This window comes from Humulus lupulus, chromosome 1, assembly GCF_963169125.1.
Source record: "Humulus lupulus chromosome 1, drHumLupu1.1, whole genome shotgun sequence".
Lineage (NCBI taxonomy): Eukaryota > Viridiplantae > Streptophyta > Magnoliopsida > Rosales > Cannabaceae > Humulus > Humulus lupulus.
Window position 1 is genome coordinate 88852408 of NC_084793.1, and position 72089 is coordinate 88924496.

At 36.9% G+C, this 72089-nt stretch overlaps 1 protein-coding gene and 1 long non-coding RNA gene across 4 annotated transcripts; one reads left to right on the top strand and one right to left on the bottom strand.

The window, feature by feature from the left end:
* Positions 1–13602: 13602 nt before the first annotated feature.
* LOC133814175 (uncharacterized) lies at positions 13603–18153 on the bottom strand. 3 transcript variants are annotated; one of them, XR_009884777.1, is made up of 7 exons: positions 18136–18153; positions 16849–16922; positions 15680–15742; positions 14878–14949; positions 14661–14762; positions 13986–14060; positions 13603–13655 (listed from the first exon to the last, which is right to left on the bottom strand). It is a non-coding gene; the product is annotated as an uncharacterized LOC133814175 (long non-coding RNA). The 3 variants fall into 3 exon arrangements; XR_009884778.1 differs by lacking the exon at positions 18136–18153 and adding an exon at positions 17317–17333; XR_009884776.1 differs by lacking the exon at positions 18136–18153 and having other exon boundaries at positions 16849–17005.
* Positions 18154–62517: 44364 nt separating this feature from the next.
* On the top strand, positions 62518–65548 carry LOC133795710 (magnesium transporter MRS2-3). The gene is made up of 6 exons (XM_062233165.1): positions 62518–63024; positions 63585–63824; positions 63929–64057; positions 64237–64391; positions 64483–64717; positions 64964–65548. Exons 1-6 carry the CDS (start codon positions 62533–62535, stop codon positions 65249–65251), a joined length of 1539 nt encoding a protein of 512 aa, XP_062089149.1. The 5' UTR covers positions 62518–62532; the 3' UTR covers positions 65252–65548.
* The last annotated feature ends 6541 nt before the right edge of the window (positions 65549–72089 follow it).

Sequence of the window (72089 nt, forward strand, 5' to 3'; positions counted from 1 at the left end):
TGGTTGTGACATTGGATAATTAATAGCGTATCTTTATTTGTTATAGAGTGTTCTATAAATTTAAGAGTGCAATTCTGAGTCTATAGTGGAGTCACGAGGAATTAATATGTTAGTAAATTTATTTGTTAGATTTATCATAGCTTATTGGAGCTTGATTTCATAGGCCCATGATCCCCATTGTACCTTGGATAAAATCATCTAGATAGTCTCAATTAATTGATTTTATTATCAATTAGAATTATCAAAGTTGACCAGGTCAATTTTGGATAGTTTCACAGAGGTATGTAATTTTGAGAAGAAAAGATAAATTATGGCAGATTTATTAATTAAGATAAATTGGTATCTAAATTAATGAATAATTTTAAATCAAGGTTCAAATTATAAATAATTAATTTGATAAAGGATTTAAATAATTATTTAATTAATTAAATCAATAGAAAATAATACATGCCTTGATTTTAAGTCCAATGGACGTAAAATCAAATGGGAAATTTCACAGGTCTAAACCCCATGATAATTTCGACCTAGGGCTTCAAATTGGCTATTATTTTATTGATTTTTTGATTAAATTAAATGGCCTAATTAAGTCTATAAAAGGAGTGCTTAGAGAGAGTTGAAAACACAAGTCTAAACACAAGTTCAGAAGTCAGATTTTCTTATAGGTTTTAGATTCTCTCTAAACACAAGTAATTTTCTAAGCCTCTTTTTTATTTTCTCTTCTTCTCTCTGTATCTATCTCATGTGTTGAAAATTTCTAACTCTAGTCTAGATGATTCTAAGGATACTTTGGAAGACTGTGATCGGTTTAGTTTCTTGATAATACTCTCCGACAGAAAGGATACAAAGGTTACAGAAACTGAAGGAATGACTCATTCATTATGCTGCATATATTGTAAGTATTCTTATCATTGTTTCTCTTTGAATTCAATTTTAGAAACATGTTCTAGGTTATCTTATATTAATTTGTTTAATATTAGATCTACATGAAAATAAATAAAGATCCTGTATAAGTTTTCCTAACAACTGGCCTTAGAGCCTTTGCTAATCTTTATTTTCATGCATGAACATGTTAAAAATTGGATTATTTGATGTGTTTGAATAATTGGATGGTTTTCAAGTTTTTATGAAGCATATTGAATTTTATGTGATTATTAGCAATTTTAGGTTATTTTGTTGTGTTTTCTATGCCATTAATTTTTATATATGTTTTATTTTGTGTAAAACATGTTAAAAATTAATTAGAAAATGATTTTTGTTTGAAAATTACTCAAAAAAAATATTTTTTGAAAAAATTTGGCCTAGCTGCCCATGCGTGCGCGCACCAGCCAGCCGCACGCGATGAACATTACCGTGAGACTGTGCATCCGATTTTTTTTTAAATTTTTTAAAAAAAAATTAAAGAAAAATAAAAATTGTGAAAATTAATTATTTAGAATCAAAACAAAAAATATCAGATTTGTTTTATCATTTAAAATTGTTTTTCAAAATAAGATATTTTTGTTAGTTTTTTTTTTTTTTTGAACAAAAGAAAAATTTTATTCAAAAACCAACCAAAATTACAAGACAAAACAAAGAACTAGCAAGAAAAAACCAGCAAATCTGATAGGTAAAACATCCCAGCAGGCAGCAAACTCATAAAACCAGCAAGAAGAAACACTACAAAGAACTAACTACCAACTTTCTACAATTTGGCGTAAATAGACATCCTTTTTGTGAAGAGAGAAATAACCCCAACTCAAGACTCTATACTTGACTACTTCTTTGACTTCCAAACTAAGGCTGCGGGCCATTTTACAACTGGATTCGAAAATGCAACTGTTTCTGTTGCACCAAATGAAGTACCAGGAAGCTGCTATAACAGCATTGATAATCTGATTCTGCAAGCTATGATTGGCCAACAAGCACCAATTAGTGAGCTCCTCATATGATTCAGGCCAATGGAAAACACCCAGCCATCTTCCAATTTCCTCATACACTCCCCTGGAATATATACATTCCATAAACAAATGACTACGAGTTTCTACACCAGTTTCGCACACAGGGCAGAGAACAGATGTAAGATGAATACATCGGCACAAGTGGTCTCTAGTAAGAAGTTGATTATTAAAAATTTTCCAGTAAATGAACCAGTGCTTAGGCATTATAAGCTTGTTCCAAACTGTCTTAGCAAAACCAACAGAATTCGCAGCAACAAGAGAGAAATAGAAGTGTTTACTATGAAATTTACCTCCCTTAACAGCTAGCATCAAGCTATCCTCATCCATGAAATATCTTAGCCTCAATAATTTCTTGATATACCAGCTCATATCCGGTTTAATAGGCACATTCCAGATGCTAAACTCCTTCAAATAAATGGAACTTATCCATTTGACCCACAGGCAGTCTTGCTTGGAAGAAATCGCCCAAATAAAATTAGCCATCAACCCCAAGTTCCATTTCTTACCCTCACGGAAGCCAATACCACCCAGCTTTTTAGGGAGACAAACTTTTTCCCACGACGGGAGATGCAACTTACTTCTATTCCCATTAGTTCCCCAAAGAAACTCTCGACAGCTCTTATCGATGGCAGCAGTAATCTTGGCCGGAAGAATGAATATACTCATCCAAAAATTCCTAATACCAAGCAATACTGAGTGTATGAGTTGGGCACGACCAGCAAAAGACAAGTTCCTACTCGCCCAACTATTAAGCTTCTTGTTCAACTTATCCAAAATAATCCCACAGTCTGAAGCCTTCCACTTGGTGGGCCGAAGAGGAACTCCCAAGTACTTCAAAGGAAAGGAGCCTTCTTCCATATGCAATATCTCAAGAATCTGAGCTTTGGTAGAATCCGACACCCCTCCAAAATATATATGGGACTTAGATTTATTCGCAGAAAGTCCAGAAGCATCACAAAACGGAAGAGAAGGCTTCATGAATCTTACTCACTGAACTGACATTACCTTTACAAAAGATAATCAAATCATCTGCAAAACAGAGGTTAGTCAACCTAAGATGTTTACACAAAGGATGATAACCAAAGTCTTTCATGTCAGAGTAATGAGCCAATAAACGAGTGAGGTACTCCATAATGAGAACAAATAAGAGAGGAGACATGGGGTCCCCTTGCCTTAGGCCTTTTTCCCCTTTGAAAGAGCCCTGAATTCTCCCATTCATTAACAGATTGTACTTGGTACCTTTTAAGCAAACTAGAATCCAGCCAATAAATCTAGAGGGAAAACATAGATGTTTAAGCAACTCTTCCACAAAATGCCAATCAACTGTGTCGTAAGCCTTACTCAAATCAATCTTCATTAAACATCTAGCTGAAATATTCTTTCTAGTATACCCCTTGAGGAGATCTTGGAATATCATAATATTATGAGCTAGAACTCTATTTTTAATAAATGCCCCTTGATTACTATGAACAAGAAAGGGAAGCACTTCCGAAAGTCTAGAGCAAATCATCTTCGAAATGCATTTATAGAGAGTGTTACAACAAGCAATAGGACGATAGTCACTAGCTGAACACGGATTAGCAAGCTTAGGGATAAGAGAAATTACAATTTCATTCAAATCCTTCGGCAAGTGACCATCATGAAAGAAAGCCAACACAGCGGAAGAAATTTCCGCACCAATATCTGACCATAACCCCTTAAAAAAGCTCGAGCCAAAACCATCCAAACCAGGACTTTTATAGGAGTGAATGCTAAATATAGCCTTCTTCACATCATTCTTGGTAAAAGGTCTCAGAAGTTTGATTTGGAGATCCAAAGACAATCTGTTTCCCTGCATGAAACAGCTATGGTCAATCGCCACTGAAGCCGAATTTCCTTTCCCCATAAACGATTGGAAGTGAGACTGAAAATGCTCTACAACTTTAGAATAATCCTCTTCTGTTTTGCCTCCTATTGTGAAGGAAGATATCCTATTATCAACTCTTCTTTTTCGCATAAAAGCATGAAAAAATTTCGAATTATCATCACTAAACTTAATCCAATTAAGTTTACTCTGCTGTTTGAGAAAACTGGCATAACAGCGCTGCAAAACAGAAACATTGATCTGGGCTTGAGTAGCCGAATGAAGCAAAGACAAGTCTGAAGGATTAGAGGCCAGTGCCTCCTGAACTCTACTATACTCCTCCTTGGCCTTCTTATAACTCAAAACAATATCACCAACCTCCTCTCTGTTAAACCTTTTTAAAGTATGCTTCACCCGATATAATTTCTGGATTATCTTGCTGAGACCTCCACCAGAAATAACAGGCGCATTCCAACAGTGAAGAACAGCTTCTCTGTAGCCTCCAAACTGCATCCAGTGATTACCAAACCGAAAAGGGATAAATCCCACAGCATTAACTTCTTGATTACGAATCACACAGAAACTGTGATCAGAAATGCAGTCCCATTTGAAGCGAGCTTCAGTTTTCGGAAAAACATCCAGCCATAAATCATTGATAAACACTCTATCTAACTTAGAAAAAATACGATCTCCTGCCTCCTGTTTGTTCGACCAAGAATAAGGAGCACCCTCACACTTAAGTTCCTCAACTTGGCCTAAAGCCAACCAATCTTGAGCATCAGCAATGTCCTTAGCAAGAATTTGTCTCCCACCAATCCTATCTTGGTAGCTAAACATGGCATTGAAATCTCCAAAAATTATCCAAGGAGACTTTAATTGACCAATATTAGCTAATTTATCCCAAAGAAGCTTCCTCTCCCCCATGGAATTGCTACCATAAACCACTGTAGCAAAGAAAAATTCCTGCTGACCACTCATTTTGATCCTACAATGGACAAGTTGGGGATCTTCAAGCAATATATCAACCTTCACAAATTTTGATTGCCAAACTACTAAGATCCTACCAGAAATAATAGGACTAGAAAAATAATCCCAATTATGAAAATTATTCTCAAAAACATCTTTAATTTTCTCATGTTTCAACTTAGTCTCAAAGAAAGCTCCAAAACCAACCTTATTCTCCCTACAAATACTAAGAATAGCATTTTGCTTATCCTTTTTATTCATACCCCTCACATTCCACCCTATCATATTGCAAACTTCCATCACTGAATTGGGATAGAGTTAGTGACCAAATGACCAACCCCTGTATCTTGCAACACCGCATATCCATTGCCCGAGTTAGTCTTCCCTTGAACAACATCTGACTTGTGAGCATTTAACACCCCTTGCCGAGCACCTCTCCTTCTGGGAGTAATCCAACTTCCTGCAACCTCAGCATTCCCTTTTCCAGTTTGCTGAGTAGCTTCAGAAAAATCCTGAGCATCACTAAGAATCTTGGAAGCATTTTTCTCTATAGAACTACTAGCCCTCTCATCCTTTCCAATAATAGAAGTAGTGCAAGCTCTGGGAACAAGAATAGCAGGCTCCGAGTGTTGTTGAACCTCCTCTGTTTTGGATATGATCTTGTCTGTACTGGTACCATTCTCATCAGTAGATTTCTTCCTCCAACTAAAACCAGTATTCTTGTTACAATTTGCCAGAATATGACCTAAATTCGAGTAGGCAGCACACTTAGAAGGGAGCCATTCATATTCCACCATTTGTTCTGTGATTTGTTCCCTTTCATTAATAAAAGAAATAGATTTCGGAGGATGATCCGTAATCTCCATATCCACCAATATCCTCGCATATTTCACCATCGATCTACTTTGCGTCACTTTATCCACCATAACAGGTCTCCCAATTGTGCTCACCAAAGCACTGAGACTATTTTTTCCCCAGTATTGCAACCCCAAGCCATTCAGTAGAATCCAAACCGGAACCGACTTGACCATTCTCATAGAGTCCATATCTGGTGTCCAAGGACGAAGAACCACTGGCTTTTTATCAAAGTGTATAACTCCTGCTTCCAAAATCAGGTCCCTTGTTGCTTCATCCCTGAAATTAACAAGGGTGAAACCGGAATGAATTCTCACTATCTTCTCAACACCCAAATTGCCCCAAATTCTCTTGAAAAATCCTTCAAATACTCGAAAAGGAGGGTTAGCTCCTAGGACAATGCAAACAATCGCATTCTTCCAAAATGAAGCTTCAGTCTCAACCTCTTCCATATCTAATCGGGCAACAACTTGGTCACCCAATTTCATAGGTTCAGTATAATTCAGACGAGTAGAGGGCGTGGGTACCTGGTTCGACTGAAATTTACTCCACACTTCCTTAGCAGATCGCTGGAACTCAGAACCCTCCGCATCCTCAGCCCAATTCATTGGAGTAGGAGGAGAACGATTCGCACTTCCAACCCGCTGCACCTCAACACCACATTCCATCTCCAGTTCTTCACACGGATCTTGAAAATCCTCATCAGGTAACAGATCAGGTACCTCAACTTGGATCGAAGGGAGGTCGTCCACCACCTCATCGGAATTCTTCGTCGGCTTCGATAGACCTTTCTTCTTCCGAGCCATGGGAAGAGAGAGAGAGATATCACACGCCTTTTATTTCTTTTGATTAATATTTTTGTTAGTTGAGATTTAAATAATTAGATATTTTCTACAAAGATTCAAATTCAAATTTAAAAATAGACTAACAACTTAATTTTAAATCTTTTAATATATTAAAATATTAGAATTAAGATATCAGATATTTAAGATATTTTCTTTTAAATTCTTGATATTTTATTAAATTTTTATTTGAAAATATAAATATCTATTTATTCTATAGTTTTTAATTTTTAAATTATTTCAAATTTGAAATTTGTTAGTTTGATATTTTCATGGATATTTGAATTTGATTAACTGTTTTAAGATATTTTAGAGTTGTTATAACTATTAATATATATATATATTTTTTAAAATGTTTAAAATATTTGCTTATAGTTGTAACAACACAAGATATTTTTGAAAAACAGTTATGATATTGATTTTAAAATTTAAAATTGGTTAAATTTTGAAAAAATATCATTTTTTTCAGCCAAGTAATTTTTTTTTTTAAAATGGGATTTAAATTAACTTTGGTTAATTGTTGATAAATCTTATTTAAATTAAATTAATATTTTTTAAATTAACCTAAACCAAATTGATCGTTGATAAATGAAATTTAAATTAACTATTGTTAATTGTTGATAAATTTCATTTAAATTGACTTATTTTTTTTAAAAGTTTAATTAATTTTAATTTTATGATAAATTCTAGATAATTAATTGTGGTATTTTTGCAAATGAAATAAATTGTGGTATTTTTGCATAAATTCATAGAATTGCTTATATAGTAACATGATTAGGTCCATCCAATTATAACATGTTTGTTTGCACTATATGTGGTATTTTTGCAATTGGGCTTAGATGCATATAGTGACCCATATGCTTGTTAGATATATGGATTTTGCCAAATAAAATATTCATAAAATGATAGGTTTTATTTGGGCCCATTAGAAAATGTAAAGTTTAAATTCCTCTCTTATGGTTGATTCCACTTGTGAAAGCTCATTTGCTTTGCATGACTATAGTGAGCCTAATCAATTAATAACAATTAATAAAATGAAGGTTTCATCCTAGATGCAAGCAACTTAAGTTGGTGAGTCTTTGCTTCGCGGATGATTTGGTGCTGTTTTGTAAAGGCACGGGTAGGTCTGTCCAAATTATTTCTGAGTGTTTCGAATCCTTTAGCAAAGTTTCTGGTTTGCCAGCTAATGTGGAGAAATCTAGAGCTTATTTTGGGGGTATGACTGCAGCTGAAACCAGAGAAATTATGAAGGATATTAGGTTCTCAGAGGGTGAGTTTCCTCTTAAATATTTAGGGGTTCCTTTGAGACCTACGAAGTGGAAAGCAGGAGATTGTGCTGTTATCATAGAGAAAATCCAGCTGAAGTTACATCATTGGTCAAATCGACATTTGTCTTATGCTGGAAGATCTCAGCTTATTCAGTCTGTTCTTTTGGGGCTAAGATCTTTTTGGATGAGTATATTTTTTCTTCCAAAGAGTGTTATATATGAGATTGACCATCTGTGTAGGAAGTTTCTTTGGGGTGCCAGCAAAGGAAATGAAAACAGATGTAAGATTCACCTTACTGGCTGGGATCAGGTGTGCCTTCCGAAGCAGCTTGGGGGTCTCGGGTTTAAAGAAGGAGCCAAGTGGAATATGGTCCTTTTAGCTAAGTATTTGTGGGCTGTCTCTTCTAAACAGGATATCCTGTGGGTGAAGTGGGTTGATGCTATTTATCTGAAAGGGAAGAGTGTTTGGGACTATCAGCTTCAGTTGGATGTCAGTTGGTACTGGCGAAAACTCATAAACTTTAGAACTTGTATTAATAGAGAATTGTTTGGAAAAGATGTTTAGAATGACAGGTTGAAAGTTAGTAAGTTGTATAACCTGCTTCTTCACAGAGAGAAAATGCAGTGTGTTTCAGTGATCTGGTGTAACCTCTCTGTACCAAAACATCGATTTATTCTTTGGCAAGCCACTTTGAGACATCTGCTGACTAGAGACAACCTTTTAAAGTGCCAAATGAGTATCCCATCTGTTCTGTGTCCTATCTGTGAAGTGCATCAAGAGAGTCACGATCACCTCTTTTTTCAATGTAAGTTTTCCCAGTTGCTGAGGAGTAAAGTTCCTGCTTGGTTGGGGTGCACTATTTGGCTAGTTCAGCTGAATGATTGGGTCGAGTGGATGGTGGGGAAGCCGAATTGTCTGCAGCAAAAACTGTTAGCTGCTGGGCTTGCTGCTGGGCTTGCTGCTGTGGTTTATTTCATTTGGTGGAACAGAAATAATTGTATTTTTAATCTTTGTTCTGTTTCTGTTAATGCAGTGTTTGCTTTAGTGAAAAATTGCCTGAAATCAAGACTAGAGAATTTACATAGATTTAAGTTGAAGAGGAAAGATGTAGCTTTCTTACAGAAAGTTCATTTTTTGTATTCCTCGGCTTGAGGGGCTCTTTTTGAGCTTGTGTTTGTATTTGCTTTGTGGTTCAATATAATTTCCTTTTCATCAAAAAAAAAAAAAAAAAAAACGAAGGTTTAAATTCCTGTCTTTTGGACCTTGTATGGAAGATTGGGGGCCTTTGTAGTGGGAACGACATACTTGACCCAGCCCTCCTCCATACAAGCCCAATTGTTAAGGCTCATTTACCTGAGTTGGACTTAATTGTATAGGTTTATTATATTAGTTAAACCTAAATATTGATTAGCAACAAATTAATTCTAAATTAATTGAATTTGTTTCAATGTGACACTTTAGAATTAATAGGAAATTATAGGACTTTGGTTTTAAAAATTCTAATCTTACAATTTTTTGGAGAACCAGTCATTAATTTTCAAAAAATAATAAAAATATTATTTTTTAATTTTATAATGAGTTTATTTTAAGATTTATATTCGATCTCCGCCATTGGTTTAACAACGCCAATAGCTTAATGGGGCATCGAGGCACTTTGATTCGTCCCCCTACGAAAGGTGTTCATTAGCTATTTTGACAATGTTAGATTTCGAAAGATAGATAATTATAGGTCAAATTCTACTAGACTCACCCCTACGGTGACTACTAGGACTAAATCTATGATTATCGGAATCGTGGGTCTAGCTCATAAAATAAGAGATTTTTTTTTCTTATTTTGATCAAATAATAGGTTGTTAATTGCGGTGTCCATTATTAAATGAGCTTACAACTCTATTTAACTAGTGATATTTTTTACTCTCGCCAACTGGGACAAGGATATCATTGATTAGTTAAAAAGAAATAGAGATATGATTGTTTTTGGTATTTTTCTCATATCTTACATATTTTTTGTATATGTTGTGCTATTTCTTGAAATTTGTGTGAATAGAAATTTTATTGAGCAAATGTGATTGATTTCTAGTTTATTGATAATTTGTAGTTTTAAGTAAATTAGTATATATGTCTACTCCCATCCTTTCTCAACTTTCGATGGAGAAACTCAGTGGAGAAAACTTCCTTAATTGGAAGCAAAATATCAACATAGAGTTGATAGGTGACAACTCCGAGCTCATCATGATTGAGGAATCCCAAGAACGAGCACCGTGTCCGCATGTTTGTGATGGAACCGTTAGTGCTTGTGATGGCACCGTAAATGCTTGGATAGCACCGTCTCCGCACATACGTGATGACACCATGAATGCTCAGATGGCACCCTGTCTGCACGTTCGTGATCAACGCAACTATGGTCCGACGCATCTCATGAACGAGCTTCAGATTTTTTATCATAACATGGGTGGACCTAGTAAAGGAGGAAAAAATAAGACTACTGTAATTGCTGCTGATCCAGCTAAGGCTGAAGCTAACCAAACTTCTTCTTCGATAGCTGGAAACAAGAGGAAAAATGGACAAAACAACAACCCCAAGCCTGCAAAGATGAGTGCACAACCAAATGCACAGACGCCTAAGGTGAAGAACAAGAAAAACAAGAAAGGTAAAGGTAAGTGTTTTCACTGCAAGAGAAGGGGCATTGGAAACAGGATTGTCCCAAGTTTCTAGCAGTGAAAAACAAAGGTAATTATTATAGTTCATTTATCTTAGAAACATGTGTTTTAGAGAATGATAATTCTGTTTTGGATTATTGATTCTGTATCTACCAACCATGTTTGCAACTCTTTACAACTTCTTGAATTGTGGGAGGAAGTGGACGAAGGTGGCTTAAAGCTTAGAGTTAGGAACAGAGCGTTCGTTGCGGTCCAAGCTAGAGGAAGAGCTCGTCTGAAGTTCGGAAATAAATACCTAATTTTAAAAGATGTATTTTTTATGCCAGATTTTAGTAGAAATTTAATTTCAGTTTCCATGTTGCAATTAGAACGATTTGTTATGACTTTCACAAGTTTTAATATATCTGTTTCTTTCAATAGATCATAATTGTGTATTGCATGTTTGGAAAACGGACTTTATATTCTGCGACCTAACAAACCCCTCGCTCTTAACAATGATTTATTCAAAGTAGCTAAACCTAGGACCAATAAACGTCGAAAGACCGATAACGATAATATGACGTATTTATGGCACTTGAGACCAGGTCACATTGGCTGTGATAGGATTCAAAGACTTACAAAGGATGGATGTTTGAGGGAACTCACATTAGGTGAATTACCTGTCTGTGAATCTTGTCTAGAAGGCAAACTGACCAAGCGTCCATTCTCTGCAAAGGGTGATAGGGCCACATAACCACTTGGTCTTGTGCGTTCATATGTTTGTGAACCTTTGAATGTAGAAGCCAGGGGTGGTTTTGAGTATTTCATCACTTTCATTGACGATTACTCTAGATACTCATGTCTTTACTTAATGCATAGGAAATCCGAAACATTTTCAAAGTTTCAGGAATTCCTAGCAATGGCTCTGAACCAATTAGGTAAAGCGTTAAAGATCTTGCGATCTGATAGGGGTGGAGAATATTTGGATATGCAGTTCCAAGATCATTTAACTAAACTTGGGATTTTATCACACTACAAGAAAAAACAGTATTCATAACACTTAAAAACTGCTAACCGGAAGTATTCATAACACTTCTCAAAACGCTAACATAGCCCCTGTTATTAAAAGTCCTATCTTTTCTATAACAGTTTTTTAATGTTATGTTCGATGTTATCTTAAAGTATTCAATAACACATTTTTAGTTGCTATCATATTAAAATAATAACGCTTAGTTAGAGTAATTGGTTATAAATTTGAAGTTTAATCTTAAACGTTTTGTATAACACTTTTAAATTGTTATAATTGATTATTTTGATAGCGTTTTTAGTTTGTTATATGATATAAATCATAACGTTTTGTTACACTTATAATATGTATCCAAGACAACCATAAATACCATATTAAAAGTCCAATAATAAAATTTTGTTATTTTAGTCTAGATAAAAGATTTTTAATTTTGTTGTGTAAGGATAATTATAAGTTTTCTTTTAAATTAAAAGGTTTTTATTATCGTATTTGGATAAAAAAAATATATCAAAATTAATCACAAAATGCAATATTAAATAGATTAATAAACCATAAGTATTACATTAAACAAGAATTACTTCATAAGGTCTTAGTTCTAACTTAAGTTTGAAAACATACATAATAAAACTCTATATTCTTGAACATCTTTTACTTCAAAAATGAAAAACAAAGCCATAGCAAGATACACAAAAAGTAAACTATGAAACTTGCTCCATCCTTCAATTCATCATCCATTGTGTACTTGTCTTTGTTGTGGGTCGATTTGCATAGCTACATAAAAATTTAAATAATTAATGCTTAAACATAAAGTTAATAGTAAACTAAAAGAGTACATAAAAAAAGAGTAATATAAGGATAGGTATGTTAAGACATTGAAAAACATGCATCATATTTCACAACTAACTATACAAAAGTTCCTATAATCAAAGATAAAGAAAACTAGCAAAATTGAAGTATTATCTTCCTTTAGAATTTACAAGCTATGAAAAAAAAATTAAGAAGTCTGAAAAATCAGCATTTCCACAATTTCTTATTTACATAACTATTGATAAACATGACGTGTATATATTATTTATGTCTTAATAATACAATTTCTTCAGTTTTATCATGTTTTTACTCTTTCTTGCTAACTAAAGTTTAAATGAGCTACATGTACCACAAGAATAAGACTACAAAAATAAGACCACAAAAACAAATCAATAAATAACAAGAACAAATAATCAGAAGTAAGAAAGATACATGGCTAATGGATTTAGAATATCATCCCTATAGATCTATTTTTATGAAAATCAATAGAAACTTTTAAGGAAACTTACTCAAGCAACAAATACAACCAACAAGAAATTAAAAGTCAGTACAACTCTAATTCAGAACAATCAATTTCTCACCACCATCACTACGTATAAACTGAAAAATATAAGGAGATAACTAAGTATGTTCTCACATCAACATCTAATTCAAAACCTGTTTCGTACATATAACCCCAAAAATTTCATACTAAATTCTACATCCCTAATCTTATATCAACAAGTATTAAGCACAAAAGAAGTACTCTAATTCCCTAATCATGGATCAACAAATATTAAGCACACGAGAAGAGATTAAAAACTCAACACTCCACATTAAGTTTGAAACTATTAAAAAATGAACGATGAAAAGTTATTATAAATAAGAGAGTATCATCAACTAATATGTAGCAGTAAAATTTTATTTATGTACATTTCAATTTAAAAAGAATTCTAAATCCCAATTGAGTTCTTTCCTCTGAGCAAATAGCAATGCAAAAAAAAAGATAAACATTTACTAGTTAAATTTCAATGCCATAACAATCTCAGACCTATCAGCCTTTTAAAAAAGAAAAAGCTAAGCAATAGCAATAGTGATTTTTCCACAAAACAAACATTTAAGTTCAGAAATGAAAGAGAGAAAATCAAAGTAGAAGAGAATACAACACTTACTTATAATGATCTAAAAATAAGAGTAAGACTAACAGATTCATAGTAAACCATAACAGATCAATCAACTACCACTTAACTAACTGTCAACTTGCTTAATCAGCCAACTAAGTTAAAGAATTTGCAATCTGGGCAAGTTTATATCATATGGTAGGAAAAGAAATTGTTATTACAATAGCTTACAATCTACTGACTTGGGCAAGTTTATATCATTGCACCCTATATATACTTAAACTAATTTAATGAGACAAATTAAAACAATAACTAATTTCGAGTTTTCCTTGGCTAGGCCTTCTCGGGTGGCAACAAGGAACCGTACAGCCTAAAAGAGAGAGAGACAATAAATCATACTTAATTTAAGATACAATAGTTTCATAGCCTATAGCAGTTCATCTCATTGTCTTGAAACTAGTCCCGTGGGATGATGAGAAACAAGTGAAGTTCAACATATTATAATAGCCAAGAATCAGAAAACGGTCAATTTTTATTCATTACAATAATCAACAGTTTTCTTATGGAATCAATAACATTAATAAAAAAGTTCCATAAAATCGTGAACCATGCATGTATAAAACTACAATATTACTTTTTACAACATTCTTATCAAAGGATCGTTGTAAAAGCAATGTGATCCACTAATGTGAGAACAAACCTCATCTGGTTTCTTAGCAGCAAGTAGTGCATTTGCTCGGCCTCGTAGAACTTCAAAACTGAGATACTTAGACACCTGCCACATAGTAACAAGATGTCAATAAACGACATTATTAAATCCAAGTCAGTAATACGATCATGTTATATTTATCAACTATTAAAATAAATCCTAACGGAATTTTGAGAAATTAATATCTGCATTTTATGTTCTTCAATCTCTTTTCATTACATTCTGAGGGAGCATCACGTTAATAATGTTTCTTGTTCATAATGCTTAGAGATAACTGAAAACTAAATGGAAGATAAAATGAAAACCGTAAACAGTAATATGGAAGAAAAAAAAACTTATTTTTAAGTAAAATTATTCCAACAGTTATTCAAGTTTAATTAGATAGGGAATTACCACAAAATAGCTTTTGGTATAACCAACCTAGGCCAATCCCTTATGTGTGGGTGGGGGTGGTCAGATATTTTTTTCCATATGATTCATTAAATCAGATCACATTTTGTTGTAGAATGAAAATAATAGAAATTAATCATATAAGCTATACAACAACCTATTATTATTGATTACTGGTATTAAATGCTAACAAACCAACTCTTGGTGTCAAGAAAATTATCAGCGGACTAAGCAAAACATGAGTAGTAAAATGTCTTGTATAAACTGAAAAAACACCTTTGCAGCACTTTCATATGCATTAGCGCTTCCCTCATAATCCTTTAGTTTATACTTAACTTCTCCAAGCAAACGAAAAACATCAGGGTCACTTGGCTTCTCCTGTGTAACGCAATAACAAGAATACAGGCAAGCTTAGATCAAAAGTTTTTACTGAACCCTTCCTTTGGCCAGCATCATCCAAGTACATTACTCTTCAGGAAGTACAGAAACAAACCTTTGTCAAGTTCTCAAGCAAAGAGACCGCTCGGGTATATTCTCCTAACTCAGCCAAGGTTACAGCAGCTCCCTGCAAATAACCCGAAATAAATATAGCATGGATGCTACAAACAACAGGAATATAGATGGTTTACCAGAAAAAAGTCAAATCAAGAAAACCCTTTGGCACCTAACCCTACTCAGAACACTATTTCCGTCAATTTTCATCAGATGATGTTGCAGCTAGTAGCATCTTTAATTTTTCTCATTTTTTATGTAATATTTAAAATTTAAACACTTCTCCAGCTTTCTTTATCTTTTTCCTCCATACTATATTTTTATTAAAAGAGAATAATCAACAACACTTCCAGTCATTATTATGTCCAATAGATAGAATAAGATAGGATCAGGAGTGATCCTACATCTGGCCAACTAGAAATTAGCGGTAAAAAGCTTAATATATTTCACAAAAACCTATAAGACATAGAATCAGCTCAACATTTTTGGTTTGAAATAAGTAGCTAACAAGGGTTCATTTTACATTTAAGCCTCACCAGATAATACCAAGTGATTTAATCAGATGACTTTTTCTTTTTTTAAAGCCCAGCTAGAATGAAATAAAATAATCAACACAATAGCTTATTAGACAAGTTCTATCGCTTTCAGAACTTAAAATACTGCAATCTTCTTAGAGAACACCTAATTAACCTTGTTCTCCTTTTTCTATTCTTTAGATTTTCTCACACTAAAAATCTTTTTCCTTTGAAAGAAAGAGAGACTCACAAAAGAACATAATTTGGCATTAACAGTTTCTGACTCACCTCAAGAGCAGTTGGATCTCTTGGGGAATTGCTCAGTGTTGCTTCGTATCCTCTCAGTTGAGTCTGCCATGAATCAGAAGTAAAATAATTAGCATGTTGGGCAGCTCTTTACCACTTTCGGGATGATTCCTCCAAAATACACAACATGATTGACGGTCCATTAGGATCAATAAGAAATATGTGAAGTATAAACCAGCTCAGCAGCAAAGAAAAGCATAAAATGAATATAAGACTTGATTTGCCAGTCATATAAGAAAGAAAAAACATTGCATACTGCAAGGATCAAAGGAGTTATCAGAAACAACAATAGTATTAAAATTAGTTATACTTAACAGGGAACGAAAAGTGTTACAGATTTTAGTTTTACTATTTGCAAAATTTAAGAGGATGCCAAAGGAAGTCAAATCCCAATGTATACACAAAAGGGAATGAGTACAATGCACCAAAAAAAAAAGGAAATGATCAGAGAGTCAAAGAAAAGAAAGGGTATAATATTATAATGAAATATTTTCAGTCTTATAAATAACTAATGATGTCAAATTAATCAATAATATAGTGATTTTGAGATGTATCTCTAATTTAAATCCACTCTAGTGCATTATATATCATTAAGTTTATATTTATATTCACTCCAACATTCTCAACCTACTACCAATATATTTAAAGGGCTCTCAATTTATTTAACTTCATTAGTTGTTCTAATTAATAATTTCAGAGAGAGAAGAAAAGATTTTAGCCACAATTATTTTTTCTACTATCAAAAGGCAGTCTTTAAATTCTCTCTTATCTGCTTCGCTCTAAATGGAAGTGCAACAAGTTATTTAACTTCTATTCTATCAACAATCCCTCCAATGAGGTAAACACCACAAAGTAATGGTTGTATATGCTAGTTCCTAACTCTCCCAGTCAGCTATCCAAAAGACCATGAATTTTGATTTTAAAATTCTATTCTATCTGATAATTTAGAAATAGAGGAAAATTTTATGACTCTTAAATCGTATGTAGTGCTTCACAATTGAGTACAGAAAAGTTTAGTTTTTAGATATTGAACTGTCACAATATACTGGGCACTATGATAATCATATCTAATGTCTAGACAGACCACGCTGATTGATCCAAGGCACTTCTATCTTTGAAGAAAAACAAACATCAACTAATAAAAATATTACCTGAAGAGTAGTTTTCTCTTCTTCTGACAGTTGATTACCAACAACTGCAGCATCCTCAGGACCAACACTGAAAACTTGTAGACCATATCAAATGCAATCATTTCTCAGGAAATTAAGCAATAAAGTAATACAAAATAGACATAATAAAGAAAAGATATGGGGGGAAAAACAATACATCTAACCCATTAAAGCATAATATTTTCGTTGCATGTGGTGTTCTTAGCATACAAACAAGTTTACATTCAAGTAGTACGATTCAACAATCAAACCAGGGTTGAAATAAATGTAGTATACATATCTGTCAATGGCAATAGAAAGCAATTGGTTCTAACGATAAGTTGTATAGTAAATATGAATTACCTTTCAGCCCCATTAAAAGTAAAAAATTAAAAGCTATGTAACAGATTTTTGGGACCAATTTCATGTAAATGGAAGATTAGACAACCAAATAGTGCTAGCATTCCACACCATGTAAATTATTGGAAGATGAATAGTCTGTAACTCATTGTTATTTTGAAGAGCTTTAGATATTTCAATAACAATGGAAAGGGAAATTATGAAGCAATATGTCTTTCGTATCCAGACATAATATGAGCACAGCCTGCAAACATAAACTGATGACAACAGTACAAAGGGGGTGCCAAGTTTTCAAAACGCAACATCATATACTTTAATGTGAAACAAAGAAAAGAAGAAACAAATATAATTGACAACTAGAATAGCAAAAAGAGAGAAATAAAAAGGCAAGGGAAAGTTGGGTTGTGCCTGTCTTCATGAACTAAATTGCTGAAACGTAAGCACTCATTAAAGTTGTAATATTTATAATAGATGTTAAGATGTCATCTTTGGTTACAGAAATAATAGTGAAACTACAATGACTACATCCAAAAATTCCATTCTCTTAGTCAATCAGAACAAGAAAAACTACTGAAATGTTTGGTGCATCAATTCTCTTTTGACACCCTGAAAAGTTTGAACATTCCTTTCAAGCCAAAGTTGCCAACATAGAGCTAGTTTTAAAGATTGGTCATTACAGAAAAACATTTTAATTGATGAGTAACAGCATAGACTTCCAAGAAATATGTAACTGCATGTTTTATGGGAAGAAAAAACTGCAGAAGCATGTACGAAAACATGTTTGCAGGCAGTAAATACAGGGCAATTTTTTTTTAAGAATATACATGCTAATCCCGAAGGGAAAAGTAATTGAGATTAAAGTAAAAATTCTTCATTGTAAACTATCTTACGAATACAAATACATGACACATTAACCCATAGAATAAAGACCTTGACATCACTGGTTCCAGGAAAAAACTTGTCTCCAAACTTGTGAAAACTAACCGTCATCACCCTGCCATGTTAAACTATGAAGATTCGATTAGAGTTCCAAGCGAGTGTGACAGCTACAATAAAAATTTTGATACCCTATGATTTTACTGGTAGTAATTGATAGGCAGGGAGCACACAATAATTCAAAGATTCATGCTCATTCAAAAGTTGAATCATCATAATGGACTGTAAATGAGTATCAAAACTCAAACAAATTCTCAAAGACAGCGCAATCTTCTCCAAGATTATCTAGAAAAAGAGAAATAAATTAATTAGAAGTCTTATTCTTAATAATACATAAATCCAACGAGAACCTGTGAGTGGAATGAAACAAAAATAGAAAAAATAAGAAACTAAACCAGGAGTGTTTATTAGTTTCAGTATCCCCAAATCAACAAAACCCATATGATTAATGGAGTTATAACACTACTTAAGGGCTTCAGTATCCCCAAATAAAAAAATTTAGTATCTCACAAATAAAAAAACAAAACTAAAAAATAGAGCACATTAAAGCAAATAAGGTCCGAAATTTCCCTTAGAAGAAACATTTGTAGCTGAAATTTGAGGCAAAAAAACAGTGGTAATGGGTGAAAGCTAGTAAATCCACTCAAAATAAGAGCATAACCGTCAAAAGCAGGGAGAGAGAGAAATACCGTCGAGCCCACGCACCGTTGAGCCCCGTTTCCGTCACTGTCCAGCCTCTTGCGCCAGCCACCTACATGAGAAATGGTAAAACTTGAAGACAGATCCAAGAGGTTAGATGTGAAGGAGATAGAGAAGTGAGACTGAGAATAGAGAGGTGAAGGAGATAGAGTTGACTGAGAATAGAGTTGAGAAGTGAGAGAGGGAATGAGAGACTAAGAATAGAGTTAGGGATTGAGAAGTGAGAGAGACGGGATGAGAAAGGTTGGGTTAGATAATAAAACCAAAAAAAGGCGTGTATTTTAATTGGCGCCTATTATTTCAGTTGCCGCCATTTGTCTCCAAAATTGTGTATGTCTTTCTTATTATTTACCCATAGCATTAATAACGCTTTTTAAATTCTGTCATATTTGATTGTAATATTTGGTCAAAAATGTTGTAGTGTCACATTTTACTGCCCCAGGTACTCCGCAACAAAATGGTGTAGCGGAACGCCGGAACAAAACTTTATTGGAAATGGTTAGATGCATGCTTAGTTACTCAAATCTACCAACTTTGTTCAGGGGACATGTAATTGAAACCGCAAATGACATTCTCAATGTTGTGCCGTCTAAATCAATCCCCAAAACACCTTTAGAATGCTGGAATGGTCATGAACCTAGTTTACACCATTATAGAATCTGGGGGTGTCCTGCCCACGTCCTGAGAAAAAAGGAGGGAAAGATAGAACCGTGAATTGAAGTTTGCATGTTTGTTGGCTATCCTAAAGGTACTCGGGGTGGACTTTTCTATAGTCATTTAGAAAAGAAAGTATTTACTTCTACGAATGCTACTTTCTTGGAAAATGACTATGTCCAAAACTTCAAACCTCGCAGCAAAGTAGTTTTAGAGGAGATGGTTAAAGATTTGACTCCAACCAATGTTCCATTGTCATCAACACAAGTTGAAGATGAAATTCCCACTCCTCATGTCCAACCGACGCAAGTCGATATAAATGAAGAAAGTACCATTATTCTTGAGCAAACAGTCACGGAGCCTCGTCGTAGTGGGAGGGTTTCTAGAAACCCAGTTCGCTATGGTTTGGATGGTGAAACCAATATGTTTATTGGTGACACTAGTGATGATGATCTGTCTTCTTTCAATATGTTCAAAAATATGTCTATTATGCAACCATATAGTTTTTATAGCAAGACCATGCATGTAATATAGGTATAATGTGCATTATTCTTTTATGACCTTATGTGTAAATATGTCTTGTTTGGATGTTGTGAATAACATTCACCATGTGTGCATGACCCATGCACACATGGGTTATATGAGTGAGTAAAATAGAGTTATGTGATGCTAAGGAAGGTTATTTTGATTAAGGTATAGGCTCATTGTGAAGTTGTCATTTTACCTAGCTTGGACCTGAGGTAAGGAAGTTAGATAGAATTTTTGTTTATTTATGCTGTGAGTGGCAAGATTGTTCGTATGAATGAAAATGTTTTGATGCTTTGCGCTATGAATTATGAAATGCTTTAATATGATGATATGTTTGGATTGTATGAATGTTGTATGATATGAATGGATGCTAGCGTGATGAACGCGACACATCAAATAAAGGGGTTACTAAGGATATGAAGACGTAACCTGAGTTATATGTAATGGTTGTTAGCGTGTTGAACGCGACACAACAAAGGGGTTACTAAGGATATAAAGACGTAACCTGAGTTACTGAGGATATGAAAACGTAACTCCAAGGGTGGACGCTCCGAGGTTATTCAAGGACCAGAGATTTTGTTTACCTCAAAGGGTGACATGGACAAGTTAGCTGGCCATGTTCACAAGAAAATGTTTATGCTATGACGATGTTATGATGTTTATGTTATGATGATGTTATGGTGTTTATGTTATGACGATGCTATGGTGTTTATGTTATGATGATGTTATGATGTTTATGTTATGATAATGTTACGATGTTTATGTTATGATGACGATGTTAATGTTAACGCGATTATGTTTATGTTTATGATATTGACACCATTATGACAATGATGCTATGATGTATAAAGATGGACGAATGTGTTTATGACATGTTGTATCTTACTTTTTTGTTGTTTGTACTTCCTTACTGGGCTTTTAGCTCACCCCCTTACTTTCCTTCCAAGTGGAAAATAGGTTTCTCTATGGCACGCGTGGTGATGTGGGAAGTTCTATCGTCCTGGTGTGTATGGCGTGGGGGCATCCTATGGACGAGAAACAATCAATTTAAAATGCCATTTTCTTTTAATAACGTTATGTTTAATGGGACTTTTTAAATTTATCAGTGGGACTTGAACTTTTGGTTGTTTAAGAACTTTGCATGAAAAACTAGTATTTTTCTTTTAAAACTATTGGGCCCAACTTGCATGTTCTTAGCAAGATCCCACTGAAATCATTATAATAAGTGGCTTTCTCTTATAAACCAATGAATATGTAAATATTTTACAAAGTACTAGACTAGGGCGTTTTACAAATGGTATCAGTGACAGTCGTCCATGTTTCCAAGGACCCTCCCCATACACGTTAAAGACGGGGAAATCTCACCTCACCGCGTTGTAAGTACATGCTCTAAATGTTATCTATTTTCTTTCCTACTTTTAAATTTTGTAGTTTTGTAATTGATGTGTAGAAAGTATGTCTCTAGTAATTAGTACTTCTAGAAATAAACTTCTCGATGAGATCAGTGGAATCTCAAGGGTTCATATAGATGATGTAAATGCAGAGATGAGTGGATATGAGCTCCCCGAAAGATATTTGCTGAGAATGAGCGTATTTAATGGATGAGATGCATCATAGGAAATCGCAAGTATGACACTATCAAGTTTAAAGTAAAGCGAAGAATGGATTATGTCAATTATAATATAGCTGGACTCTATCAAGATCAAATGACACATAAGCTTTGCGACATGATTGTTAATATAGACATAGGTTAGGGAGTTTACTCCACAACACTATCTTGCGAGGTGATGTTGCTAACTAGATAGATACATGCAGTAGTAGAGGAGCACACAACGTGGACATGCCACAACATTTAGTAGCAAACAACAATAAAACCTCATTGGAGTAAATGGAGACTAAGGAGGTGGAGAGGCGAGTAAATACACGATAACATAGTTCAACATAGAGGACAATGACAAGATATGACCGACGCAACAATGCGGATAAGTAATGAATTGCGACATGACAAAATAAGATAAAAGCTACTGGTACAGACTAAGAATTTCCAGGGACAACAAGATAATTAGCAATCCTAAAAGTGGATGCTAGAATTTGGTAGGACATGGTCAAGAAGACACAAACTTTAGACACCATGACCTGGGCTAACTTTGTACAAGTTTTCAGCAAAAAGTACTACAATGCTACAGTACTAGCAACTAGAGTTAATGAGTTTGTGACACTGACACAAGGTAGTCTTCCAATCACAGAGTATGCCTAGAAGTTTGACAGACTGACAAGGTTTGCACCTGAGATAGTCTCAACAAAGGTCATGAGTGTTCAAGGATTCAAAAGGAGACTAAAGCCTATGATTGCCAAGGATGTCAAAATGACCAGTACAGAGCCAATTAGCTATGCTGAGATTCTGGACAAAGTTTTAGACATTGAATACATGAAGAACGGTATAGGGAAGGACGGTGCTGCAAGTATAGAGACAAATAAGAGTAAAGTCTTTCAAGAGAGTAACAAAAGGAGGCCTAATAGGGTCAAAATAGTGGCATGACAAAAGGCCCAAGGTCGTAGCTCCCAATGGAAAGCACAACAATCGCAACAGTCGAAATAATGATTGAAATCGTGGGAATCACAAAAGCAATAAAGTTAAGCACCCTAGTTGTCCTAAATGCTCGAGACGATATATGGGAGAATGTCAGGACGACACCAACAAATTTTACAAGTGCGGTCAGGCAAGACATATGAGAAAAGATTGCCCACAGTAGAAAGCGGGACAAGATAGAAACAACAACCAAGTGCTAGCAAGAGTTTTCGCCTTAGCCCATAATGAAGCGGCCAACAGCAACACCGTAGTTACAGGTCAGTTCCCTATATCTGGTACAGTGTGTAGAGTCCTAAATGATTCCGGAGCAACTCATCCTTATGTTTCCATGAATGTGATTGATAGACTGAATATGCCTTATAAGATGTTTGCACTTTAGTACATTGTTGCCATCAAGAGATAAGATGTTGTCAAATAAGTGGTTACCGTCAACACCTGTAATGGTAGAGGGCTGAGAGTGCTCAACAGATCTCATAGAACTAAGCATACCAGATTATGATGTCATACTCAGCATGGATTGGCTATCCAAACATAGGGCTACGATACACTGTCGAAAGAAGACCGTAGAGTTAAGGCCAAAGGAAGGAGAGGTCTTTTCCTTTAGAGGCAAAGTAACAAGTTTTCGAACACCCATAATATCTGCAATGGAAGCACAAAATATGATGCAACATGGTTGTTTGGCGTTCCTAGCTAGTGTAGTGGATAAATCCAAGAAGTCAAAACTAAAGCCAGAAAATGTACATATTGTTTGTGAGTTCCCGGAGGTGTTTCCCAAAGAATTACTAGGATTACCCTCGGACAGAGAAAATTAGTTTGTAATCGAGCTTGCACCAGAAACATCACCGATCTCTAAATCACCTTATCGAATGGCACTAGTAGAGTTAAAGGAACTAAAGAAACAACTACAGGAGTTGTTGGACAAAAGGTTCATAAGACCTAGCCATTCGCCATGGGAAGCACCAGTCCTATTTGTGAAAAACAAGGACGGGAGTATGGGGATGTGCATTGATTACCAAGAACTCAATAAGGTCACCATTAAGAATAAATATCCTTTGCCTAGGATAGATGACCTTTTTGGTCAACTGCAAGGGGTAGCAGTATTCTCGAAGATTGATCTGCGATCTGGATACCATCAGTTGAAAGTGAAAGAGGGAGACATTCCAAAAATGGATTTCAGAACTCGCTATGGGTACTATGAATTCTTAGTGATGTCTTTTGGACTCATGAACGCCCCAGCAACATTTATGGATATGATGAACATGGTATTTAAGGATTTCTTGGACAAGTTTGTGGTAGTGTTCATAGATGACACCCTTATTTACTCGAAAACCAAGGAGGAGCATAAGGAGCACTTGAGGTTGACTCTGGAAAGACTACGAGTGTAATGTCCCAAACTCCAGGGACCATTATGGTGTGCCTTATAAACAGTGCTAAACTCGCTAATCGAGTCATTTGGCCAAAATTGTGTAACTAAATATGATTAGCGGTTTAGGGATTAAATTTTTTGGTTAAGATGTAACATTTCATTAGAACGTTTAATGTATACATTGGGATCCCAAAAATATACTTTAAAGGTCTATTACAAGAAAAGATTTACAATAGGTCGATCTAAGTGGCAAAATAGGGTTTAACCCTAGTTCCTCTTTCAACCCTTGGCCGTGGCAGTCGAGCAGCCGCATATGTACACATATGCATGTGTTTATCATCATATAATAATATAATTCACATAAACATGCATATAATCATTTAATAACATAATAAATTAATTATGGCCCTCCTGGCCTCCTAATAAAGGTCCTCAACCTTATTAGGGATTTTGGGGCATTACAACTATCGCCTCCTTACAGAAATTTCGTCCTCGAAATTTATCTAAATAGCCCGGAATAATAATTATGCACAACTCATTCCAATTTCCCAAGTCGCTCCCTCGACCTCATTGTTTCTGCAACATACCTTAACTCAAGGTACACTCGGTTCCTCAGAACCGTATTATTTCTATTACAATCTGAACTAACTATTCCTTACTGGAATACTTAACCTTAACCTTCAGATTCTTATAACTCAACTCATGAGTTCTTTTAACCCATGTCCCCTGCAGGGAAATACATAACATACTGTATTCAACTGATAGTGCCAAAGATAAGGCTGATCCAAAGTCAACCTAGCCAGTCCTATCCAGGACTCAACTGCCAAGATAATCTAGGGCTTAGCTTGCCCTTAACTCCTCACCCCTTTCCATGGTGATACTTTAAGGAAGATACATTCTTCTACTTGGAACTCCACGTTCCTACTTTTCAATTCAGTAAAACTTTTCCATTTATTCTAAGAATTGAGCATTCACGCTCTAACCTCTAACAATCTCAATGGTCCCCTGAACCATCTCATGATTGTTGATTCTGGATCCTTACCCATCTCATTCCAATGAACCGATGCTAAGCATTCTCAACATACCTCATCTCATAAGGTACCTTTCCAATACTGGCTAACTTTCTTTCTCTCTCTAATTTACCATCAGTCTGAGAAGAATAAACTGTACTGAATTCCATCTACATATTCATTGACTTCCTTAACCCTTCCATTACCTGAAAGTAACAATAGAGTCTTTATCTGATAAGATAGACCTTGAATTTCATGATGGCGCACTACCTCTTTCTCACATAGAGATCTGAACACTAATCAGTTGTGTTACTTGTCCTTATTGATAGAAATGAACTCACTTGGAAAACCGGTCCATAATAACCCAATCAAAATCACATTGGCCCATTAACCTGGGCAACCGCACCACAAAACCCATCGCGACGCTTTGTTATTTCCAATGCAAATACCCAAAGCCTGCAATGGCTTTGCTGATTCTTGATACTCTGTCTTGACTTGATAACAGGTTAAGAACTTTATCACGCATTCTCTTATGCCCCTCTCCACTTCAGGCCACCACTAAAAAGCTTTCATATCCTGATACATTTCCATGATGCCTGAATGAAGATAATAGGAGAATAACCTGAGATTCATCCAGAATCTCCCATTTAATCCCAGTGTCCATCGGATTCCAAATCCGATCTCTATATCACAATAAACCCATATTTGACACTGTATAATCCTTAGCTAACCTAGCTAGGACATTCTCCTCAATCTTCCTATCTGTGGTTCACTTAATCATCTTTCATTTTTAATCTTCCCTGAGATGGTAATCTCATACATAAATTTGGTCACCTGGCCCATCAGAAACTCTTCTCTAGTTCTGGTCAGGTCCTTTAACTAACATGTTGCATATGAAATCACTTTTCTCTGCTACTGAGGTGTCATAACAACTTCTAAAATGATTCTGATCTGCAAGAAGACTCAGAAATATTTCTCATGGCACATATAATACCCTACCCATCCAAGGAAACTTCTACCCACCGAGGTGTTCCTTGACCTTGGCAAATCTCCGCAGAGAAAACATCACGATATCATCATCCAAGGCGATCACAAATCCCATTCAAATAAACCTTTGAATGCTCCATTCATCTGATTTATAAACACCTGGCATTTAACAATTTTCCCAAATCATAACTCAGCACTCCCAGTGCCCTTACCTGATACAAACAATCCTCTACTTATCCTTCTCCCTCATCTCTAGCCGGTAATAACCAGATCCAAGATCCACCTTGGAGAATTTTGTCTTACTCAATAACATAACTTTAAGTTCTTACAGCCTTGCTGAACCATTCTATTCTTTTCACATAAAGGAAACCATGGCAGATCCCCTGGAAGCACATCCAGAAATTCACAGATTAGTCCAGTCTGTTCTGGTCCCGCTAGCACAACCAAAGTGTTATATTATTTCATATAATATAATATTAGATTAAATAATGTGACAAAATGTGATTTCTCACACCTTGTAACATATTATTGAGAGTCACAAAATTGGACACATGTGTGTGCCCAAATGTGACATATTTTGGAGTTACAAAATCAGTTACAAATTTGTAACTCCCAAATATTACCCAATAATGTGTATATTATATGTTACACATTTGAGGTTGGATTTCATAAAGCCATAATGAAATATGGTTGTTGGAGACATGTATTTAACTCCCAATAGGTGTTTGGAGGTTACAAAATCATGTGGGAAAGGATTTGGGACGTTTTGGAACGATTTGGAAAATGAAAATTTTTGTGCTGAAACTAGGCTGTGGCCGCGGCCAGTGAGACTGGCAGCCTATATGGTTTTTCAGTTTTTTTCCAAATTGAACGGTTCTAACATCCCAAATAACTCCCAAATCATCATTTTAATTCCATAAACATCCAATTAAATATTGGTAACAACCATGGGGGTTGGTGGAATTTGAAATTCAAAGGGGTATCTCAAACTCTATAAATAGGAGCCTAATGCTCACTTGTAAGACACACCATTTTCCATCCACAAAGCACTTGGCTGGAAAATACACCTTGAGGCTTGATTATTCCAAAAAGCATTTCCAAAAATCTGTGAGAGTTCCCTTAGTGCTTGAGTTAGGGGGAAATAAGCCTTTGGATAAAGGTTTTAAACCTTGTTCAAGTTGGTGATCCCCAACCCTCTTCACTTAGGTTGTGTAAGTGAGAGTTTACTATTGTTTTGTTCTTGCATTTTTCTCTATTTCTTTTCTTCTTATTTTCATTTTCTATTTACTTGTAACTTTTGTTTAGAGTTGTAATCTTCTTTTCTTTTGTTTCAAACACCTTTCCTTTACTTGTAATCTTTTGTTTAGAGTTGTAACTTTCACCATTCTCTTCTTCTCCTTCTTCCTCTTCCTTTCTTTGTTTGTTTGTATTTTCAATTATAGAGTTGTAACATTCTTTTTAATCAATCATTATTTATTTGTAATATTTTGCATGGAGTTGTATTATCTTACCTTTTCCATTGAGGCAATAACATATATTATCTAATACAAAGTGGTATCCACCACACTAGCTAAGAGTTCTATGCCTCCCCCTGCAATAAAACTCTAGCTCTCAATACAGACATCATAAGCATACATAATCCATGCACATTGCCAACTGTCACAAGGCTTCCACTCTCAAAACCAAGAGTTACTATCCTTAACTTGCCATTTAACATTGCCCCATACCTACTTAACCAATCCATATCCTAGATCATACCAAAGCCAGTCATAACCAGCTTTATCAAAACCACCGATGAGTCCTTTTCAATATAACCTAACTGATCTCTTAAACCACCAATATAGTATCACTTTCCCATCACAACATGATCATGTGATCTGCATATCATCTTTATGCTTCTATATATGCAACAAACAAGGGAACAACATGGCACCAAAACCAATCAGCATAACTCAAAAATCAGAACTAGAAAACTGACCTGTAACCCTGAGGAACTAGTCTCCATCTCGGACTCTGACTGCCTCAGAATAAACACTCGAGCTGAAGTCGAGCTGTCCATCCCCTTTTGCTCATCCTTCCTCAGCATTGGGCAATCCTTCTTACGATGTCCAAACATTTTACATGAGAAACATGCCCTTGCTCGGCATTCTCCTAGATGATGTCTCTTGCACCGAGTGCATATTGGACGAGTCTTCCAGCTTTCACTTTTGCTTACTCCAATAAGTGAAGATACCACTATCTGAGCTCCGTGCTCCCTAACACTCTTCTTCTCATCTTTTATGCTCTCAACAGTAAGAGCCTTCTCTACCACCTGAGCATAGGTACAGACTTCATGCACTGGGGCAACTCTAATGCCCTGAGCTATTCCAGGATTCAATCCCTAAACAAAATTTTCCTTCCGAGCTACATCTGTGGGTACCATGTCTAAATAAAACTTGGCCAACCCATCAAATTTGCTAACATACTCGCTTACTATTGCCTTTCCTTGAATGAGACTGACAAACTCATTCATCTTAGCAGTCTTAGCTGCATCACAGTAATATCTTTCGTTAAACAGCTACCTAAATTCTTTCCAATCCATCACAGCTGTATCTCGTGTCTAGGATACTATTTCCCACCACGTCCGGGCATCATCCCATAATACAAATGTCGCACAATCCACCCTATTGTGACCTATCAGCCTCATATTGTCAAGAATGGAACTGATCATGCCCATCCATTGCTTAGCTCCGAATGGATCTAGGCCTCCCTCGAAGACTGGAGGGTAATACTTCTGGAATCTTTCACAGAGAAATTCCCATCTATTCTCAACCCTAGGCTGAGCCAAAGCTGGTGCCACTCTTGGCATAACAAAGGAAGAGGTGCTCCCCAACAGATTCTGTTGTTGCTTCAAACACCTAATCTCTTCCTCCTGTCTCTGCAATCTTGATTGCAAATCTGTGAATATCTTTTGAAAATTCATAGGAGCAGATGAAGAACTGAAACCCTGGCTGTAACTCCCAGCCTCTGTATAACCACCACCAAGCCTCATTATCTACCTTGAATATAAACCTACTGATTGAATCTACAATCAATAACTTGACCCATTAATCATGATGAGCATATCAAGAGCTTTCCCCACGAGATAAATCTTACCACACCATATTCATTAACCACTGCAGTGCTATAAACATGCCCATGGCATTCATACATCAATCATGATCCCTGCTCTTCCAACATTCACACCATGCCTCCAAATCCAGGATGCAAATATCACAATTATATATGTTCATGGAGCAAGTAATCATATAATCACATTCATATATATATATATATATTCACAGAGCATAAAATCATATAGTCAAGAGCCAGGCTCTATCAGAATCTCATGCTCCCTAATACAATGTGTAGGTAAAGCATTTACATTCTATTTAAGCAGTTAAACACATAACTACAAAAATAGCTACCATTCCCTGAGCAAAGCTATCTTTAGTGACGAGTGTACATGCCTGTCTTATCTTCAGGAACCATAAACCTTGGATCACTCTGATACCAAGTTTGTAATGTCCCAAACTCTAGGGACCGTTACAGTGTGCCTTATAAATAGTGCTAAACTTGCTAATCAATCATTATTTATTTGTAATATTTTGCATGGAGTTGTATTATCTTACCTTTTCCATTGAGGCAATAACATATATTATCTAATACAAAGTGGTATCCACCACACTAGCTAAGAGTTCTATGCCTCCCCCTGCAATAAAACTCTAGCTCTCAATACAGACATCATAAGCATACATAATCCATGCACATTGCCAACTGTCACAAGGCTTCCACTCTCAAAACCAAGAGTTACTATCCTTAACTTGCCATTTAACATTGCCCCATACCTACTTAACCAATCCATATCCTAGATCATACCAAAGCCAGTCATAACCAGCTTTATCAAAACCACCGATGAGTCCTTTTCAATATAACCTAACTGATCTCTTAAACCACCAATATAGTATCACTTTCCCATCACAACATGATCATGTGATCTGCATATCATCTTTATGCTTCTATATATGCAACAAACAAGGGAACAACATGGCACCAAAACCAATCAGCATAACTCAAAAATCAGAACTAGAAAACTGACCTGTAACCCTGAGGAACTAGTCTCCATCTCGGACTCTGACTGCCTCAGAATAAACACTCGAGCTGAAGTCGAGCTGTCCATCCCCTTTTGCTCATCCTTCCTCAGCATTGGGCAATCCTTCTTACGATGTCCAAACATTTTACATGAGAAACATGCCCTTGCTCGGCATTCTCCTAGATGATGTCTCTTGCACCGAGTGCATATTGGACGAGTCTTCCAGCTTTCACTTTTGCTTACTCCAATAAGTGAAGATACCACTATCTGAGCTCCGTGCTCCCTAACACTCTTCTTCTCATCTTTTATGCTCTCAACAGTAAGAGCCTTCTCTACCACCTGAGCATAGGTACAGACTTCATGCACTGGGGCAACTCTAATGCCCTGAGCTATTCCAGGATTCAATCCCTAAACAAAATTTTCCTTCCGAGCTACATCTGTGGGTACCATGTCTAAATAAAACTTGGCCAACCCATCAAATTTGCTAACATACTCGCTTACTATTGCCTTTCCTTGAATGAGACTGACAAACTCATTCATCTTAGCAGTCTTAGCTGCATCACAGTAATATCTTTCGTTAAACAGCTACCTAAATTCTTTCCAATCCATCACAGCTGTATCTCGTGTCTAGGATACTATTTCCCACCACGTCCGGGCATCATCCCATAATACAAATGTCGCACAATCCACCCTATTGTGACCTATCAGCCTCATATTGTCAAGAATGGAACTGATCATGCCCATCCATTGCTTAGCTCCGAATGGATCTAGGCCTCCCTCGAAGACTGGAGGGTAATACTTCTGGAATCTTTCACAGAGAAATTCCCATCTATTCTCAACCCTAGGCTGAGCCAAAGCTGGTGCCACTCTTGGCATAACAAAGGAAGAGGTGCTCCCCAACAGATTCTGTTGTTGCTTCAAACACCTAATCTCTTCCTCCTGTCTCTGCAATCTTGATTGCAAATCTGTGAATATCTTTTGAAAATTCATAGGAGCAGATGAAGAACTGAAACCCTGGCTGTAACTCCCAGCCTCTGTATAACCACCACCAAGCCTCATTATCTACCTTGAATATAAACCTACTGATTGAATCTACAATCAATAACTTGACCCATTAATCATGATGAGCATATCAAGAGCTTTCCCCACGAGATAAATCTTACCACACCATATTCATTAACCACTGCAGTGCTATAAACATGCCCATGGCATTCATACATCAATCATGATCCCTGCTCTTCCAACATTCACACCATGCCTCCAAATCCAGGATGCAAATATCACAATTATATATGTTCATGGAGCAAGTAATCATATAATCACATTCATATATATATATATTCACAGAGCATAAAATCATATAGTCAAGAGCCAGGCTCTATCAGAATCTCATGCTCCCTAATACAATGTGTAGGTAAAGCATTTACATTCTATTTAAGCAGTTAAACACATAACTACAAAAATAGCTACCATTCCCTGAGCAAAGCTATCTTTAGTGACGAGTGTACATGCCTGTCTTATCTTCAGGAACCATAAACCTTGGATCACTCTGATACCAAGTTTGTAATGTCCCAAACTCTAGGGACCGTTACAGTGTGCCTTATAAATAGTGCTAAACTTGCTAATTGAGTCATTTGGCCAAAATCATGTAACTAAGTATGATTAGCAGTTTAGGGATTAAAAATTTTGGTTAGCATGTAACGTTTCATTAGAACATTTACTGTATACATTGGGATCCCAAAAATATAATTTAAAGGTCTATTATAAGAAAATATTTACAACAGGCCGATCTAAGCGGTAAAACAGGGTTTAACCCTAGTTCCTCTTTCAACCCTTGGCCGTGGCGGTCGAGCAACCGCATATGTACACATTGTCACCTAAGCTCTCCAACTCAAGGATGGTCCAGCTTTCTTTTTCCTTTACCTGCACCACATAGAACCTGTGAGCAATATGCTCATGATTAGTAACAACATGTCATCAAATCATAAGGCACACGCCTAGCAGATATAGCCCTAATTAAGCAGGCAAATGAGTTCACGTAATGTTGAGTATAACACATCAACCGATGATCATAATAATCATCCAGATATTTTAGCCCCAAATAGAAGAGTGACAGGTGTAATAGTCACTGAGGTAGGTTCTGTTCCCAATAGCCATGTGACAATAGGGTTACCGGGGCTTTATAAATAAGTGGTCATTTCACTTGCTTAAACAGGATAGGGGCATGATGACTAGTCACCAACATAACCTTCCTCATGACCATAGAGTCATAACCATGGAATACTGCTCCCTAGCCATGTGACAAGCTGTCACCTAGGCCTTTGGCCCTGGCTCTGAGTAACTAGCTTAGACTAGTCAAGCGCTTATAATTTTCATCAACCTTAGGGTCGGTCCAGCATTAATGCCCTAGAGTCATTCAATGCTGAAATCGATTAGATCTAATCTTCAATCGGCCCTACGTTCAGGACGCTTATGCAGTTCCTGACTCTTAGGTCCGTAGTACGCGACTAATGCCGACCCTGACTAGTCAGTGCCATACACAAGTAAGCAATGCTACCAAACATATATCATATGTTAAATATCCGAATACGGGGCATTCAGCATGCTTACTCAATAATTACTAGCACAATTAGGAACATGCCTAAACACAGAGGCTTAAACTCTGAACAATCTCCTACTCAGTATTCACAGCATGCCCTAATCACATGTTTCTCGTGCATTACATTTAAACATCCCACATGCATCAAGAATAACCATGCATGTCACATATACACAGGGTGCAGTTTTCTTACCTCTAGTTCGAGCGAGAATTAGAACAAGAACGACCCTTGAGAACAATCGATCTTTTAATCCTTTAGCGGTCACCTAGTCATAACCAAATACAAATCTCCTTTAAGATAGGGTCTTGATCTAAACCCCACTCTCGGGACCCTGAAATGTACCCACACGGTGAGTAGATTCGATCCCGGGCCTTAAGGATTGAAACCCCGAGCCAAAAACCCTTAAAAACCCTCAAAACGGGGTTCTGAAGAAACAGAGTAGCGCTGTAGCGCTACCCTCCTAGCGCCCCATCGCTCTTCATAGAACCAACCGCCCCAGCACCCCCTTTAGGTAGTGTTGTAGCGCCCCATACTGGGCGCTGTAGCGCTACCTCCATCCAGACACTACCCAGAAAATTCTTCCTTCAATTCTACCATTTCTAACCCAAACCAAAAGCTTTCGAACATCAAATTAAGTCCCAAATGAACCCAAATACCACCTCCACATGTCCTAGGCACCACAACCCCAAGAACCCTAGCCAAAACTCCAATTAATTCCCAACTTTCCAACTCAAAAACCAGCTGAAACTTAACTAAGAAAACATGGCAAAAACAAGAGTTCTAATGGCTAAAAACTCACCTCAATCTCAACAACACACCCTCTTCAATGGTGGAGCATAACCCTAGCTTATCACAGCTTGGTTCCTTGGCTTGATTCCTCAAAAAGAGCTTGAAAATCCAAAGAGAAATGGGGAAGAAAAACCATCGGGAGAGAAGGGAAGCAACACTCTATTTTTGGTAAGCTTCTATAGCCTTAATGGCTGATATAAATCTTTAAGGGTGAAAAGACCTATATGCCCTCAAATCTAATATAAAACCTTAACAACCACCAAGGGCAAAATCGTCCTTTCGCACCTATTTCGTTAATCATAATAAACACCCACCAATTTCCACTATCCTCAATATTCTCAGTTACCAATAAATCATATCCTGTTACCCTTTAACTCCCAGCAATGCTCTAATCATTAAAATCACCCCGAGACTCACCCCGAGCCCCGAACTTAAACCTGTTATGACCAGACCGAACACTCTCATGATCATCTCATGCCGAAAAACTCGAACAAATCCACATATAATGTGGAACCATTCATAACTCACCCACATGCATGAAAATACACAATCACGCCCTCAACGGGCCTAATTACCAAAACGCCCTTATAGTTAAAAATACACCCATATGCATGTGTTTATCATCATATAATAATATAATTCACATAAACATGCATATAATCATTTAAAAACATAATAAATCAATTATGGCCCTCCCAGCCTCTTAATCAAGGCCGTCAACCTTATTAGGGATTTTGGGGCATTACAACGAGAACTTCAGTTATACGCAAAGTTCTCTAAATGTTAGATTTGGCTGGAATAGGTAACTTTCCTAGGACATATAGTGTCCAAGAATGGGATAGCAATAGACCCATCAAAGATTGAGGCCATTAGAGACTGGCCCCAGCCAAAGAATGCCTCAAAAGTGCGAAGTTTCTTAGTATTGGCAAGTTATTATCGAAAGTTTGTCGAGGGTTTTTCAAAGATCGCCACCCCATTGACCAACTTAGCCCACAAACATCAGAAGTTTGCATGGACAGAAAAATGTGAGGAGAGTTTCCAGACCATGAAGGATAAGCTGATTTATGTGCCTATCCTTTGTGTTCCCACTGAGGGCGGGAAGTTTATGGTATATTGTGACGCATCGAAGAATGACTTAGGGTGTGTGTTGATGCAGGATGGGAAGGTGGTTGCTTCTAGAAAACTCAAGGACTACGAACAACAGTATCCCACTCATGTTCCTGAGTTGGCAGCAGTGGTGTTCGTACTAAAGATATGGAGACAACACCTATATAGGATAAGTGGGAAATCTACACTGACCACAAAAGTTTGAAATACTTTTTCACACAAAAGGAAGTGAACATGAGGCATCGAAGGTGGTTGGAATTAGTGAAGGACTACAATTGTGAAATTCTATACCACCCAGGCAAGGCCAATGTGGTTGCAGATGCTTTGAGTAGGCAGGGACATGGGAATGTCTCAGCACTACATACAATAGAGATGCCTCTTCAAAAAGAGATCATAAATGCCGACATCGAAATTTTGACGGGAAGTTTGGTGAACCTCACATTGCAATCCTCCCTACTAGAACAAATTTGAGAAGGAAAGAAATTAGATGAAGCCTTAGTGAAACAAGAGGCTTTGGTACAAGAAGGTGGCAGCAGCGATTTCACAATATCTAATGGTAGATTGTTGAGATGCAAGGATAGGATTTGTGTGCCTGAAAATGTCGAGATTAAGGAAAGTATTATGAAAGAAGCACACACAACTCCTTATTCCTTACACCCAGGGTCCACGAAATGTAACAAGACCTTAAGGCGTTATATTGGTGGCATGGAATGAAGAGAGATATTGCTAAGTTTGTTGCCAGATGTTTGACATGCCAGCAAGTCAAAGTGGAACACCAAAGGCCAGTAGGGTTGCTTCAACCGCTCTACATTCATGAATGTAAATGGGAGGATATAGCAATGGATTTTGTGGTAGGGTTGCCTAGAACCACCAAGCAGCACAACTTTGTGTGGGTAATAGTAGATAGACTCACTAAGTCTGCCCATTTTCTATCAGGCAAGACCACATACTTGGCAGACCAATATGCTGACTTGTACGTAAGTGAGATAGTGAGACTTCATGGGATGCCAAAGTCAATAGTTTCTAATCGAGGGTCAGTTTTCACATCGAAATTTTGGAAAGGGCTACAGAGAGCTACGGGATCAAGACTAAAGTTTAGCGCTGCATTTCATCCTCAGACTGATGGCCAGTCTAAAAGGACTATACAGATTTTAGAGGACATGTTGAGGTGCTGTGCTTTGGATTTTTCAGAGTCTTGGAACCGATATTTTCCCCTAATGGAGTTCTCTTGTAATAACAACTACCAATCTACTATTGGGATGGCTCATTGTGAGATGCTTTATGGGCGTAAGTGTAGATCTCCTTTGCACTGGGATGAAGTTGGGGAGAAGTAGATTTTAGGCCCTGAGGTAGTTGGGAAGCCAGTGAGGCGATCGAGAAGATTCGCTGAAGGATGCTTACCGCGCAGAGTAGGCAAAAGAGCTACACTGATCTAAAGAGAAGGGACATCGAGTTTTCTGTGGTGAGTTTTTTCTCTTGAAAGTCTCACCGATGAAAGGTGTTATGCGTTTCGGAAAGAAAGGGAAGTTAAGCCCTAGATATATAGGTCCATTTGAGATTTTGGACAAAGTCGGGCAAGTTGATTACCGTTTGGCACTGCCCCGAGCATTAGCCGAAGCGCATAACGTCTTTCACATCTCGATGTTGTGTAAGTATGTGTCAGACCCCTCTCATGTTTTGAGATACGAGCCATTACAACTGAAGTATGACCTGAGTTATGATGAACAACCTGAGCGCATTATTGAAAAAGGAAACAAGGAACTGAGATCCAAAAGGATTCCAATAGTTAAGGTCCTGTGGAAGAGTAGTACGGAACAAGAAGCAACATGGGAGTTGGGGGAAGACATGGAAGAAAGATACCTTGAATTATTTGGTAAGAAAGAATTTCAAGACGAAATTCCTTTTAAGGAGGGTATATTGTAGTGCACCAAATTTTTTTTGTTATTAAAATTTTGTTGTTTTATTTTATTTAATTGTTAAGTGTGGTGAATTATTTTTATTTATTGTTTGTTTGTTTGTTTAAATTAATTGTTAGAATTGTTTGGTAGAATTTTTGTGAAATTATTTGTTAAATGATATTTATTAATTTATTTTAAAAATGTGATTATTTGAGTTATGGTTGAATGCACTAAGGTGCATGGTAGGTAGCGATGCACCCTAGTTATTGAGTGTGTGCTAGTGCATGATAGCATGGTGCACATGTGTAGAAATTTCTACACACCTGTAGTTTCCTTTATTTATAATTAATTATAAAAAAACAAAATAAAAAGAAAAGGAAAATAAGAATGGTGGACGTGGAGCATAGTGGAATGAAGTGGATTTATTTCATTTTTTTTAAAAGAAAATAAATTAAAATTGGAAGACAAGGGCTATTTTGGGTAAGGATGTGATCATCTTTTATTTTCTACCAATTATGATAAAAACAAATAAATAAAAATTAACACAAATAAGAAACTTACATTTTCTCTCATTAGGCTATTATGGGCTAGGTTAGAATAAAGGGGAAAGGAATTAAAGAGGAGAGCATATGCTCTTGGGCTGCCGACTTTTAGAGAGAGAGAGAGAGAGAGAAGGAGAAGAAGAAAGAAAGAAGAAGAAGAAGGTCTTAGGTATGGTTTTCTTATGGTTCTTTATTATTTTATGTCTAAGGTTTCTCTTCCCCATCATCTTAAGTTTTTCTATGTTCTTCTTCTTCATGGGTTTCAAAAACCCTAGGGTTTTCAAGGGTGATTATCATTTGGGTGTTGATCAATTTGTGTTCTTGATTTTACAATCAAGATAGGTATTGAATCTCTAACCCTAATGCTATGATGTTTTCTTTGGTTCATGGATTTATGGATATTTTTTTTTTATATTGATGCATCGAAAAATTGATCTATGCGTGGGCATGGGTTCATGGTGGCAGTTTGATTCTTATGGTTGTATATTCATAATATGTATAATGAGATGATTATTGAAATGTGGTGTTAATGATATGTTGTTCAAAGTTTTCTATGGTTTAATGAGAATGTTTTGGTTTAAAGATTTTTATGTGAAAACATGCAAGGGTTTTAAATTGTGATCTACAAGAAAATAATGATGAATTGTTTATAACATGAAAGGATTTGATTATTTTGGGTTATGGGGTTTTCGGCCTAATGGGGAATTTCAAAGTATGATGGTTATTTTTCTTATGTCATATGCCAATATAAATTTTAGAAACATGATAGGGTGTTGTAAGATTTTTAAATTAATATATTGTGGTTTTATTACTTTGGAATACTTGCGTGATAGTAAATAAATCAAGAGTATATTTAAGACAAGATCAAAGATGATTATTTGTTATGACTTGTGAATATGTTTCAAGTGGTTGAAGAATTTTTTAATGCTAATGGTAACATTAAAATAAATAAAAAGGGTGTGGAAATATGCTAGGGTTTGCATTTAAATTTTGTTAACTAAACACGCATGATTTTGTATGAATTTTGTGAGGCATGATGAAAAAGATGAATTTCATGATGATTTATGCTTGCTGATTTTTGGTGTTTACGTGGTTAGTATATGATGAAAATAATGATTTGGATGTTTAAATAATTTTGCTAATGATTTGATGTTTCAAGAAATTAAATGGAAGGTTTTAACATGCCTTGAAATGATATTTTTGCACAATTAATTACCTACAGATTTTTTATTAATTTTTGAGAAAAAAATTAAGTTTTAAACATAAAAATGGTGATTTTGAGAATATAGTTAGTTGTTGGAATTGTAATAAAAATGTAAAAGTTGTGTTTTAAAATAAAATGAATTTTTTGTATATGTTGAAATAAATCAATACCCTGAACTATGAAACTAATTAAAGTGGTGTTTTTAATACAACCATGAGGGTTCATTTTAATAGATGTGATTTTTCTTTATTTCAATTTAAAAAAATGTTTAATTTAGTTCACTTGTGATTTTTAAATAAATTTAATCATGGCTGAAAGTTTAGTTAAATATTTATAAAAATAATCGTTGAATTTTTCACATATGAATTTATTCTATTTTAAATTTAGTCTTTAAAAATAACACATGTAAAAATATATTTTTCCACATCTAAACTAGATTTTTCTCACAGTAAATTTATAATCTGGTAATTGAATTATAATGTTATTTTCTAAGTAAACATGTTAAACTATAAGTATTTTACATAATTATTAGTCTTTGTTATTTTATGGAAATTAAAAGTGATTAATGGAATAATTATATTTTTTAAAATGGTCGATTTAAATTATTTTTATAAAATAAAAATAATGCTTTGGAGGATTAATGAACTTGAGAATTATTTAAAGAGATAAATAATTGTAATCAAAGCATGTTACAATTTTGTTATTTTCACAACGATAGAAGTAAGACGCGTAGAATTATCGTTTTTAACGCCACTTTTACACAACATTCTCACGTATGCATGTCACATGCAATTTCACTTTTACGTTAAAAAATATGTCTATTATGCAACCATAAAGTTTTTATAGCAAGACCATGCATGTAATATAGGTATAATGTGCATTATTCTTTTATGACTTTATGTGTAAATATGTCTTGTTTGGATGTTGTGAATAACTTTCACTATGTGTGCATGGCCCATGCACACATGGGTTATATGAGTGGGCAAAATATAGTTATGTGATGCTAAGAAATGTTATTTTGATTATGGTATAGGCTCGTTGTAAAGTTGTCATTTTATCTTGCTTGGGCCTGAGGTAAGGAAGTTAGATATAATTTTTGTTTATTTATGTTGTGAGTGGTAAGATTGTTCGTATGAATGAAAATGTTATGATGCTTTGCGCTATGAATTATGAAATGCTTTAATATGATGATATGTTTGGTTGTATGAATGCTGTATGATATGAATGGATGCTAGCGTGATGAACGCGACACATCAAATAAAGGGGTTACTAAGGATATGAAGACGTAACCTGAGTTATATGTAATGGTTGTTAGTGTGTTGAACACGACACAACAAAGGGGTTACTAAGGATATAAAGACGTAACCCGAGCTACTAAGGATATGAAGACGTAACTCCAAGGGCAGATGCGCCGAGGTTATTCAAGGACCAGAGATCCTATTTACCTCAAAGGGTGACATGGACATTTTAGCGGGCCATATTCACAAGGAAATGTTTATGATGATGTTATGATGTTTATGCTATGATGATGCTATGATGTTTATGTTATGATGATGATATGGTGTTTATGTTATGACGATGTTATGATGTTTATGTTATGGTGATGTTATGATCTTTATGTTATGATGATGATGATGTTAATGTTGACGTGATTATGTTTATGTTTATGATATTAACACCATTATGACAATGATGCTATGATGTATAAAGATGGAAGAATGTGTTTGTGACTTGTTGTATCTTACTTGTTTGTTGTTTGTACTTCCTTACTGGGCTTTTAGCTCACCCCCTTACTTTCCTTCCAGGTAGCAAATAGGTTTCTCTATGGCACGCGTGGTGATGTTGGAAGTTTTGTAGTCCTGGTGTATGGCGTGGGGGCATCCTATGGACGAGAAACAATCAGTTTAAAACGCCATTTTCTTTTAATAGCGTTATGTTTAATGGGACTTTTTTAATTTATCAGTGGGACTTGAACTTTTGGTTGTTTAAGAACTTTGCACGAAAAACTAATATTTTTCTTTTAAAACTATTGGGCCCAACTTGCATGTTTTTAGCAAGATCCCACTGAAATCTTTATAATAAGTGACTTTCTCTTATAAACCAATGAATATGTGAATATTTTACAAAGCACTAGACTAGGGCGTTTTACAATCAGGGATAGAAATAAGAACAGACTCTTTGCTCTATCTCAAGCAGCTTACATTGATAAAGTGCTTGAACGTTTTTCAATGAAAAATTCCAAGAAATGGCGTCTACCGTCCCGCCATGGAATTCATCTTTCAAAGAAGTAGTCTCCCCAGACTCCTGAAGAGGAAGATGCAATGAGAAAATTTCCTTATGCATCTGCAGTTTGAAGTCTGGTGTATGCCATGTTGTGTACTAGACCAGATATCTGCTATGCAGTGGGAGTAGTGAGCAGATATCAGTCAAACCCAGGTCCGGAACATTGGATAGTAGTTAAGCATATCCTGAAGTATTTAAGGCGGACTATGGATTATATGTTAGTCTACAAGGGTGGTGTTCTGAACCCTGTAGGCTACACTGATTTAGATTTTCAGACTGATGTCGATGATAGGAAGTCTACTTCTGGAATGGTGTTTACTCTTGGTGGTGGAGCTGTGATTTGGAGAAGCGTAAAGTAGTTTGCAATCTCAGATTCCACCATGGAGGCTGAGTACATAGCTGCGTCAGAAGAAGCTAAGGAAATAGTCTGGCTAAAGAAGTTCTATTCGGATCTTGGTGTTATTCCAGAAATGGATAAACCGCTTGTGTTGTTTTGTGACAATACTGGAGTGATAGCCAACTTGAAAGAACCTCGAAGTCACAAGAGAAGTAAGCATATAGAAAGGAAGTATCACATTATTCGAGAATATGTGGCCAGGGGAGATGTGAAGGTTATGAAGATTGCATTTGAAGACAATCTTGCGGATCCGTTTACAAAAACATTACCAGAAGCTACATTTGATAAGCATATCATGGAAATGGGATTAGTATAATTAAGGCACTAGTTTCAATTAGTGCAAGTGGGAGTTTGTTGGGGTTTTAAGCCCTAATTAAAACCCAATTTCTTTGTAATCTCATTTATTATCAATAAAAGAATAGAAATCATTTTTTGACTTGGTCAATCACTTTGCTCACATGTTTTATTATCATGATTATTTATTTAACATAAACTTCTATTAAATCACGAGCATATAGCTAATCTTATTTATAGTGATGTAATCACAGTGGAATATAAATATGATTATATGTTCAAATAAGTTAGTCCTAAGATTAGTCAGTGCATAGGATTTACACTGACGTGGCAATCTACGATATGATCTACTTACACATTGTAGTGTTATGTTCTTTCCAGAACATTAGCAAAGTAGATAAGATCAGATGTATTTGTTACATCGGACTGAACCGATATTGACAGTTGATAAGATAAGTAAACATACTGTCATTATCTATTCTAGTCATATCATACAGTTGACCATAGGTCAATTCAATCTCAATTCTGAGTGGTTAGTATTCTAACTAATTGTATTATTTGACTTCTTTGACTTGTTCGTTACCAGCTTACCCTACGGACTAGCCCATACTTACATCTTGGGAACTCGATAGTATAATTGAGTGGGAGTGTTAATCATAGATATGAACGTCTATAGCTTCTGATGAAGAAGTGAAATGATGATTTCCTTTTAGTTTGGTTCAAGGTATTAAATGATAGAGATCTCATTTCTGTAATTAAATTAGTTTACTAAAATATCATTTACAAGGAACTAAGTGTTTAAAGGATAAAATACAATGACAGGTAAAATGGTATTTTAGTCTCATCTCATTGTAGACTGTCTATAGAGGATTGAGTGACAATTATGGTTGTAACAATGGATAATTAATAGTGTATCTATATTTGTTATAGAGCGTTCTATGAATTCAAGAGTGCCATTCCGAGTCTATAGTAGAGTCACGAGGAATTAATAAGTTAGTAAATTTATTTGTTAAATTTATGATAACTTATTGGAGCTTGATTTCATAGGCCCATAGTCCCCATTGTACCTTGGATAAAATCATCTAGATAGCCTCAATTAATTTATTTAATTATCAATTAGAATTATCAAAGTTGACCAGATCAATTTTGGATAGTTTCATAGAGTTATGTAATTTTGAGAAGAAAAGATAAATGTGGACATATTTATTAATTAAGATAAATTGGTATCTAAATTAATAAATAAGTTTAAATCAAGGTTCAAATTATAAATAATTAATTTGATAAAGGATTTAAATAATTATTTAATTAATTAAATCAATAGAAAATAATATAGGCCTTGATTTTAAGTCCAATGAGCTTATAATCAAATGAGAAATTTGACGCGCCTAAAGCCCATGATAATTTCGACCTAGGGCTTCAAATTGACTATTATTTTATTGAATTTTTAATTAAGTTAAATGGCCTAATTGAATCTATAAAAGGAGTGCTTAGAGAGAGTTGAAAACACAAGTATAAACACAAGCTCAGAAGTCAGATTTTCTGATAGGTTTTAGATTCTCTCTAAACACAAGTCATTTTCTAAGCCTCTTTGTTATTTTCTCTTCTTCTCTTTGTATCTATCTCATGTGTTGAGAATTGCCCACTCTAGTCTAGGTGATTAGGATACTTTGGAAGACTGTGAAGAAAATAGAAGATCAGTTCAGTTTCTTTATAATACTCTGCGACAGAAAGGATACAAGGGTTAGAGGAATTGAAGGAATGAGTCATTCATTCCGCTGCATATACTGTAAGTATTCTTATAATTGTTTCTCTTTGAATTCAATTTTAGAAACATGTTCTAGGTTATCTCTTATTAATTTTTTTAATATTAGATCTACTTGAAAATAAATAAAGATTCTGTATAAGTTTTCCTAACATGAGAAATGTTAGAATAAAAGAAGAAGAAGCTGGCAATTTCTTGTCTGACAAAATTCTGAAACTTTTCTGAATTCTTACTCACATCTACATGGCTTGTTTTCTTCTTGTTATTCTATAACATATATATAGAGAATATTGTATTACCTTATTATTCTTAATAATAATAGTAATACAATAATAATATCATAATGATGATAGGAATTGATTTAGGTAAATATCAGTATTCCATTTTCAGGGATATTGCATTTTTCTTGTATTTATTTATTTAACTAAAATCAATCATTCCACAAAATATGGCAGTATCTTTTTAAGGAAAAGATTGCAACCATCTTTCACAATTTAAATTTTAAATTCAAAATTCAAATTGGTGATCATCATTTTTTAAAATTCAATAAATCAAAACTATTTTTGACTTACCAATTTTATTTTCACCAACTCAAATAAAATAATTAATTTTAAAAATTAATTAATTTATTTATATATATGAATTTCAAAATTATATATTTAAATTAAAAACATATTTTTGAAAATTAAATAATTAATTCCAAATTAATTATTCAATCACAACTATCGTATATTTGTATACTTGACACGAAGAATGAAATTCTTCTCAAATTTTCAAATTACAGATTTACCCTTGTATCAACTCTTACCTTGATATGGTATTGATAGAGCCACCCTGGGGACCTATGGACCTATAATATCATGCTCCACTAAATATTAGACTATTAATCAAAGCTCTTTGATTAAATAATCATATTTATTAATCTCATGATTACTCCGCTATAAATATGAGATTGAACTATTGATAATTATAAACATATATTTACAGAGTACTTTATTGAAGAATAAAATGTCCATTGATATAATCATTGCATACAGCGTTAATCCTCTATTAATAGTTCATAATTAAAAGGGAATAAAATTACCGTTTTACCCTTTTAACTATATCTTGTTCCTAGAGTACCATTGACTTTACTAGTGAAGGTTGTGTCACAACAAGTTTGCGATGTGAGCGCTCATAACCTTTTCAGTTCCAAAAGTCAACCCAATAGGGAACCATTATTCAATCTTTAAGAAGATATAGATTCCATATCTGTTAAACTATGTCCCCAACCATATACATCATTGAGTCCCCAAAACAATTGTTCTTAGCCTGATCATTCTGACAAACCTTAACGCATCAATCAAAGGATGAGATGACATGTATAGGAGTTCATAGTAACCTCAGGATTAAGATCATCATGTATATTATCATCGTTTGATGTGTTTGATTAATACAATGAAATAGTGTGTAAACAAGTATTAACAAATCACATCTGGTCCAGTTCTATATATCACTATATGTAAAGTACATTCAATAAAGTGTCCTACTACATTAGTGACCCGGATCTAGGTAACTTGTATTCATAATACTAGCGAACTGTACTAGCAGTAATTAATCTAAAGATTCCATAACTTTATTTTATTGTGAATTATTTCAAGTTTATTATCTTATGCTCAATCCTCTCATACCAATATCAGATTGAGACCACATAGATAAACTTTGGAATTTTCTGATGTTTACTTAAAATCATCAACATAATATCGGACATATTCTATGTATACATAATAATTCGATTCAATTGTTTATTTCATTTAAAACATTTGTCAACTACAATTGCTGTAGGGGCACTATTCCCAACAATCTCCCACTTGCCCTAAAGCAAATTGAGGTATCTCTCTTAATGTGTCAATCACATTATCCTGAACATTTTTTTCTAACAAATTCTTTGTTAACAATTTTGTAAGAAACAATTTTGAACTTATCTTCAAGATTATTACATTAATTATGTAAAATTGTCTTGAATTAAATCATACTTTATTTCGTGTGCTTTACACTCTTATGATTTCTAGTTCTTCTAGAATTGTTGTATCTCCATTGCTTTTGAAATGAGATACAAGTAGTTTGTTCTAGTCTGAAACCCTTTCCAGAATTAAAAAGAACTCAACTAAATCATTTAACCTATTTAACTGCTCATAGTTGTTACATTTCGGCTTCTATGGTGAAACATATAAATCTGAAATGTCCATTACATATCCAGGTTAATGTGTTTCCTCCACAGTTATGGAAGCTGATTCTGATATCAATCTTTGAAGATTTCTATTTGGTTTAAAATCAGTTCTTCCTTTGGGATTTTAGGTTACTGCCTAAATGCACAAACTTATAATTTCCATTATATTCAAGATACTGAAAATTAAGTCCTTATAATTATTCAATGACTCAATCCATCATTGGATTGACAATTGTTGACTATTCTTGAATGTTAATTCAAAAACATAACATTTGATACATTAAACAATCCATCACTGAGTTGTAGGAATACTGTCTCATGTCCTTCTTTTCTAGTAAAATAATAAATAGACATTACTATTTAGATAATACATCCTCCTGATCGAGAAGGCAAAAAGCCTTTCTTGGATTTTTGTAAACTAAAGTATTTAAGCTTCTTATCTATATAAGTTGCTTGAGACTGTGCCAAAAGATTGTTCTTTCAATCTCTATCAACTTGAATGTATAGAACATTCTTGGCTTTTCTAAATCTAATGTTTAGAAACACTCAGCTAACCATTTCTCTTCTATTGATGATTTCTCTACATCATTCACAATGATCAAAACGTTATCAATATTAAGAATAAGAATCACAACAGAATCTTTCTGGTCGAGATCTTCAAATAGTTTCTTTATGTCAGCCATTCAGTAAAGACTACTTAAACATCCATTTAAATTAATCTCATAATCTATACATAAAACAATGGATAAGAGTATGTAAACATATTTAAGCTTGGTTACAGTAGAAGGTATTTATTCGGGTAATAAATTCTTCTTTCTATTTATAGCCTTAGGCTATTAACCTTACTTTGAAAAGTCTGTACTTTCCTCTATTCTCCTCTTCACATTGAATATCCCGTTTCAAACTAAAGTTTCATGAACTTTAGTTGGATGTTCAAGGAACAAGATGTCATATATGAGGCCGAATACGAAGCTTTATTGGCTGGGCTAAGGGTGGCCCAAGAGCTGAAGGCCAGCTACGTCCAGTGCTACAGCGATTCCCAGCTTGTGGTAAACCAAGTATTAGGAGAATACCAAGCATGGGGAACCAAGATGGATGCTTACCTGGCCAAGGTAAATAAGGAGCTATCCGCATTTGAGCATGGCTTAATTGAGCAAATACCTCGGGAGCAAAATGCCAACGCTGACGCCCTGGAAAAGCTCGCAACCTCTGGGGAGGCAGAAACTTTGGGCTTGGTACCTGTAGAGTTCTTGGAAAGACCAAGCATAGAGGAGGTCAGGGCGGAGGTCGAGATGATCGACACCAGACCGACCTGGATGACTCCCATAATCAAGTACCTCACAACAGGGAAGTTACCCGAGGAGTTAAACGACGCAAGGAGGGAACTTTACCAAGCTCCGAGGTATATAATGATAGACAGGATATTGTACCAGCGTGGCCTCTCTTTACCTCTTCTGTGGTGTGTTCTGCCAGGTGAGGCGAAGACCATTTTGCAGGAGGTGCATGAGGGATTTTGTGGAGATCACGCTGGGGGGCAATCCCTGGCCTTAAAGGTGTTGAGGCAATGGTATTATTGGCCCACTCTTTCAAAAGACTCAATCTCTTATGTCAAAAGTTGCGACAGGTGCTAGTGGTTCGCTACGGTCACCCGAGCCCCTCCAATTGAGCTAAAGATGATCTCGTCCCCGTGGCCGTTCGCGGTCTAGGAGATTGATTTCGTTGGTGCCCTTCCCACGGGAAAGGGAGGAGTTCGCTATGTTGTAGTGGCTATAGACTACTTCACAAAATGGGCGGAGGCAAAAGCCCTGGCGACGATTGCCTCAAAGAGGGTCCTCGACTTCGTGGTCAAGAATATTGTCTGCCGATTCGGGCTGCCAAAGAAGATCGTGTCGGATAACGAAACGCAGTTCGATAGCGACCTCTTCACCAAATTCTGTGAGAAGCACGGCATAGTTAAAAGCTTCTCCTCCGTGGCCTATCCCTAGGCTAATGGGCAAGTCGAGGCTGTGAACAAGACATTGAAAGCAAGCCTTAAGAAGAGGTTGGATGAAGCCAAGGGAGTTTGGCCCGAACAGCTCCCCCAGGTGTTGTGGGCATACCGGACCTCACACCGAACTTTTATGGGTCACACTCCTTTCTCCCTGGCTTTCGGGAGTGAGGTCGTCCCTCCCATCGAAGCAAAGATAGCCTCACATAGAGCCCGGACATTTGACCAAGATCAGAACGACAAATTGCTCTGCGCGTCCCTCGACCTAATTGACGAAAAACAAGAATCTTCATAGCTACAGCTCGCACATTATCAACAGAAGATCACTTGTTACTTCAACTCAAAGGTCAAGAAACGTATCTTTAGCGTAGGCGACCTGGTGCTCAGAAGAGTCTTCTTAGCCGGTAAGGATCCCAAGGACGGAGTGTTGGGGCCAAACTGGGAAGGACCCTATCAAATAATAGAGGTTGTGAAAGAAGGAACCTTTAAGCTAGCTCGGCTTAATGGAGAGGCAGTCCCACGGACTTGGAACGCTATACACCTAAAGAAATAATATCAGTAATACTTTTGTAAGGCTTAATTAGAAAAGCCACCTTGTTTTATTAGATAATGAGACAGTTTCTTCGTATTATTGTATATTTTTGTGGACGAAATGTTAAAAGAGCACGTTTCAAGTAACCACGAAAGTTCCTTTCCTGGTTACTTGGGGGGCATATGTCCTGGAAACAACCAGGTCCTAGATTTAGAAGTTGATTCAGATTGGTTAATCGATGTTTTTCTTAAAAAGCACGAGATATCAATAAAGAATTTACGCGAACTAAGTTTTTAGAATCAATATCCTAGAAATAACCAGGTCCTAAACTTAGAAGTTGATTCAAATTGATTAATCGATGTTTTTCTTAAAAAGCACGAGATATCAATAAAGAATTGATGAGAACTAAGCTTTTAGAATCAATATCCTGGAAATAACCAGGTCCTAAACTTAGAAGTTGATTCAAATTGATTAATCGATGTTTTTCTTAAAAAGCACGAGATATCAATAAAGAATTAACACAAACTAAGTTTTTTTATTCAAAAAAAATCAACGTCCTGGATACAACCAGGTCCCAAACTTATAAGTTGATTTAAATTGATTAATCGATGTTTTTCTTAAAAAGCATGAAATATCAATAATAAATTAACACAAACTAAGTTTTTACCAAATGCGCTAAAAGTAAATAACAATAATGGTAAAAGTAGATTATAATGAAAACTCGAGAAAACCGATTGTCTCGAGGAGAAAAACCTCGTGGTAAAAAATTACAAATAAATAAAAATAAAAATTCTAGGCCCCCCCAGGTCGTTCCGTTGAGGTCACCCCTTCGGTCTCCTGCTCGCCTGTAGCAGAAGTCTCCCCGGTCTCAGAGGGAGCCTCCTGTTGAAGACAAGCCCTGAACTTCTCGAGGAAGGGCTCCCACACCTCCGGCGCCAAGAAGGAGAAATCGCCATCCTGGTTGAAGGCCCAGCAGTGATAGAGCATGGCTTCCATGGAGGAGCTAGAAGATGCCCTCTCTACGACAAGGGCGGCCTTGGCCTCCTCAAGAGTGACCTTCGCAGTGGACAAGGTGGTTCATGCAGCCTCGAGATCGGTTTTCGCCGCGGCCAAGGCCCCCTGTGCGGCTTCCAGATCCGCCTTCGTAGCGGCCAGTGTGACCTGCGCGGCCTTTTCGCTTTCTTTGACAGCTGTCAGGGCAGCCTTAGCATCTCGCTCTTGCTATAGTGCAGACGCAAGAGTGGCTTGAGCGGTCTGGAACTCACCCTTGATCTTGTGAAACCTGGCCCTGGACCGAGCTATGCTGCAGTGTAGAGCCAAAGCCGCATACAAAGGAAAATATAGTAAGGCATGTGCTAAAGAGAAAGCAGAGAAAATTGACTAAGTTAACTAGGTAACCTTACCGTGAGGTTCATCCCCAGCGAAGACTCCATGACATTCTCAGGGCTCCTCGTCTCGATCTCCCGCAAGTCCCTCGGGGTGGCGTTGTAGTAATGCTCCACCATATAGCTCGCGGTCTCGTAGACCGTCCCTTGGAAGGCCTCGGGGAGTTTCTCCAGAGCCTGAGTGTTAACCGGTATATGAACGGTGGGAGTGGGAGCTAGCGGGGTTCCAGTTGATACCTCCTGGTCCCGAGTAGGGATAGGAGGTCGCAGAGGAGGTGGAGGCATGTTCTCCACTGCTGTAGGGCCCTAACTCCTCCCCTTGGCAAGAGACTTGTTGACGGGCCCAGGAGGAGTCTTCTTGGTAAACTGGGGCTTCTTGACCAGGGGCCCGGACGATCCGGAAGGAGGATTCCCCCCTGGAAGATGGACCGCAGGACGTTGTCTCCAGGCTGTGCCATCTCTTCACCTGAATCAAAAAGAAGGAAGCGTTAGGACATATGTAAGGTTATTCGATTATAAGAAAAATCTAAGGATGTTTTGAAAAGGTCCTACCCTTCGAGCTGGAGGAGGAATCTATTGCCATGACCTCCAGCCGTAGAGCTTTTATGGGGGACTCTAGGTTTATAACCTCGCGAATGAGAGGGGCCTCGGGGTCTGGATCAGCCTCAGGACTGGACTCCTCTACATATTGCCTAAGCCCCGGAGCGACTACACCCTCTAAAAGGGAGGGCCACGACCTAAGGTTGGTCCTATACTCCTCAAAAAAGGCTAACCTAAACGCCAAGGTGTTTTCTACTGCTACAGTTCCCCTAGGGCGGCTCATGTCATAGGGTAGCACCAGTTGATCTACACACTAGAGTAGGGTTGTGTTAAGGTCTGGGTCATCTTGGTGATGATGTACGAGTTGGCTTGGGTTAAACCTAGCGAGCCGAAGGTCTACGGCAGCCCTGTCTAAGTCCCTAAATAGGTATGGGTTACCTTGGGGCCCACTTTTCAGCGCACGAGCGGCACCTCGTCTTCCTCATCCTGCCCGTCGTTCACTGCAACACCCCCCTTGGGAATGGGCGCCAACTCGCAAGTTGCTGGGATGGCCCACGACCTCCTCAAGGCTAGGGTCTGGCCGGGAGAAATTAACTTCCACGCCAGCATCGTCTCATCAGACACGAGCTAGCAGTAGTATTTTTCGCTTGGTGGGAGCCCCGCCAAGGTCTCATATTGACCCCCAAGGGTCACCAATTTGGTCGTCCTTGCAAAAATGGCTGCACGATGGTATTCAAGTCAATACACATGGAAAGAAACAAATCAATGACAATTTTTCAAGTTGAGGATAGAAAGAACTTACAAGGACGGTTGAAGTAGTGGTGATCGCAGTTGCGAAACCCCGTCGACATAAAGAATTGTTCCTTGAAGTCGTTGGGGTGGCTGGGCAGCTCGATGACTGCAACAGAGTTGGGAAAGCGGGTCAGGTAGTAGGATCTGTTGCCTTGCCCTCGTTGGTCCAGGCTGGCTTTGAGGCAGAAAAAATATAGGATGTCCGCTGGTGATGGGACCTCCCATTCGTGCTTCAGGAAAAGATACCTCAGCCCCGCCAGCAGACGATAGGAGATAGGGGGCAGTTAGAAAGGAGCCAGCCTCGCGTAGTTCAGAAAGTCCGCGAAGTACTGGTCCAAAGGAAGGAAGGCCCCAGCCTTGAGGTGTTCATCACTCCAGGCCGCGAACTCCTCATCGAGGGGCGTGTAGCTCCTCTTGCCCTCGAAGGGAGGTCGAGCAACAAGAGTGCCTGCCCCAATTTCGATGTTATGGGACAGCAAGATCTTGTTGACCTTCCCTTGAGTCGTAACCTTCGAGACTATCCTCTTGGCCTCGAAGAAGGCGTCAGGTCCCACCTCGACCTCTTTCTCCACGGTGGGACCAAAGTGGGGGATTGGGGATTCAGCAACTATCTCTTTCCCCTTGTTGGGCTGCTGGGATGATGAGTCGGCGGCGCTCTTTTTGGGCATGTTCTTCCTGGGTCCCATCTGGTCGCCTAGCGAACAAAGATGAAGAAATTTTAGATAGGCGACCTAAAAATAGAAAAGGGAATCTAGCGCGATAAATGATTTTCGTACACGGGCTGAGGTAATCTCAGCCCGCGATGCGTGAGGCCACGCGATGCTGTGATCACGCGCCTATGTTCCCAACGGATCCCCGATTGCTCGGGATTTGTGTGTCAGGAGGGTCAGGATAATGCTTGCCTTGGAGGGAAAGTTTCAAAAAGAAAAACCTCCTGGGAAGCGTGACCCCTAAGCTACCCGGTTGTGCACCCCAGAAACCTATTGCCTTCCCCTTTCCAAAAAGGCATTCTGAAAAGCTACCCAAGAAAGCTACCCATAAAAGTTACCCAGAAATTATCTTGACCTATACGTCACATTCCTAAACATGTTCTCATATGATCGATACCCCTAGGATAAAAACCTACGCACAAAACACTAGCCAAAAAAACAACCTACAGTGTGCGACTAAGAAAGAAGTTTACCTAACAAGAGAAACATCAAAACGTGCAACAGGCAGAGGACTTACAGTGTTTTTTCTGTGTGAAAGTCGCAAGGAGCGTGGGAGTTGGAGTCCTGGTGGAGCCTTTAGAACTAGCGGCATGGAGAAACTCTGGTGGCAGGAGTGTAGAAATCTCTGGGATGATAACCGGAAAAAGGAAGACTTCTGAGGCTAAAAAGAAGAGAAGATGAGGAAAAAAATTTCAAATAAAGGGTGGCTCATGCGAAAGGTGGCCAACCTTATATATACGTAAAAGGCAAAGGAACGAGGATCGTTCGATCGCATTAATGCGAGATACGAGGGTCACAACTCGAGAGACGAAACGACGGCCGAAGATAGGCTAGGCCATTTAATGCAATTCTCGGAAGACGGACTGTCGCCAACCACGCTGCTCCACGTGTCTGATACCTGTGCAGTGGATGGGACACGAAGAGTTGAAAAAGAAACCTAAAAACCCCCGCTGTGGTCACAGATGACGCCATGTGTCACGAGCAGGGGCTTGGGGGGAAATGTACGCCCTAAATATCCGTGAGTTATTAGCGAGCTGGAAAAAGGCATAATTCAGTCCGCCACGTGTAAATCGTCCACCCGGAGCTACTGTTACGAGTCTCCACCTCCCTAGCCCGAGCTGATCAGAGAGTTAGCAGTCTACTCGAAGGCAGCGGATCAGCAGTATGGATATCACGAGCTGGCACTACATCAAGCTCGAGGTGCAGCATAGATCTGACACTCGAATCCTTGTAAAGGCTACAACACAATGTAAACGTGCACATATCAGACATCACGTGTCCATTCCATTCCTGAATTCTCGGACACGCAGTATAAACGTGCGTGTTCAGGCACCCCACGATTGGTTTGGGCCATGCGGCCCATTATCCCCCCTTACCTATTGATTAGAAAACACCTCATTGTCAGGTTTTAGGAATTAATCATGAGTGTCACAGAGATGACATGATGGGTAAGAAGGTCACGGGATGACCCCCTTTACCAACGCCCAGGTATCCTCTCCCTATAAATACCAAGACCCTGGGTGTTGCAAGGGGTTGGCATATTTTTGTAAAGAAACATCTTGTAAGGAATTGTCAAGAGAGATAAATAATATTGACTGGTGGACTAGAGGGATTTTAACCTTCGAACCACCTAAAAATAAAGGAGTGATAACCTTCCCACGATACTAATTTCGCTAGTTTAGAGTTACGATATTTTCATATTACAGTTCACTATTTAGCACTAATTCATCCTGTTTATTCATATAATTATCTGTTGGCGAAGAACCGCGTCAACAAAATTCAAATGTTATAAAATATCATTATTTTAATAATATTCAATACTAAACTAGATATTTATTAATTATATTAATATAAATTCAAATAATATAAAATATCAATATTATAATAATATATAACATATAATCCTACTTTTTATAAAAAAATTCTAGAATAAATATTTACTAATTATATTAATATAAATTTAAATTTTATAAAATATAATTATTATAATAATATTAAATACAAATATTTAATAATTATATTAATATAAATTCACATCTTATAAAATATGATTATTACAATAATATATAATACATAATACATATAAATGTCGTGCGTGTACAATTAATATGAATGTATAACTAAATGATAAATTAAAATAATATTTATCTTCTACCAAGAATAAAAACAAATTATTGCCTATATATTTAAAATTTATAAGCCAATCATAACAATTTAATAAAAATAATTGATATTTTTTTTAAATAAAAATTGCACTTTGCTTGAAATTAGTATAATTAGATGGGAAATTTGACTTTTAATGTAATAAGTGACACTACATTTAAAAAATACACTATCCCTATATAACTCTCATTTTGGTGCTACTAATGACGTTACTACCCAAAATACCCTTGGCATAATTTTCCATCTCTTTTTCTCATAGTCTTCACTCTCTATCTCTTATGTTTTCCCTCTCTATCTATCAAAATCTCGCACACAAAAAAAAAGACAGCCACCATTAATTTGCATTTTGGATCTAGGGGCAAGTTGTGAGTCCTTTCAAGTCAAGAACCTTCATTTTGGATTTCGGATCTAGGGAAAAAAATCGTATGGGTAAGTATATATTTGTTATATGTAGTGAGGAAACTTGTCTGGTTACATTACTTGTCTTATTTTGAACAGATCTGTGTATGCCTTCATGTTTTATTGCAATTTTTCACTGTCGGAATGAATTTTGGATACTTCGTGCGTTTTTTTCTGGATTTTTTTCCTGCCTCGATGAGTTTCGATGAAACTCGATAGGTCTCGATGTGTTGCATGCATGCTGGCTCGATGGTCCTCGATGGACCTCGACGTGCCTCAAAAGTGTTAGGATGTTAATACCTCGATGGTCCTCGATTGTACTCGATAAAACTCGATAGGTGTATAAGAGTTTAATTGGATTGTTTGCCTCGATAGTCCTTGATTGTACTCGATAAAACTCGATAGGAGTATAAGAATTTTATTAGATTGTTTGCCTCGATAGTCCTCGACTGTACTCGATAAAACTCGATATGTGTGACCTTGATAGGACTCGACATATATCGATAGAAATCGATATTTTCTGTTTTATGTTGTAGTTTAACTTTTTGACCTTTTTTTTTGTTTTTTTGTTGCAGATTCAACTATTTCTGTATTTGTTGCATTCAATGGTGTTTGGGAACTCAAAAATAGGGATTGGATTTTCAGAGATGCTGAAAATCAAGTTCTGCCCGTGGAGAAGGGTGTGACATATGAGCAACTTCTTGACATTCTGTACGATGAGCTTGAAGTGGATAAATGTGTGCATGACTTGAAAATTGAGGTCCCGTACACATGCCTATCACAATCCGTCAAACCTACCCTTATAAAAAATGATAGGCATGTGCGTGCATTCATTGGGTTAGCATCGAAATCTGTAGAGAAGCTCATTCCTCTATGTGTGACATTGATTAAGAAGGGAGGTGTAAGAAATGCATCGGCTTCTGCCAGTGTTAATAAAGAAGTTCGATTTGAAGAGAACATTTCTCCTCCATGTCATGGTTTCAAAGGAACTCAAGGTGACGTTGGAACATGTGTTCCCGAGACAAACCCAGATGTCATAGTCCATGATGATATCTCGATTAGAGATCCGTCATATGTGCATGACACGGCGGAGTACGATCCCTATGGCTACGATCCTTATGTCAACAACGATCCTGTTGCTGATGCAACAGATCTTGGTGGGCCAGATGTTAGGGCAGATTTTCCAACACAGAGTTCAGATGTTATGGTAGATGAGGAGCGCAGAATAGAAGATCGGCAAACACCTGGGACCAGCAGTAGTCGTCCAGGTCCAAGTAGAATCGATGATAGTTTTAGATGGAGTTCTCCATTGGACTTAGGTGAAGATCGTAGAACATGGAGTGCTCCCATGTTCACCAAAGAGGATATAGAGGCCTCACATCAACATCATTCCTCAACCAGCAAAGCTTCAGGAGAATTGCACCTTGGGAAGTTCTTTCAAAACAAGCTTGAATTGAAAACCAAAGCATCCATATTTGCGATGAAGAATAATTTTGAGTTTATGGTGAAGAAATATGGGACTGATGTGTGGTACATTACCTGCAAGGATCCTGATTGTGTTTGGAGATTGAGGGGTAAGAAAAAAATGTGATCTGAAATGTTCGAGATTACTGTATACAATGAAGTACACACTTGCTCACAAGAAATTCGAGATAAAGACCACCGTCAAGCATCACCGTGGTTTGTTGGGCACCTAATCAAGAGGAAATTTGCTACCGATGGTACTCGATACATGGCAAACAACATAAGGGAGGACATGGAGCACCATTTTGGGGTCGAAATGAGCTATGAAAAGGCGTGGAGATGCAGAGAAAAGACTCTTATGTATGTCAGAGGGACACCTGAGGAAACATACTCCAAGTTACTGTTGAGGTTTTATGCCCTAATTAAAACCCAAATTCTTTGTAATCTCATTTTATTATCAATAAAAGAATAGAAATCATTTTTTGACTTGGTCAATCACTTTGCTCACATGTTTTATTTTCATGATTATTTGTTTAATATAAACTTATATTAAATCCCGAGCATATAGCTAATCTTATTTATAGTGACGCAATCACAGTGGAATATAAATATGATTATATGTTCAAAATAAGTTAGTCCTAAGATTAGTCAGTGCACCGGATTTACACTGACTTGCCAATCTACGATATGAACTACTTACACATTATATTGTTATGTTCTTTCCAGAACATTAGCAAAGTAGATAAGATCGGATGTATTTGTTACATCGGACTGGACCGATATTGACAGTTGATAAGATAAGTAAACATACCATTATTATCTATTCTAGTCATATCATATAGTTGACCATAGGTCAATTCAATCTCAATTCTGAGTGGTTAGTATTCTAACTGATTGTATCATTTGAGTTCTTTGACTTGTTCGTTACCAGCTTACCCTACAAACTAGCCCATACTTACATCTTGGGAACTCGGTAGTATAATTGAGTGGGAGTGTTAATCATAGATATGAACATCTATAGCTTCTGATGAAGAAGTGAAACGATGGTTTCCTTTTAGTTTGGTTCAAGGTGTTAAATGATATAGATCTCATTTCAGTAATTAAATTAGTTTACTGAAATATCATTTACAAGGAACTAAGTGTTTTAAGGATAAAATACAATGAGGGGTAAAACGGTATTTTAGTCCTATCTCATTGTAGACTTTCTATAGAGGATTGAGTGAAAATTATGGTTGTAACAATGGATAATTAATAGTGTATCTATATTTGTTATAGAGTGTTCTATGAATTCAAGAGTGCAATTCCAAGTCTATAGTGGAGTCACGAGGAATTAATAAGTTAGTAAATTTATTTGTTAGATTTATGATAACTTATTGGAGCTTGATTTCATAGGCCCATGGTCCTCATTGTACCTTGGATAAAATCATATAGATAGTCTCAATTAATTGATTTAATCATCAATTAGAATTATCAAAGTTGACCAGGTCAATTTTGGATAGTTTCACAGAGTTGTGTAATTTTGAGAAGAAAAGAGAAATTATGGCAGATTTATTAATTAAGATAAATTGGTATCTAAATTAATAAATAAGTTTAAATCAAGGTTCAAATTATAAATAATTAATTTGATAAAGGATTTAAATAATTATTTAATTAATTAAATCAATAGAAAATAATACAGGCCTTGATTTTAAGTCCAATGGGCTTATAATCAAATGGGAAATTTCACGGGCCTATAGCCCATGATAATTTCGACCTAGGGCTTCAAAATGGCTATTATTTTATTGATTTTTTAATTAAATTAAATGGCCTAATTGAGTCTATAAAAGGAGTGCTTAGAGAGAAGTCAAAATAATAAGTTTGATAAGTCACAAGTCAGATTTTCTGATAGTTTTAGATTATCTCTAAACACAAGTCATTTTCTAAACCTCTTTGTTATTTTCTCTTCTCTCTCTATATCTATCTCATGTGTTGAGAATTTCCCACACTAGTCTAGGCGGTTCTAAGGATACATTGGAAGATTGTGAAGAAAATAGAAGATCGGTTCAGTTTCTTGATAATACTCTGCGACAGAGAGGATACAAGAGTTAGAGAAACTGAAGGAAGGACTCTTTAATTCCACTGCGTATACTGTAAGTATTATATTATTTGTTTCTCTTTGAATTCAATTTTAGAAACATGTTTTAGGCTATCTCGTATTAATTTGTTTAATATTAGATATACATGAAAATAAATAATGATCCTGTATAAGCTAATCGAACAGTTACCTGGATACCTGTGTCAGTTGGAGCATAAGAACCCAGGTACAATTACTGATTTTGTAGCAGAAGATGGTCGTTTCTTGTATTGCTTCTTTTCCCTCGGTGTTTCTAGGCGTGGTTTCCAGTACTGTCGTCCTGTAATTTGTGTGGATGGCACATTCTTGAAGAATAAGTATGGTGGCCACATGCTCTGTGTTGTTGCATTGGATGCAAACAACCAGTTGTTTCCAATTGTGTTTGCATTGGTGGATAGTGAGAACCATAACTCTTGGACTTATTTCATGAGAAAATTGAAGGAAGCCATAGGGGATGTTGAGAACCTTGCTTTTGTATCGGTCAGGCATAAAAGCATTAATCATGCTTTGGAGCTTGTGTTCCCAGATCCGTATCACGGTGCATGTTACCATCATATCTGTATGAATGTTGTGGCAAAATTCAAAACTGACCACGTGCAAGACATCATGGGGTGTGCAGCGTACGCATTTCGAAGAACGGAATTTCACAAGTTCTTTGACAAGATTAAGGTAATTGATCCGCTCATTGCGCAATATCTAGAGGGAATTAGCTTTGAAAGGTGGAGTAGCGCTTATTTTCCTGGTAACCGATACAATATCATGACGAGTAACTATGAAGAAAGCTTTAACAATAAGACCAAGGAGGCAAGGAGCTTTCCAGTCGCCACTTTTCTTGAATTCATAAGATTCACTCTTCAGTCTTGGTTTGCAGATAGACGTGAAAGAGCTGCAAAAGCAACAACTGTGTTATCACCTGAGATGGAAAAAGATTTGAAGAAAATAGGTGATAAAGCAATTTTTTTAGATTTCCAAGTCCTTGGTCATCACGAATTTCTTGTGGTCGATGGTAATGGTGATGGTGAGGTGAACTTGGCCACAAAATCATGCTCTTGTGGCATGTTCCAAACCATTGGGATACCCTGTGTACATGCTTTTTCTGCAGCCAGAAAAAGAAGCATAAACATTTACTCATTGTGTTCCCGTTACTATATAATCGAGGCATTGGAGGACACTTATAAAGATACTATTTACCCTGTTAGGAACGAGGATGAATGGGTAATCCCTGATCACATTAGAGATACGGTTGTCGGCGTCCCCGTTGAGAAAACCCTTGTAGGAAGGCCCAGGAAGCAGAAAGTGGGTAGGCGAAAGACAAATTGCTATGCTTCACGCGGGGAAAAGATTGTCAAGCCACGTAAGTGTAGTAGATGTGGTGGTAGTGGGCACAATAGGAAGTCATGTAAGGCTATGATTTAAAATATTGTGTTATGTAATTATTTAATTGATTTTGCTGCATTTATTATGTGGAGTACTTCTTCTAATACTTTGTTGGTTTGGATGTCGAGGCAGACACATTATGTGAATTTAGTACTTTTTTATTTAATAACTTTTTCAAAATATATTGTTTGATAAAAAATAATATACAAAACTAACTATATGTTATACTATACAAGATGTGTAAGACAAAAATGTAAAGAGCATCATGGGGACAACTTCTGATAGAATAGGTCCACACATCACTTGGTCCTGAAAATGCTGGATGTTCTCATCGATAACGGTATCGAGTGGTAGCCTGGCAACCAGATGCTCGATATGTTTGATGGCAAACATACCACAATCCCCACCGCATATAATCGATTTTGTGTCAATAGAAGATAAAAATAACTTTAATTTTCAGATTTCAAAATACACTAATTAAATAGGGGAATACCTTGCCTTAGTCTAAGGACACTCCTCCGGAGGAATACGAAAATATGAAAAAGGCTTTGCATTCTGCTCAGGATATACCTGGAGGTCCTCATGGTCGTCAAACATGCCAGAACACCATAACAACGAAGGCAACAATAAGCACCAAGGCTTGATCTCTTCCTCCATCAGAGTGGGACTGAGCACGCTATGGTTGGAATCATAAATGTTGATGCACCACGTTGGAATGGAGACTTCAATGGCGATCCAATGTGCGGCTTTCTCGACGTGCAAGGAAAAATATACTTCACTCACATTTTGCCATGATACAAGGAATTGATTATCATCACCCTTCAACATTCTCACCACATCGCCGTCCCATGTATACTTAGTGCCGGTCTCTCTGAAATGATTCCAACGACCTAGGCACACCTGGGGGAAGGTGGTGTTCATGATCGCAGCATCCTGCCGAAATGCAGCATGGTAAAAGTGACGTCGGCAGCGTAGCATGTGCAAAGCGGCATCAATATGCTAAAAAAACATGAAAATTCGTTAGTACCATCAATATATTTTAAGATTGAATTGAAAACATGAATGTAATTTACATACCGAATCCCAAAGCCAAGTCTGGACTGTGTTCAACTGCAAGAACCATGCCACACCGTGCGTCCCAGTATAGACGTTCCAGTCTCTCTTGTTGTCGATCTTCCCGATGATCCACTTATGGAAGCTCTTCTCCTGGTGTGGGTCACACTTCCTCAGTGGTTCAGCAACTAGCCCTTGTTTATCATATCTGATCTTCTTCGTTGGGTCGGTGAAGTCATCAAAACACTTGGGCCTGCGTTTCTTCCTGACAACTTCAAGGCCAGCTACCTCCCCAGGCTATAGTACTCGTACACTGGGACTGTCAGCATCACTGGAAATTACAGATGTCTGGGCCTGTGAAGTGGAGGGTTGATCACCGCGCTCGTAGTCTGTAGGCAAGATATCAGACTCTGTATCTGATTTTACGTCGGTGGATCGACCTGAGACCACTGAAAGCAGCTGCGCCAACTGAGCCATGATCGTAGTCTGATTCTGTAGTAAGGTTGCCTGGCCCTCCTCAACCCTCTTGAGCCTCTGCATCAATTGCTCATAATCAGGCTGGGCAACCTGACTAGATGAAGCTGCACAGGCCTGTGAAGTGCCCTCCTCAACCCTCAGGACATCCTCATAAAAAATGGAGGCTTCCTTTGCAACTTTTGCTAGCTTCTCTGCCTCCTTCTCAAGTACCACTACTTCCTCCGCTGCAGTCCCAGCCTCCCCCACAGTTGATTCCAACTCAAGGAATAACCTGGAATCAACTTCTGGGAGGCTATTGTAGTAGACTACCTCACTGGGACGTGGCTTCAGCATGGGAAATACCACTAACTGCATGGTTGAATAACATGTGTCAGGAAAACTTTAATAAAATAAATCAATAATCAATTAATCTGTGACATTTAACAAGATAAAATGGAACTTACTCGACGGTTGGTGAATATAGGAACCAACAGAGCTGTTGAAATAGTGATATCAGTCTTCGTAGCCCAGCTAAGCATCCTCGGAATCTGATTCCCACTGTTCTCACCGAACTTACTCCCGAGAGAAGGCATGGCCTCAAAAGCCCAGTATAGAAGCGCGGGTGCAAAGCAATTGAAACTATACTTCGCTTCCTTCTGTTTTTTGCTTGACCCCTCTTTCTTCTTCTCCTCGTAGTGTTTCAATTGCTTCTTCATTTTCTTTCTGAACTCCTTTGCTAACCTTCTTAAATGACAACTTCCCCCATGTATACTTGAAAAAGTAATCAATATCCTCAACCATCCTCGAGGAATCTCCCCATATCGTCGTTATCTTCTCTGGGGCATTCAGTACCCCCTCTATCAAATAGCACAAACCCAACTTAAATGCATCTTCTGGGTTTGTGGAGGCCTTCAATGCATCTTCCAACTGACCAAAACTAACCTTCGAATCACCATTAAAATATTCCTGGATGATCCGATCACTTGAAAGATGCTCTTTCAACTCATCTGGGGACGGTGATTTCCCAAAATTTAGCCCGGTAACTAGGGCAAACTCTGCAATACCAAATTTACACAGAGTGTTGCCCAGGTAGAACTGACCCTCTTCAGGCTTCTTGCTTTCTACCTTACGCAACATTAGCTGATGCAGCAGAACCTCAGAAAAACTAAATGGCTTCGCCTTAAAGAACTGTCCCAATGGGCATGCCTGTGCCCTTTCAATAAGACCATGCCTCTGAAACTGCTCTATAAGGGTATCCAAGTAGGCACTACCCCTATAAGTGACATGACCAGGAAAGTGCTTCTCCAACGACACAATAAGGTCAGGCATCTGGAAAAAAAATGTCAAAAAATGTTAAAAAAATGTCAAAAAATGTTAAAAATGTAAAACAATCTGGTCACTATCGAGGCAGTTACTATCGAGGCCTATCGAGTCCCATCGAGGCAGAAACTATCGAGTCTTATCGAGTCCTATTGAGGTGGGTTCTAAAAATTACAAAGAATAATATCATCGGGTTACTATCGAGTCTTATCGAGGCCTATCGAGGTAAGGCCTAAAAGATCCCAAAGTCTCGTAGTATCGAGTCCTATCGAGGCCTATCGAGGTAGGCCTTAAAAAATCCCAAAGCCCCGTATCATCGAGTCCTATCGATTCCTATCGAGGTAGGTCCTAAAAATCCCAAAGCCCTGTATCATCAAATCCTATCGATTCCTATCGAGATATATGCTAAAATTTCTATAAGCCTAAAATTTTATCGAGTCCTATCGAGTCCCATTGAGGCATAGTCAAATCCAGTCCCTATCATGCACTATCGAGTCCTATCGATTTCTATCGAGTTGCGTGAAAAATATCGAAAAAAAACCCAAATTTCTTCATTCCCCAGCCCCGATCTATCCTATGAACAAAAATCAACAAAAAAAAAAACCAGGCACATACACATATTGCAGATTAAAAATGAAATCTCTCACCTTCGCTTTCTTTGGGGTTGTTTCCTAAAAGTTTGGTCGGCTTGCTCGACGTTTTTTCCTTCCCCTTCTCCGATCGTCAGCTCCGACCCTTTGGGAGCCCTTGTTCGTGGTCGTGGAAGACAATGAAGGTTGGGTTCTACAGATTCAATCGAGGCCTATTGATTTTAAAGTTTGCTTGGTTCGGGAATTCGGGAGAATACGGAGAGTTTGAGAAAATTATGGCAGGGTATTTTGGGTAGTAACGTCATTAGTAGTACCAAAACGAGAGTCATATAGGGATAGAGTATTTTTTAAATATAGTGTCACTTATTGCATTAAAACTCAAATTTCTCAATTAGATTTATGTAAAGCATTTTACCAAAACAAATTATCAATTATGATTTGGTGGAATTAAATGAGATACTAAATCTAATTTTCAATACAATGGCAATATTTAAAAACCCAACCCAAGCCGAAACTGGTGACCAGCCATCAATCGTGATGAGGGGTCATCTTCCTCACCCGCCCAAATCGGGCCTCGGACCAGCAGAAGACGATCCCGACCTAAACCGGGCTACTTCCGGTGTTTTGGGCCTGGCGGTGGGCGGTGGTCTCCGTAAGAAAGGAACCGGAGTCCGGCCATGGCTGCTGGTGGACTCAACGGGGCAAGCGCAGGTGGTGGAGGCCGGAAAGCACGCCATCATGCGCCGGACGGGCCTTCCTGCCCGTGATCTTCGGATCCTTGACCCGTTGCTCTCGTACCCTTCCACTGTACTAGGACGAGAGAGAGCGATAGTGATAAACTTGGAGCACATCAAGGCCATAATCACTGCCCAGGAAGTCCTTTTGCTCAACTCCAGGGACCCTTCTGTAATGCCATTTGTTGAAGAGCTTCAACGACGACTCATGCGTCACTACCAAGCTACCAAAGCCCAGGTATTTCTTCTCTTTCTTTTCAAATTTATCCTTTTTTTTTCTTTCGTATAACCAAAAATTTGGGTTTTTTTTTCTTTTTCTTTGATTAAAGATTTTATTAATTTTCTAAATTGTTTTTAGATTTCGGTGCTATTCAATACCAGTTCATGTATTGCTATTGCTTTTTTGTAATTCTGGTTCGAATTATGAAATTTCATCTGAACAGTTGAATTTCTTTCCTCCCACGTAGTATCTGAATTGTGCGATTTGGAGCATTTTGAATGGATAAATATGGTGGAACGAAAGAAATAAAAATATGCAAACGTATGTGGATTGACCAAAATTGGCATGTCTTTTGTTCCCTTTTAAATTGTTTATTTTATAAAATCAAAGCTTTTAACTTGAACTCAATTGTTCATGTCCTTAATTCAGCTTGTAGTTCAGACCATATCCATATCATTATGTTTGAGTTTAATGATTTGGCTTTACTATAGTCTAGCACATTTTTGAGGTTCTTGCTTTTTTTTTTTCTTTATGTTTCAATTATGCTGTCTAACTGTTAATCTCTCTTGATACTATAGGAAGGCAATGGGGATGATTCAAACTGGACAAATCTGTATGATATGGAAGACCCGCAATCAAGAGGTCATAGTCCTCAAAATTCTGGTGGAGGGTTTCCTAAGTTTCAGGACCGGGACGGTGAAGGTGACGGAGAAAGGAAAGATAGTCTTCAAAATCAAGATGGATTGAAGATTTTACCTTTTGAGTTTGTGGCACTGGAGGCATGCCTTGAGGCAGCCTGTAGTTGCTTAGAGAGTGAAGTAAGCTTTACTTGACTCCCCTTTTTTTAACATATGCTTTGTTTAACTCTCTTATAACTCTTTTTCCGATCTTTATTGTTTCTTTCCTTTCTGATTTCCACCAGGCAAGGACACTGGAGCTAGAGGCTCATCCTGCCTTAGATAAGCTGACTTCAAAGATTAGTACTCTCAATTTGGAACGAGTCCGTCAAATTAAGAGTCGTTTAGTTGCAATAACAGGACGTGTGCAGAAGGTTGGATGATTTGAAATTTGAAACACTTACTTTTGCAATTAGTCTGATCTTTAAGACATTGGTATAACTTAATAATCTCCAGTTGTTTCATTCTGTCTACTTTTATAGCTACTAAAGTTTCTGGTCATGCATCATTTTTCACATGATATGTTCATTGGTGCACACATGTTGATCTTTAGGTGAGGGATGAGCTGGAGCACTTGCTAGATGATGATGAAGATATGGCTGAGATGTATTTAACTGAAAAGTTAATTGAACAACAGCTTGAGAACTCCTCTACCTCTTCTTTAAATGAGAGAGATGATGAAGTTGTTCGATCAGACATGGATGACAGGCACGTAGCATCTAACTATAATTTTGATATAAGCTTGTCCTTGCTTGAGTTCACTCTTATGCCCTCCCACATTGTCCCACTACATTGCCAGGATTCCAAGGGAAATTGCATTGGAAGCTGGGGCGAGTTTCAGAACTTATGAAGGCGACCTTGAAAACACTGATAATGCCCAGGATCCATTGTTTGGAACGCATAGGGACAGCCACGGAACTCATACTAGTACTACTCGTAGTGCAATAAGCAAGAACCTTGACGTAGAGGAGCTGGAAATGCTTTTAGAAGCATACTTTGTGCAAATTGATGGTACATTAAACAAACTATCCACGGTATGCAACTCTACTTGATATCTAATATTTTCACTTGAACAACCTTACTGAACACCTTGTGAAATTTCCTTCTTGCTACATTATGCTAGAAAAAAGTTTGCCTTTTCTTTTATATTAAAAAAAAGCAGTTAGTTGTTAACCATATTAATGAAATTGAGTCCGTGCTGGGGATTGAGCTCCAGACCCCCTTACTCACACACTCACTCAATCATTACGTTGATCTTGTATTGTGTTGTCCTTTTAAAGCTGAGAGAATACGTAGATGACACAGAGGATTATATCAACATTATGCTGGATGACAAACAGAACCACCTTCTGCAAATGGGAGTCATGTTAACAACTGCAACCCTTGTGGTGAGTGCCTTTGTTGTTGTGGCTGGGGTCTTCGGCATGAATATCCAAATTGAGTTGTTTGACGAGAAGAAAGCTGGTATGCCGGAGTTCTTGTGGACCATTGGTGGCGGTACTACTGGATGTATATTCTTATATGTTCTTGCTATTGCCTGGTGTAAGCACAAACGCTTACTGGAGTAATTGAAGGACAAGCATCGCGTAACTAAGGGACACAATGCTATAGAAATTTGTAATATAATTGTTCTACAGGTTTTGTAGAGGCCAAAACAACTCTTGAAATTATATCTTTCTGTATGTTGTGGCTATTACCGATTTGCCATTATGCAAATTTTGTAGTGAATAAAAGTCACCCCTCTTTCTTTCTTTTTTTCCCTGTTGTGGTAGAAGAAAGATTATCGTGGCCTTAAGCAGAATGTCAACTAGTTGCCACTACCGTTTTGTAATTGGAAATGTTATAAAGAAGAATTATGATTTGTATTCTGGGTCAAAAGTTAGAAGTAAGGTGACGTAGGAATAAAATTAAATCTTGTAAGAATGGGAATGGAAAAGAAAACAATCATTATTCTTAGAGGTATATTTGGGTGCTTCTATATGCACTTTCTAAAAAAAAAAAAAAATCAGTACAAAATTAACCAATACTTTTATGTTTAATTTTTTTTCCACCTCTATAAGTTATTATTATTAAAACATATTTGGTACTCTCAATTAAATATATTAATTTTTAATAAATAATAAATTATTCATAATTTTAATTTTCTTTTTAATTCAAAATAAGAACATATATAAATAATTTAAAATAAAAGAGTATCTTATTAGAATCAAATTCATAAGTAAAATTACAATATTCAATTTTCATACTTGATATATTATTTATAGAGTAATTATTATTATATTAAGGATTTATACTTTTTTGGACCCTATGTTTTTTTCACTATCTGTTTGGACTTTATGTTTTAAAAAAATTATTTTTGGACTTTATATTTTGTAAAATAATTCAAATAGACCCATAAATTCAATTTTGATGAAAAAAATTGAATATAACAACACAATTTTTAAGTAGAATGATTTTATTTTTGTTCTGAATTGTTAGTTTGATGAATTATTTGTGATTTCAGTTGAGAAAACTTTGACCAAAATCGGGTTTAAGGTTCTATTTGAACCATTTTACAAAACATAGGGTCCAAAGTAATTTGTCAAAACACAAGGTCCAAATAGAAAATGAGACAAAACATAAGATCCAGAAAGGTATAAACATTTTTATCAAATTATAAAGTTGTCACATAGATTTTTTTATATATATATTTCTTCTGTATAAAAAGTGTGTAGTTAACCGAAACTCTTGGTTTTAATCATTTTTTTGCTAACTTTAACAGAATATTCTAAATATTTAACGGAATATATATTTAAAACTAATTAAAAATAGATATTAATTAATTATATTACTATAAATATAAATTCAAATTCAAATGTTATAAAATATCATTATTATAATAATATATAATACAAGACTAAATATTTAATAATTATATTAATATAAATTCAAATGTTATAAAATTTTATTATTATAATAATATAAAACCTAATTTTTACTAAAAATGTTAATATGATTTTTCTTTTTCTTACAATATATTTTTTAACTAATTATATAATATTATATTAATATAATTTCAAATATTCTTATTATAATAATATTCAATTCAATACAAAACTAGATATTTAATACTTATATTAATATAAATTTAAATATTATAAAATATCATTATAACAATAATATATAATAAATGAACTTAATTTTTATTAAAAAAATTATCGTTTATATTTAAAAAGGTTATCATATTATATTTATATTAAAAAAAATCATAAACAATCTTTTGGTATAATTTTCCTTTTAGTACGTCTATGTCATTTTTATATATATAAATATTATTTATTTATTTAAAATTTATATAACAAACATATAAATTTAATAAAAATAATTAATAAATTTTATAAATAAAATTAAACAAACTGTAAGTAGTATTTAATATATATATATATATTTAATAGTTATAAAAAGCGGTTGCAAATTTTAAAATAAAAAAAGGTCATTTCAAAATTTGAGGACAATAAAGACATTGGAATATATGAAGGGCAATTCCATCTATTTTTTAATGGAATGTCAATTCTCGTCAAAAGTGATTCCATAGTAAAGCATGCAGCCAAACATAGTAAAGTTATTCTTATTCTTAGATAATGTTTGATTAAGGAAAAAATTAATGAAAAGGAATCCATTTCATTTAATTTAATTTTGAAATATTTATACTCACACACGTTTTATTGTAATTAGTACTACTTTAATATACTCATATTATAATATTTATTAACTTAAGTAATAAACATTCAAGTTTTATTTATTTCTTTATTATACCCACTATTTTTTTTAATACAAATTACTTACCATTTTGACACATTCATTATATTTCCTTAATAAATTGCTCATCACATTGTTTCTCGAGCTTACATTTTGAGATAAATAGTTCGTCTCGAAATTAGGGTATAACATTTGTCCTTTTAAAAGTGTCTGCTCGATCTTTGAGAGAGAAACTTTTGAATTTCTTCAATCGGGAAATGTGCCCACCTACCACACTCGAGTGACTACACGTGTCGGATTATGAATGAAGAATTTCAACATTCGAGTACTGTCTCACTGCAGATGTCCTTTAACCTTTTTAAATACCTGTAACGTCCCAAAATTCCTAATAAAGCTTAGGGCCTTGATTAGAATGTCGGGAGGGCATAAGTCAAATTATATGTGAATTAATTGAATATTTATGTGATTATGTGAATTGCATGGGTTATATTATTATATGCCTAATATTGCATGTGCTAAGTGTATTAAATATGATTATAGGTTTGTTTCTGTTAAAAATGACATTTTTGTAATTTTAATCCACTCTGGACATATCTATAATTATTTGTGTTATATGTTTGAGCCCACATGATTATGTGGTATATTTGAGATATTCGGCAAGAGTCGCTCCTTTTGAGCAAGATAGCGGTTTAGTCACAACAAGAATTTACACTCGACTCGGGACGAGCCAATAGATATTTTGGTAATTCGGTGAGTTGTCAGGACTCATTAGAGTATGAGTCATATTTTGGGAAAAATAGTGATATTCTCGGTTGGTGGAATTAATTGGAAATTATAAGTGTAATGTGAGGCGGGAGGGTAAAATGACGTTTTTGCCATTAGTGGGCTTTGAGATGGAAGTATTGCCTTAAGGGTATTTCGCTCTTTAGACCATTAAATGCATATGACTTGGATGAGTTGATAAACTCAGAAGCAGATATCTCTCTTTCTCCCTCTCTCGTTTACTCTCTCTCTCCCTTTAGTCATTACACTTAGAATGTTTTGTCAAACATGTTGATTGTGTTGTGCATACCTGTGTTTAATGATGATTGTGCATCTGATATACCTGATTAAAAAGCTCGGCTTATAAGTCGAGGGCAACAATAGTGTGCTGAACGCAGGCCGGTGTCGTTATCTGTCATATCTGATTGAAAGGCTCGGCTTATAAGTCGAGGGCGGCACTAGCGTGTTGAACGTAGGACGATGTGGTTAAGCCAACCCAGAAGCGTGATATAAGCTTAAATGATCCTATGGTTGCCTGAAAAGTGAAGTGTAGGATGCGCTGGGCTAGCTCTAAGGCTAGTTAGATGGGAATAGGGCAGCGAGCCTCGATGTGACTATAGTCACTTATATTGATTAAGAAGCTCAGCGTATATGTTGAGAACAACAATAGCATGCTAAACACTGGCCAAACTGACAGGGCTAACAGAGAAGCTTGGCTTATAGGTCGAGGACGACAATAGCGTGCTGAACGCAGGCCAAACTGGCAGGGCCAACAGAGAAGCTTGGCTTATAAGTTGAGGATGGCAATAGCGTGCTGAACGCAGGCCAAACTAGCAGGCCAATAGAGAAGCTCAACTTATAAGTCGAGGAGGGCAATAGTGTGCTGAATCCAGGCCAAACTGGCAGGGCCAACAAAGAAGCTCGGCTTATAAGTATAGGACGGAAATAGCGTGCTGAACGCAGGCCGAACTAGCAGGGCCAACAGAGAAGCTCGACTTATAAGTCAAAGACGAAAAATAGTGTGCTGAACCCAGGCCAAACTGGCAGGGCCAATAGAGAAGCTCGACTCACAAGTCGAGGATGACAATAGTGTCCTGAACGCAGATCGAAATGGTTGGGCCAACATAGAAGCTCGATGTAACGCCCTGGATAACCAAGACCGCTACACTGTGTGCTTGAAATAGTGCGAGACTTGCTAATCAAGTCATTTGGTTAAAAAGGTGAATCTAATGATACAAACAGGTTAGGTTTAAGAGATTTTGGTTATAAACAAATAATTTTCGTCAAAATACATATTTGGTACATGGGATCCCAAATCAAGGTTTAAATATCGTAATTACAAAATTTCCAACACCAATAAATAACCAAGCCACTCTAATGGAAAAATACACGTTTTGGGTTTACGTTCCTGTACAAACCCTCGACCGTGGCGGCCGAGCAGCTGACAATGTACTCCCCACCCATAGAGCTCTCCAACCCATGGCCAACTCATCTTGCCCTTGCCTTACCTGCACCACGAAGCACCCGTGAGCCAAAGCCCAGCAAGAAAACATAGCATTTAAAACACAATCACTAATAATATCCAATTATTTCACCAGACATAACCATGTACTCAACAGTGCACAACATTCATCCATTCAGTGATAACATTCAACAAGCTAACAATCTGCTATTCAATTAACCAGCATATCATAATTATCATAATAATTACAATCAAATCACATGATAATTAGGGTCGACAACTTAGGCCGCACCCTCTATTTATCCCACTAACTCCGACTTGCTTAAACCGAGCTCAGTGCATAATAAGTTGTCCTCAGCAACCAGTGGCCGAGCCGCGCCCTGTGCGCATGTGTAAACTCCGGGGCTCTTAGGCCGCCCGTTTACTATTTACATGGCGTGATACCATCCATTTACATTATACATGGCATAATACCATTCTTTCAAAGCATACAAGATAAGGAACCCTTAGTCCCATTATATATCCACAACCGGGTGTAGTTTTCTTACCTTTAGTTCCAAGTGCTTCAATTAGGAAAGACGACCCCCGAGCACGATCCTGTCCCGAGCTCAAGCGTACACCTAGTCACAACCATGATAAAGGATTCCATTAATAATTGCATAAGGGTTTCCAGATAGAATTCTAGCCTCCGGGACATCGAATTCCACCAAACATGGTAGTGGGATCGACCCCAAGCACCAATGGTTAGGTTCCCACGCTTAAAAACTCCAAATGGCCACAAATGCCCTTAAGGGCCGCAGCCCCTGAGACCTGCGCTGCGGCTCACCCCCTAAAATAGAGGCTAGGCCTCTCTGACCACAGACACGCGCCGCAACCCAGCCCCTGTGGCGCCGTGGCGCTCCCTCATCTCAGAGCCCTCCTGGCTCTTCCTTGCTCCGAAGGGTCACGACACTCTGGAACAGAGCCGCGGCCCAGCCTCGCGAACCTAGAAAAACCACCATTTTTAATATTCAAACCTCACCCAAATCCACCCTAGACCATCCCAATAACATAACTCAACTATCACAACTCTCTAACATGCTTCCAGCAGCAAAACCCAGCAGAAATCTAGTCTAGAAACCCCGTCAAAACAACATTTAAATCTTTTGAACCCGCACACTCAAGAACACTCAAACCAGCCACAAAACACCAGAATTCAAACATTAAATCATAATTTCGAACTTACCTTCACTGCAGAACAAATTCTCCAAGCTATTTCTGGGCTAACTCCCAAGTTCCTAGCTTCAATTCAGTCCTTAAATATCAAACCATAAACACCCTTAAAACACAACCAAAACACAAAATTCTAATGACCAAGAGTATGATTTAGTTCTTACCTTTGTTCCTAGCTTGTTTCCCCTAGCTTCCACTGAGTTAAACCTCCAATTACTCAGCTCAAACTCTAATTCCCAGCCACAAATCCTTTGGTTTCACTGAGTTTCTTGAGAGAAAAGAAGAGAGGGAGAGAAGAGTCGGTTCCTTGAGTTTCTACTGTTTTCTATTTTTTTTCTTAGTCTAACCTTAGTTACTTAAGTCTATCCCGAGGCTCGGGGTACCGGAAACGTCCCCGAGGGCAAAACGGTAAAATTCTCCAATATTCCCGCCTAGGCTTCCTAACCTCAGATATATCTCATATTATTTATTTCCATAACCTGATAGCCCAAATAATCATCTAATACCCGAAAATACCCCTTGACTTGCCCCAAGTCTAGCACCGGGTCCCGTCGTGACTTTCCCTCTACTTGCTCCCTAGGATCGCCTCGTGCCGAAAGCTGCAAACACATATATCCACATAATAATGTGGTCTTAACAGTTTATCACAAAATCACATCTATGCCCTAACGGGCCAAAATTACAATTATGCCCTTATAACCAAACAGGGCCCGCATGCCTATCCAATACTCATAAACATGCATTTCACATAATCATGCATAACACACTCTATTAGTTCACATAATTTCCAATTATGCCCTCCCGACACACTAATCAAGGCCCTTAAGCCTTATTAGTAATTTTGGGTCGTTACACTCGGCTTATAAGCCATGGACGACACTAGCGTACGAAACACTAGGCGTTATGTCTAGGCCAACCCAGAATCATGATATACACTTGCACGGTTCTATAGCCGCTGCTCAGAGTATGGAGCGTGGTAAACGCTTGACTGGCTCCATAGCCGTTTCCAAGGGAAAATGGTGTGATGGGTATCTGTATGCCTCAATGGCAACTTAGATGGAGTGAATGCATGTTTGAGTATCGATTATAATTGCTAAGCATGCTAATCTTTTGTATATCTATTTATGAATTTGCTTATGTTTTCTAGCTTAGCCTTGGCTCACGGGTGTTAGTGGTGTAGGTAAGAGCAAGGAAAATCTGGACAAGCCATGAGTTGGAGGGCTTCAGGGGCG

Excerpts from the sequence above, each read along its gene's own strand:
- LOC133795710 (XM_062233165.1), top strand. The coding sequence starts at position 62,533 with ATGGCAATATTTAAAAACCCAACCCAAGCCGAAACTGGTGACCAGCCA. Across the intron at positions 64,058-64,236 it reads TAACAGGACGTGTGCAGAAG|GTGAGGGATGAGCTGGAGCA; the intron begins GTTGGATGATTT and ends GTTGATCTTTAG. Across the intron at positions 64,392-64,482 it reads CGATCAGACATGGATGACAG|GATTCCAAGGGAAATTGCAT; the intron begins GCACGTAGCATC and ends CTACATTGCCAG.